At 47.7% G+C, this 71,307-nt stretch overlaps 1 protein-coding gene across 4 annotated transcripts; it reads left to right on the top strand.

Annotated features, from left to right (window-relative positions):
• Positions 1-2,811: 2,811 nt before the first annotated feature.
• Arfgap3 (ADP ribosylation factor GTPase activating protein 3) lies at positions 2,812-51,405 on the top strand. Of its 4 annotated transcripts, none has more exons than XM_041672213.1 (16): positions 2,812-2,974; positions 9,675-9,793; positions 15,382-15,454; positions 17,532-17,663; positions 19,419-19,502; positions 23,864-23,951; positions 26,360-26,419; positions 27,718-27,764; positions 32,328-32,467; positions 38,459-38,587; positions 39,309-39,458; positions 42,264-42,398; positions 43,517-43,640; positions 44,559-44,649; positions 48,420-48,541; positions 50,399-51,405. In XM_041672213.1, exons 1-16 carry the CDS (start codon positions 2,906-2,908, stop codon positions 50,414-50,416), a joined length of 1,581 nt encoding a protein of 526 aa, XP_041528147.1. In that variant the 5' UTR covers positions 2,812-2,905; the 3' UTR covers positions 50,417-51,405. The 4 variants fall into 4 exon arrangements, with proteins under 4 accessions (XP_041528147.1, XP_041528148.1, XP_041528150.1 ...); XM_041672214.1 differs by having other exon boundaries at positions 39,309-39,434; XM_041672216.1 differs by having other exon boundaries at positions 2,813-2,974; positions 39,309-39,431.
• Positions 51,406-71,307: the final 19,902 nt, after the last annotated feature.

A 71,307-nucleotide genomic window follows, 5' to 3' on the forward strand; every position in this document is an offset into this window, starting at 1 on the left:
GGCAGGTCTATTTCAGGTTGAGCAGGCAGGGAAGGGTTTCTGCTTGAAGTGGGTGCCTTTGGCGGGCCCTGCCAAGGCATGCCACTAAGCAAACACACCCGAGTCAGTGTGAGAAGGAATTAGAGACAACGACCTGAGTAGAAGGTGAGAGACGAGGCAAAGAGAATGAACTCTCAGACCTTAAAGATCCAGTTGGGGTGTGCTGTAGGGTGTGCCCACTGAGCTTTCCTGACCAAGAATGCTACATGTAGAAATCCTCAATACAGCCCCACACTCCTAAGCGTCATTGACTCAGCAGAAAGGGAGACTATCAGGAGACTCAGTATTCACTTAAGCCGGAATTTGGCACTCAGAGGAAACTTCGATGTTGTGGCTAGTCCATTGGCAGATGACCTCATTCATGGCAATAATGGTCTTTTGTTTACGTATGGTGTGACCGGAAGTGGGAAAACTCACACAATGATAGGTTCTCTGGGGTATGAGGCCTGCTTTCTCATTGTTCAAATATGATCTTTAACAGCATAGGGTCATTTTTTTTCTTAAAGATTTATTTATTTATTATGTATACAACATTCCTTCCATGTATGCTTGCCCACCAGAAGAGGGCACCAGATCTCATTATAGATGGCTGTGAGCCACCATGCGGTTGCTGGGAATTGAACTCAGGACCTCTGGAAGAGCAGTCAGTGCTCTTAACCTCTGAGCCATCTCTCCAGACCAGCATAGGGTCATTTTGAGCCAAATGTTTTGTTTTTAAATCTAAGGAAAGGAACAGCATGGAAATATAGTGTGAAGTTGACGCCCTATTAGATCAGCAGAGAAGAAAAGCCATGCCCATTTCAGGGATGTCCTCTAGCGAGCAACAAGCAGATCCAAAATTTGTAGATATGATAAATGTACAAGAATTCTGAAAGGCAGAAGCTGATGAAGACAACATCTATAGTGTATTATTCTCTTACATTGAAATCTATAATAATTACATATATGATCCATTGCGAGAGGTGCAGTTTAATCCCATAAAGCCCAACCTCCCACAATCTAAAATACTGCGAAAACAATATGTATATTGCAGGTGCTAGGTATATTTCTTAAGATGAGCCTCTCCACTGACACAAATAATTCCAATCAGACCAAATCAGACTGAATAAATGATGCCCACGTTTAATGCAGCAGCTCCCCTCCCCCACAGCATGACAAGCAGCCTAAATAGCCTGTGGGAGTGGTCAGCACTTGGTGGGCATTCCCGGAGGTGGAGTCCGGACCAAGGGGAGGGGGCTTCCAAATATGGATGCTGGGTATTACAGCAGGATGTACAGAAAAAGAAGTGAAATCTACAGAAGAGGCTTTTGTCGTTTTTGGAGAAGTCGGAAAAAGAGATGTATTATTAACACCTGCTGTGGTTTGGACCCACCTGCCAAGGTCCACCTCGTGCCGTTTCCTAACACTGACAGTATGCAGCACAGGGCCAGAGAGAAGAGAGATGGCAAGGAGCATTACATGGGAAAGACAAAGGAAGTTAGAGATGGGAGGACATGGCTAAGCAGACCCTTCTGGAACAGGAATGTGGTTCAGTGGGCAGTGTGCGCTTGCTTAGCATATGCAAAGCCTTGAGTTCGATCCTGAACAAAGAGGCCAAACACACAACTGTTCCCACCCTGTCTGGGCCTTCTTTCAGCTGTCTCCTTACAGCTGCTACCCTTTGATCCTTGTGGGTTTTTGGTTGTTTTGGATCCAGCTCTGGATTGGTGAGTGCACAGCTTTTGTGAGGTGCCAGTTTCCCTGAGGGTGTGCAGATGTCCCGGAAAGTATTCCCAACTTCACACTAAGTCCCCTTCCCGAATATCCCTGAAGCTGCTGTGCCGCTCCGGTCCGCATGTTTCAACCCCACCTCCTCCGTACAAGCTAGGAAATGACTAAAGTCGCCTGGTTGAGAAGCAGCCAGCCGAACCAGGAAGAAGCTGGGCACTGCACTCAACACCAAAACCTGTTTTTCTTCTATTGTGCCCTACCTGAGGCCATGCTTGTCAGCTGCTCCATGCTGACCCTTGTAAAAGAGGCACCTGCTCCCGAGCTCAAGCCTTCTAGCTACTAATGTTATTCGAGGTTTAGATGGCGCCCCAAGCACTATACAGTCATGTTTCTGGTCTTTCTAGACTTCTCAGTTCTGATCGTGTCAGAACCTGTGGCCTAGAGGCGGGCACTCTCTCCACTGACAGAACAATTTATAGTTACAAGATTACCGAACCGGTATGGCACAGCGCAGACCTGTAATCCCAGCACGCAGGAAGCTGATACTGGATGATCTCCAGGTCAAGTGCAGCCTGGGGACTACACAGTAGGTTCTAGGCTAGCCTAGCTTCACCGGAGAGAGGAGAAAATGAGACAGCACAGACTTTCAGTCACGGCTTAGCTTTAGCGGAGAACGAGAGTACAAACAAACGTTCCTCCATTGCTTCTCTCCAGGCCGTGAGGATGGATGGGACCCGCTGGCTCTGCCACCCAGTAGGAAGAACGTGTGACTGTGGCCGTGAGAGGAGCCGGCAGCGAGATGCTGGCGGGTACGGTGGGTAAGCGCGCTGCCCCCTGCGCAAACCCAGGCGCTTCTGTCCTACACAGCAGACTAGCACTGAAAGCTGAAGGACTGCAGAAAGGAGACGCTACGTCCGCGCATGCGCCTGCAGCCCCGGGCCTCTAGGTGAGAACCCGGAGGGTCCTGACGCACCGCTGGAGCGTCAGAGCGAGGAAGAACGGCGCGTGCGCCCGCTTTGTGGGCGGAGTCTATGTGCGGAGGGGGCGTGGCCTTCGTCACGCGCAGCCCTGCCCCTCGGTCTCCGGGAGGCGGCAACCGCTTCTCCTTGTCTCTTCCCGGTTGTCGGGGATTGCCTCACCTCGGTTCTCGGTGACCATGGGGGACCCCAGCAAGCAGGACATTCTGGCCATCTTCAAGCGCCTACGTTCGGTGCCCACTAATAAGGTAACGGCCCCAGGCGGGCTCGGGACCCCACGGCTCGCTGGACCCCGGTGTGGCCACGGCCATGGGAGGAGCCGCCCGGCCTGTGACACGTCGCACTGTGGGCCTGGCAGCCGCCGCTCCCCAACCTTCGCCAGCGAGGGGCGGAAGAGGGGGGCACACACCAGGGGCTTGGCAACGGAGTACGGGGTCCAGTGAGAGCCTGGCTAGAGGCCCTAGGGGCCTAGGGAGGACTTGAGACATGGGCATCTAGAGGATGTACAGAAGCACAGAGCAGAACACCTGAGAGCACAGAGAGGGCTGGGGCATGGACGTCTGGGGTGTCCCGCACCGGAGGACAGAGCACCTGGGCGTAGACGGAGGATGGCGGCATGGGCATCTGGAGATGTCTAGGGCAGAGAGAGAACTGGGGTATGGGCCTCTCGGGATGGCCAGGATCAGAGGCCAGTACCTGGGGACTCGGGGAGAGAGAACCGGTTCATGGCATCTAGGGGTGCCTAGGTCTGGAGACCAGAGCACCTTGACCCAGAAGCACAGACAAGGTGGGGTGGGGAGAGCAGGGAGTGGAAGTTCGCCTGTCCATTGGATAGCTGATCTCTGAGAAAGCTGGAGAGGCATACACTCTGGCTCCCGTGAGCTGAGGGGGAACACTACAGCCACCTAGACCAGGGGGAAGCATGTCTAGGGGTCAGAACATTAAATGTGCTGGGCTCTGGGAAAGAAGGAATTATCCCCACCATGGACCTTGTCTTTAGTATTTCTCAGGACTGATGACCTGTTAGATCCTGATCCCATTGTCCTTTGGTGGCATCCCGTTTCCAGATCCAGTAAAGCTAAGGTTCTCTGCCCTGGATGCCAGCTTTCTGTGTTTCTAAGGAAGTCCACCACAGTTCACCTTCATCCCTTCAGAGGTTGAGGTCCACCCCTCCAATTTTTTTTTCTCTGTAAGCGTCCCCACCCCACCCCCACTGTACCTCATAACGCTCAGCACGTGGCAGGCAGTGTTGTTATGATACACAGGGTTAAAGTGACCACTTCCCTGGGATGACGGAGTAGGGTGGCACCTGGAGAGTACAAAGGGCTGTCGTGTCACCGTGGACTCTCCCCACCCTCTTGGAGTTCAGTCTGGTCTCTACCTCCACCTCCAAGGAAACATCTGGTAACCGAGCACAGCCATGAGTCCTGAACTGGTGTCCTAGAAAGTTCCAACGTTTTATAAAACCCAGGCATTTTAGGTCTTGATAGTGGGAGTCCAGATTTTTATAGGCTTCTAGTGAGGGAAATGGTTAATTGGGGTGATAATGTCTGGTGAGTGCAGGAACGAGGAGACAGCTTCCAGGCACTCTCCAGTGTCTGTTGCTTTACTATTTCCTTGATTTTTCTTCAAATGAAGATTGATCTGTGTGTAGCAGGGACTTGCTTGTTACCACACACGATTGGATGTGCAGCTGGAGGGTGGGAAATGCATACGCTAGTGCTTTCTCTCCCCGTCACACCAGTATGTATTCTCTTTGAAGTCCTCAGAAAGACGCTGCTAAATAAGAAAGATAAAAAGCAAGAAACAGCAACAAAAAGGGAAGGTGTTCCCTTTAAATAAAAAGTCAGTGTCATGATACCAAGAGACACTTTTAAGGAACCCATGTGGGCTTGCTTGCATATTAAAATGTCGTTGGTCATGGTGGCATATGCTGTGATCTGGAGGTGAAGCCAGAAAGATCAGGAGTTCAGGGGCAGCCTTAGCTACATAGCAAGTTCTAGCGTGCCTGGGCTACATGAGACTCTCTCTCAAAAAAATTAAAATTATTGTCCATGGGCATGATGGTACATACCTACAATTCCAGCCCTTGGGAGTCTGAGGCACTTGTTTTTCCAGTAGTTAAAGAACAGCTTAAGCTATGTAGTGGATTTCTGGTTAGTCTGGTTACAAAGTGAGACCTGCCCTAAAATGTACACACACACACACACACACTATATATATATATATATATATATATATATATATTTATATATTTATATATATATTTATATAATATATTATATATATGGGAGAGGTGCTGCTGTGTTCTAGCTTTACCACGCTGAAGCACATACCTTGTCCACTTTGCACTTTATTTTCATTGTCTGAGAATGTGATTATGAACTGGATCTAACCGAAAGGGTGGTTGTAAAGATTAGATTAGATTAGATGATCCAAGAAAACCCTGTTGTGACTTTAGTCTACATGAATGAAGCCATTGTTTCCATTTTATTCTAAGAGCATACCTGTGGATATATTATGTTCTGTAATATGATTTGTTTGTTTGTTTTTTGAGACAGGGTTTCTCTGTGTAGCCCTGGCTGTCCTGGAACTAGCTCGGTAGGCCAGGCTAGCCTCAAACTAGCCTTTACCTTCCGAGTGCTGGGCTTAAAGGTGTGCACCACCACCGCCTAGCTTGTGATAAGATTTCTAAAGCAAGATGCCAGAGTAGCTTCTGGTCATGTCTCATGGTACTTGGCTCTCCTTTATGGTCTTGGCTTGAAACTGTTGATGATGAAATGGCTTGAAGCCATGAAGAACAGTAAAAACTCGTTTTAATTGCTAGAAGGACTGGTTAACAACAAGCCCCTCCCTTTTTCTGTAGTACTGGGATTTGAACCTAGGGCCTTGTGTATTCTAGACAAACACTTTGCCATTGAGCTGTAGCTCCCCCACTCACATTTCTCTTTCTCTCTCTCTCTCTCTCTCTCTCTTCCTTTTATTGTTTTGTTTCTGAGACAGGTTCTTTCTGTGTAGCTAGCTTTAAACTCACTATGTAACTCCGGGCTGGCCTTGAATTTTGCAATCCCCCTGCCACAGCCTTCTGAATGATGAAATTACAAGAATATGTCATTATGCCTGGCTTAACAACATTTTTTTAAACACTTAGGTTGAGGCAGACGGATTGGCGAATTCAAGGCTAGACCACATAGCAAGGTCCTTTCACAAATGAAAATTTAAAAATTAAATAAGTACCAATGTGTAAAGACTCATCTGAGCTTATAAGGGCCTTCCCTGAAAGTAAACTGTGCTGTAATAGAGCTGTAGGCCTGGTATAGTGCTGTACACTTTTAATTCCAGAACCTGGAGGAAGAGGCAGGAGGATCAAAGTTCAAAGTCATCTACAGCTACAGAACAAATGAGTTACGGGAGACCCTCTCTAGAAAAGAGAGGGGTAATAAAAAAGGAACCCTAAAATGCATAAGTCAGAAAAGGCAAAAAGAAAGCAGCTAGATTGGCTGTATTGGAATTTGCCATCCGCATTGCCTTGGTTGTGACGGCAGGCTGCTTGGGTGAATGGCCTCGGCCCACAGGCTGCTTCCTGGTGTTTGTTCAGCACCCACCATGTGCATCACCGTGTAAAGCACTGAGGACATTTACGCTGAAGGTGTAGACATGGCACGTGCCTTCGAGACGCCTGCAGTGGGGTGAAAATAGAAGATGTGGGGCTGGGGAGATGGCTCAGCAGTGAAGACCGAGTGCTGCCCTTGCACAGAGCCTGAGTCAGGTTCCCAGCACCCGTGCCAGGTGCTCACAGCCACTCCAGTCCCAGTCCCAAGGGATTCAGTGACTCTGACCTCCAAGGGTAGCTGTACTCACGCCTACACACGCACACGCGCAATTTAGAATAACTCTTTTAAAAAGTAAACTGGGATAGAAAGGTTGCTCAGTGGTTAAGAGCTCTTTTTTTTTTTAGATTTATTTATTTATTTATTTATTATGTATACAACATTCTTTCCATGTATGTTTACATGCCAGAAGAGGGCACCAGATCTCATTATAGATGACTGTGAGCCACCATGTGGTTGCTGGGAATTGAACTCAGGACCTCAGGAAGAGCAGTCAGTGCTCTTAACCTCTGAGCCACCTCTCCAGCCCCGGTTAAGAGCTCTTAATAATGCTCTCACAGAGGACCTGGGTTTGGTTCTGGCATCCACATGGTGGCTCACAACCATTCATAACTACAGCTCCAGGGGCACTAATGTCCTCTTTGGCCTCTGCCGACACCAGACACACATGTGGTACACAGACAGACATAAAACATTCATAAAATGAAGTAGTGTTTAAAGTAGATGAAGGGCTTCATTTGTTATGTTGTCTGATATGGGAGACACTGGTGAAATGCTAGGGGTAGGTGCCAAGAACACAAATCACTTAGGGTCCAGTGTAACTGAATTCCCCCTGCCTCCACTTCCCAGGCATGTCCCACTATTCCTGCCCTGGTTCCTGTATCTCAGCTCTGATGTCTGATTGTTTCCTTATTCTCCCTAAAATGATGGTGAAGGCCAGCTATTAATTTGTAAAATGCTGAAAATAGAGAGGTTATACCCTTGTTTGAAAAGCCTCGAGAATTTCAACACAGAACTGCAGAACATTCAGCCTGCCCCAGGCCTGCTAAGGCAGCAGGAGATTTCCCAGGGGTCCCAGGCAGTGGGGTGGCTGAGGCCGTGCATTACTTCATCTAAAGCCACAGGATCAGATAACGGGTTGTCTCACCCACTAGACCATGGGGGTAGGGACAGCACAGGATAGGAAGTACACAGCTGCTTCCCCAGCGCTGTTTAATGTCTGTGCCTATCTCTCCCCTCAAGTCCAAGCGCCTCACAGGACAGCACTTGGCTGTCAGGGACTAGGTCTCGGTGTGCACTGGTGGACTTACGATGCCGTCCACTCCTGTGTACCTTGGCTTCTGTTACAGTGTCTGACACGTAGCCCAGTGAGTCACTGTCCACTCTCCAAGCCTGCTGTCACTCCACACCCGCTGTCGCTGGTCAGCCTGAGTCCAGCATGGCGACAGCTATTCAGCAGCTTGTAGTTTCTCTTGCTTCCTAAGGCTGCAAGCAGCTGAGGGTAGTGTTCACTTTATAAAATTTGTCTAAAGTATGTCGGGGGGGGGCTGAAAAATATTAAAGCTAATTTCCTGTTTGTAAAAAAATGTAATTGCTATTCCGATTTGAATTAACTATAAATATTAAATTCCATGGAAGACACTGTGTGATTATTTATTTATTTTGGGTGGTGGTGGGGTCACATGAGTACCATGGTATGCTTTTCATGACCTGCTTGTGTAGGTCAGAGGACAGCTTGAGGGATTCATTTCTTTCCTCCCACCATGAAGATCCAGAAATTGAACTTAGGTCATCATCAAGCTTGGCAGCAAGCACCTTTACCCACTGAGCCCTCCGAGTGCCCAGCACTGTGTATCTTTAAATAGCTCTGTGCACGTGTTATCAGATAAAGAGTGTTTTCTCTCATCATCATGGAGGGGTCAGGTGGCAGTTTGTGAGCTGGCAATAAGTTGGTGTGCTGTTTACTTGGTTAGCAAACATTTGCTGAGTGCCTATGAGAAAAGACTAATTGATAAGAGTCCGTGGGAGGTAAATATCCAGAACTGTTCAGCCAGCACTAAACACCTGTGCTAATAGAGAAAACAGGTAACAGGGAAGGCCCAGCCCTGTAGGGACTCTCTGTGCCCACAGAGTGGAGGACACATTCTGTTGTCTGACCCATGTGTCTAGCAGTTCTCAAAGTGCCTTGGATTGGCGGTTGGGATAGCCGTGTTTCAGAGAGGAACACTGGAGTAACTCCCAGACTTAGCATCTTCCATCCACAGACATGTTCCCCACATGGGTTCTGAGGTCAGGAGCAGAGTGACGTGGCCAGCTAGTGGGTCGTATCTGTGATGCCGCTCATGTCTGTCATCTGAGCAATCACTCCATCTGCTGATGTGGGCAGGCCTCCACTCTCCACAGCTATTCAGCAAGGGCCTCACCCAGCTCATTGCCACTTGAGCCTGTCCCCAGGGCTCTCTTGAGTGTCCTTGAGAAACTGTATCTGGTTTCTCCCAGAGGTAGTGACCCAGTGGTGACAGCAGTGACGAGGCCAATCGCAGAAGTGGTAGACTGTCCTCCCACCTCATTCTCCAAGGCACCTAGGTAAAGTGAGGTGGAGATTGCACAAGGATATGATTATTAAGAGGTGGGGAATGATTGAGCATCTGGCTAGTGCCCCCTCCTTCTCAGGCAGAGAGAGAGACTCACACCCAGAAGCCTGCTATGTGGGTGACAACCGCTGCCCCCGTGATGGGATGGGACAGAGTGTCCCGGCAGAGTCCTGTTCCTCGGCAACATGCATTTATGTGCTAAGGGTCCCTACTGACAGTTCTGAGAGAAGCAGTGTTTGAGATAAATCTATATTTTTACTGTATTTAATTAATGTAGCTTTGTATTATTACCGTCATCATCATTATAAAAGAAATGTGAGCATTTGGAAAACCTAGGTGACATCCTTTCTCTTCCTGTATGTGTATGTCCATGTGAATGTGTGGGCACACATGTGTTCATGTGTGTGTGGAGGCCAGACGACAACCTCGGTGGTCAGTAGTCATTCCTCAGATGCCACCCACTTTGTTTCTTTGAAGCAGGGTCTCTCACTGGCCTGCAACTTGTCAAGTAGGTGATCTGTCAGTCTGTGCCTCCCTAGCAACAGGTAAGCACAGCCAGCTGGTCCCCCCGCCCCACCGTGGGCTCTAGGGGTGGACAGCATGCAGATCCTCATGCCTGCAAGGCCAGGTCTCTGGGCTCAGCCTCTGGGTGTAAAGTGTGAATCTCCCTCTCCAACCTCCTGAATGACTCGCTGACTGATGTCAGTTAGTTACCGACCACATTTAATGTCTTTTTCTTTCAGGTATGTTTTGACTGCGGTGCCAAAAACCCCAGCTGGGCAAGCATAACCTTCGGGGTGTTTCTTTGCATCGACTGCTCAGGGTCACACCGGTCACTTGGTGTTCACTTGAGTTTTATCCGGTAAGTGAACTTTCTTTCCCTCACGGGCTGGAGAAACTGCACTGTTACGTGGGTGCATACAGTACTTGTCTCCCTGCTGGAAACAATACCTGGCCGGAAGAATTTAAAGGAGAAAATGTTAGTCATCTTTTGTCTGAGACTCTGGTTCCAGAATGTTTGGAATGTGCTAGAATGTCTTTGTCTCTTTTTATTTTATTATTGTTATTATTACTATTATTAGAATTACTACTATTACTACTACTACTAGTTTTTTTGAGACAAGGTTTCTCTTTGTAGTCCTGACTGTCCTGGAACTCAGAGATCCTCTGCCTCTTCTAAATGCTAGGATTAAAGGTGTGCATCACCACTTCCCAGATTCTTTTTATTTTTTTTTTATTTACTTAGTTCATTTTTTGTTTTTGAAACAGGGTCTCTCTATGTAGACCAGGCTTACCTTACAACCGACAGAGGTCCATCTGCCTCTACTTTACAAGCACTGGGATCAAAGGTGTCACCACGCCTGGCTCCTATTTCTTCTTTAAATGTTGAAGGATTTAATGGCCAGTCAAATGTTTTTTTATCTATTCTACTTTTTCTTATTGTGATATAAGACACAAATAATACAGATATATAATTTGCCTTTCTTCATGTACAGCTCAGGGTTCTTAAATGTCTTGACTTGTGACTGTCATGCCTATCTCCTTTGCTGTTTTTGCTTTTTTATTAGTGACATTGAACCTGGGGCCCCACACTTGCAAGGGAAATACTTTACCACTGAACTACAGCCCCAGCCCTCCACCCATTACTTTAACATTTAAAATTTTTATGTATTTATTTGTATGTGTATGGGTATTTTGCATATGTGTGTGTGTGTAGTGTGTGTGTAGGTGTGTGTTCATTCTGTATGTGTCTGGCCTTTGGAAGCCAGAAGGTACCAGATTCCCTTGGAACTGGAGTTGTAGAAAGTGAGGTGCCGTGTGAGTTCTGGGAATCAAACCCAGATCCTCTGGTCCTCTGCAGGAGCAATCAATGCTCTTAAACCACTGAGCCTTCTCTCCAGCACACTCTCCCCCAGCTCCTGGAACTCACTTTATAAGTCAGGCTGACCTCAAACTCACAGAGATCCGTCTGCCTCTGCCTCCTAAGTGCTGGGATTAAAGGCGTGTGCCACTGATGCCTAGCTGTGCTGACTGGTTTTATGTCAGCCTGACACAAACCAGCATCATTTTGGAAGAAGGAACTTTGATTCAGAAAATGCCTCCACCAAATTGGCCTGCAAGCAAGCCTGTGGTGCATTTTTTCAATGTTTCCGCCTGCTGTCTTTAAACTCTATGATTTGCCTACTTTAATACTTCCTGTACTAGTTTCTAATGTGTTCCTGTGCTGAAACACCATCTCCAAGAGCAACTTAAGAAAGTTAATTTTGGGGCTGGAGAGATGTCTCAGCAGTTAAGAGTACTAGCTGCTCTTCCAAAGATCCTGAGTTCAATTCACAGCAACCACATGGTGGCTCACAACCATCTGTAATAATATCTGGTGTCCTCTTCTGGCCTGCAGGCATACATTCAGGAAGAACACTGTATAGATAATAAATAAATAAATAAACCTTAAAAAATTTAAAAAAAAAGTTAATTTTGGCTGAGGGTTCCAGAGAGAGAGAGTCCATAATGGTGAAAAAAAAAATCATACTGGAAGGAAATTGGGCCAGCCTGACCATCAGGGATCAGAGAGAGGTCAGGAAGTGGGGTGAGGTTGTAAGAACTCAAAGCCCACCCCAAGTGATGTCCTCCAGGAAGGCTCCACCTCCTAAGGCTGCCATAACCTCAGAACCTCCTCAGACAGCACCACCAGCTGGGACCACAAGCTTTAACACAAGAGCATGTTGGGGATGCTGACTCAAACCTCACACATTATGTGAATAGAGCTGGGGTGTTTGTTGGACACTGGCTCCGTTTGCTTGGCTCACTCTTATCAAGGCTCGTCCATTGTTTCATAATCGGTGTTCCCGTCCTTTGACGAGGCTGAACAATATCCCAGCCATCTGTAGACACTGATTTGCTTCTCTGTCCAGCCGTGATGGACACGGGTTGCTCCCATGTTGTAGCTATTGAGTAAAGCTGCCTTGAGCACAGGTGCACGCACATCACCTTGGGAACTGTTGAGTCCTTTTGGGCTGGTACCCGGAAGTGCTGTTGATGACTCAGGTGGTGATTACATCTCTCCTGTTTTGAGGAAGCCCTCCCTGTTACAGAATGCCAGGGCCTTCTTACATCCCCCACAGCCATGCACTAGGCTTCCAGTCTCTGCTCATCTTCACCAACATCTGTCACTTGACTTTTTCCTCTTCCTCCTCCTCCTCTCTTCTTCCTCCTCATCCTCTTCTTTTCCATCTCATCTCCTGTCTCTATTCTTTTTTTTTTTTTTTTTGGTTTTTCGAGACAGGGTTTCTCTGTGGCTTTGGAGCCTGTCCTGGAACTAGTTCTGTAGACCAGGCTGGTCTCGAACTCACAGAGATCCGCCTGCCTCTGCCTCCTGAATGCTGGGATTAAAGGCGTGTACCACCACCTCCCGGCTTCTGTCTCTATTCTTCTTCCTGGTCCTCACCCTCCTGATCCTGCCCTTTTGTCTTTTCTGTGGTGCCAGGGACTAAACTTGGGCCTTATGCATGCTGCACAGGTGTTGTGCTGCTGAGTTAGACCCCAGGCCAGCCCTCACTCCCTCCCTCCCTCCCTCCCTCCCTCCCTCCCTCCCTCCTTCATTTCTATTAACAGCCATCGGGTGTGATGTGAATTCCCCAGTGATAGTGCCCAGTGTCTTCTTGTGCACTGTGCCCATCTGTGTATCTTCTTAGAAGACTTTGTGTTCAAGTTCTTGCCTGGTTTGGATTGAGTTGTTTGTTGTGCTGAGTTTTCAGACTTCTTTTTGTTTGCTATATATTGACCCCTATAACAGAAATGATTTGAGAATTTCCTCCCATTTGATGGATGATGACTCTACTCTGTTTTCTGATACACCTGTTGGAAACTTTCTTGACGTCCAGATAGTGTGTGCCTTTCAAATCCTCCTCAAAGAACGAGAACCGAGCCCACAGCCGTGAGCTCCTGTTTTTTTTTGCCGATAATCTTAGTTTTATAGTTTAGTTTTATAGTTCCCCATAGTTTTATAGTTTCAAGTCTTACATTTATGTTTTTGACACTTTTGAGTTTTCTTTTTGTTTTTTAGACAGGGTCTCACTATCTAGCCCTGGCTATTCCTACCTACAATTATCTCTGTAGACCAGACTGACCTCAAACTCCCAAGTGCTGCAATTAAAGGCATGAGTTAATTTTTGTTTGTGAAAATAGCTAAGTGTATAAGTTCGTGCGTGTGTTTTTGTCAGTGTGTGAGCCCCCTTTGGACAGAACCAAGGAACTTGGATGCATCCAGTGCCACACCAGTGAATGCTAGGCAGCTGTTCTTCCACTGAGCTGGATCCTCAGCCTCTTTGCACTTCTTGGGACAGGCTTTTATACTTTTCCCAGGCTGACCTCGAACTCACTCTGTACACTGCTTAGGCTGGCCTTGAACTAGAGATCTTCCTTCCTCAGCCTCCTGAAGCACTAGGATTACAGACACCAATATCACCATCCCTCTCCCAGCTTCCAGATTTACGTTTGAAAATGTTTTTCCCAGATTTGTCTATAGCTGTTCAGATACAATGCCACACCCTGTCTAGAGCAAAGGAAGCACACTCCTGCTTGGGGCTGTTCTGTCCTTTTCTCCTTCCCAGGTCCCTTCCTTATCATCTGGCCTGTCCTCTTGCTCACCTCTAAGGCACATGCCCACATACACAGTTACAGGAAATCAGGTAGGGGGAGGACTGGCCTGGAGCCTGGAACCTGGGCAGCTAGATCTGCTGGGCCATGTTCCTTTTCAAAGTCAGATAAATGTAACTGCATGAGTCACACACTAATGGATGACTCAAAAAAACAACAACTAAAAAGTACCGAGCCAACGGACGGTAGGCTGTGGACAGGAGAAAATCCAGGGCACACGTTACCCAGGACAATCACTGCCAAGTGTAAGGCCAACCTGGTCTACATAGTGAAGTCCAGGCCTGCCAGGACTACATAAAAAGACCCTGTCTCAAAAATCAAACAAGCAAACAAACAAGACATTACAAGCCTGGTGGAGTGGCACATGCCAGGAACCCAGCCCTAGGGAGGCTGAGGGCATCACTTGAGCTCTCAAGTCCAAGACCATCCTAAGCAACCTCATGTCCCAGCTCAAAAGAAAATATTCAAATGCTCAGTGGAAAAGGTTTAAGCAGCACCCACATATGTAAGTGAGGCATGGAAGCCCCTGTTCTGGGTCCTCCTTTCCTCCTCCTCCTCGCCCTGCCAGCCACACACGTGCACACGGATGAGCACCAGCACACGCCAGCAGTCGGAGCTTTCAGTGTGTCATGGTTGGTATATTTAACCAAGTGGAGTTTGTGATTTTAGATTAAATTTCAAGGTAGTGATTTTTACGAGGACCAATAATTTCTAACCTGTCTTTGGTGGGCATCCAGCGAAACAAGGTAGGAGTGTATGTATAAACACCAGATTTGATGATGCCTGGGGCCCAGAATTCAGCAGCGGCTGGAATTGCCCTGGCCCTGCCCAGCACCCAGGGTGGTGATGTTCACATCCTCATCTCAGACTCAGCTTTGTGCCTCTCAAGGAACTCAAGCAAAGAGCCTTAGCACGACACCAGCATGGAAGGGGACACGTGGCCTTGAAGGAAGAACCCTCACACATTGGAAACAAATGACCTACCACAGTCCACACCATTCACAACATACTTTCTTCCCTCTGCACTGCTGACTATGGGAAGTCAGCATTCATTCCGCCAAAATCTACTTAAACACTCTACTTACAGAAGTGCTGTGTTGGGTAGCCACTAGTGAAGTGCGAGGGAGGCCACTGTCTCCTTACCTCATAGGCCACCTTCCTGTTACTCCATTGGTTAGCAAGAGCACTTTTTTCTCAGCACTCAGCTTTCACAGGACTCTCTGCTGGGCAGCAGTTCTTCCTATTGGAGTGGGCACTGCCCAAAGCTCCTATGGGGCATGCTCAGGCCTCCACAATCAGAACCTTTTGTTGTGGGAATCCAGGGTTCTGAGGGAATTTGTTAACTTAGTTAAATACCCCCGCTTAAAGGGGTTGGAGAGATGGCTCAGTGGCTAAGAGCCCTTGCTGTTCTTCCAGAGGACCTAGGTTTGGCTCCCTAGCACCCATGTGGAGGCTCATAACTGTGTGTAACTTTAGGGGATCAGACTCTGTCTTCGGGCCTCTGAAGGACCGGGCATACACAAGCTGTACAGACACACATGCAGGTAAAGCACCCACAATAGCAGCCACCAGTCCCACCCTTTGTGGTCTTTGAAATAGGTTCACATGGAACTTTGACAAGGCTCCAACTTACAGTTCTCTTGCCTTTGCCTGCCGGGTGAGGATACAGGTACTTAGCTTGGCTGCACAGAGGTCCCAAATCCCAGTGCTCTAGGAAATGTTATGAAAGGTTCGTTAGCGGTTTGATGCCAAAGAAGGGAAGTTTTCACACTGTGGCATCTTGTTTCTTTCCAGATCCACAGAGCTGGATTCGAACTGGTCTTGGTTTCAGCTTCGATGCATGCAAGTTGGAGGGAACTCGAATGCTGTAAGTCCCCCAGACGTGCCCTTTCCTTCTCTTTACTGAAGTTCAATTCCTATGTGTTTGGGTTGCTCAGGGTGGGGGTGGAGATGGTGGGGGCAGATGGCAAAAAGCAGGCTCAACAGCCAGAAGCATCAACGGCGTGTTTTTATTCAGAAACCCATTGAGTGAGGACCTGTTGGGCTGGATGCTGGGTGTCTGGTGACAAACCAACCCCTCTGCTGATAGAGTCAGAGCACAACTGAAGAAGTAAATTCACAAGAAAATGAACGAGTCTAAGTGCTTTAAGGAATCTGAAAGCAAGTGAGGATTTAGAAGACCGGTGTGCTTAAAACAGAAGGAGGGGCTGGAGCGATGGCTCAGAGTCTAAGAACATTAGCTGTCCTTCCAGAGGTCCTGACTTCCATGCCCAGCAGCCACATAGTGGATCACAACCATCTGTAATGAAATCTGATGCCATCTTCTGTCATGCAGGCATACATGCAAATACAGCGCTCCTATACATGCATAAATAAATCTTTAAAATAAAAAGGAGGTTTTAACCCTTGAAGGAGAACCTCTGTGCTTACACTGGAATGTATGTATTTACATTAACTAGAGAGAATCAGGTCTATCCAGTGGTAGACCAGAAACCGGTTCAAAGAAGCTAGTGTGTGTAGCGGGGGAGGGGGTCATTTTCTTCAGTGGTGTAGCCATGGGGTAGTTGTACAGGCTCCAATAAATAACTATACTTGACTGAACTCAGTGGGTCACACAAAAAAGCAAGCCCTCCAGTGGGCATGAAAGAAGAAGGGGCCTTGTTGGGAATAAGCAGTGATGAGAGAGCCTAATAGAGGGCAAAAATGACCAAAACACATTATATGCATACATGAAGTTGTCAGAAGAGGAGAAGAGATGCGAGCCCAAAAGGTCTTTTGAGACACTGACACTCCCTTTTCCAAACAGTGCTGACTGGTGACTGAAACACTTTCAGAGGTGCTGTTCAGCCAGGTATAAGAAGTCATATGTTGTCACATGTGGTGACCATGTCTGTAAACCTGGCACCCAGCAGGCAGGGGCAGAAGGAGCTCCATGAGTTCAAGGCCAGCCAAGACTATATAGTAAGACCCTGTAATGAAGAGTTGTCATTTATTCTCTAAGACCTTTGTCCCGCCTGGTTTCTCTTTTGAGGTTATGCAGCCCTGGCTGTCCTGGAATTTGCTGTGTAGATCAGGCTGGCCTGAACTCACAGAGATACATAGCGAGCCCCTGCCTCTCACAAGGAAACCCTCCTCAGAGCAGCCTTCAAGTCAGCACAGGTTCCCAGCACTCAGGAGGCAGAGGCAGGCGGATCTCTGTGAGTTCGAGACCAGCCTGGTCTACAGAGCTAGTTCCAGGACAGGCTCCAAAACCACAGAGAAACCCTGTCTCAAAAAAAAAAAAAAAAGAAACAAACAAGTCAGCACAGGTGGTTAGTGCAGATCTGAAGGCCAGCTAACCCATTCTCTCTCTAGTCTTGGGTCTAGTTTTATCAAATATTAACTTTAGGACCCAAGATGGTTCAGCCTGCTGTCAGGCCAGGTGACATGACTTCTATACCTGGAACTCATTTTCTGGAAAAGGATAACAGATTCCCCCAAGATGTCATATGTGCACACATGCACCCCCAACAATCCATCCATCAATCAATAAGTGTTAAAAATAAAAATATTGTCACTATATTTGAAGGGATTTTCTTTTTAAATGTTTTATTCCATTTATGTCTTTGTATGTGTATGCACATGCTTGTGCACATGCCATGGTGCCCGTGTAGAGGTCAAAGGACAGCTTGTAGGCGCGCCGTGAGCCTCCTTTCCCACCACATAGGTCTTGGGGATTGAACTCAGTTTGTCACCTTTGCAGCCTAAGCCTTTCCCTGCTGAGCCGTCTGGTTGGCCCCAAGGATTCCCTTCTGTAAAGTAAGGGAAATTTACTTTAGAGCTTTCATGGTGTCCAATTGTTTTCATTTTCCCTTGAACTTTTTAAGTCCCTCATTCAGTAGCATTTTGAGCCTGAGGTCAGAAGTCTTGTATATTTCTGTTAATTTGCCTGCTTTTCTCTGTAGTCTTCCTTCTTCCACCAGCACGGGTGTACCACCAGTGACACCAATGCCAAGTACAACAGCCGTGCAGCTCAGCTCTACCGGGAGAAAGTCAAGTCTCTGGCCACCCAGGCCACCCGGAAGCACGGCACTGATGTGAGTCCCTGTAGATAAAGTTCATTCAGTAAAAAGCGTTCGTTTAATCCCAAGCAGTAAAACTCTCTGAAGTCTACTGTGAGGAGCCAGGGCATGGAAGACCCTCATTATTAGAAGGACTCTGCCCTGTCAATTCACGTGTGACCTGGACCAGCAGATCATTCTTCAGTGACAGGGCCCAAAGGGGAGGGCCAGGAGATGCGAGGATAAATGAAGTAGGAAAGCTGGGCTCGGAGGTCTTGTCCAAGTTGGTGGTATGTGCAAATGAGTTTATTAAGAAGTACAGCGTCTTATATACAGTTTGCAAGGATCAACAGAAAGCTACCGCCCAATGGGACAAAGTCAGCAGGAAGCTAATCTAGCAATGTCGTACAAGGGAACACAGGGTACCAAGTGTGTCTCAGACAGAGCACAGAGCAGCCTTGAGCCTGATAACCACAGCCCTTTAAGGGGCAAGAGTTGAGTTCTCAGGTTTAAGTCACAGTTTCCCCAAGACCCTGGCCCCAGGCTGTTACTACTGGCTTTGCCATGTAATCCAGGTCTTAGACAAGGAAGCACATTCCTTCTCCAGGTCAGCCCAGCTCTCAGTACACATGGACACTGAGGATCACTGCTGGAGACCTTAGGTTCCTTCCGACTGTGGGTCACATAGGTCATGTTTCCATTAACTAATCAATACATAACTGCTTAATGTGTGCTTCCAGTTAAAGATTTGTCATTTTAGTGCTAGGAGCGCTGGTTCACACTTGGGATTCCAGCACTTAGGAGGCAGAAGCAGGAGGAATCCAAGTTCAAGCCCAGTCTGGGCTATGAAACCCCATCTCAGAAACAAAAATAAGCGAACAGGGTGTCTCAAACCTAGGATTCTAGTACTTGGAAGGAAGAGGTAGGAGGATCACCTCAATTATGAGATCTATTTGATCTACACAGTGAGTTCTAGGCCAGTCAGGGTCTTGAAAATGAAGATCAGTCAACCATAAATAAAAGGATAGCCTCATTTCATGGGCGTAAGCTCTGTGACAGAATGTTGCTGCCTGTGAGCGACCCTGGGCTTCCACTTCATGCTGCAAAGAATTAACTAATTAATTAATTGCCAGCTTTGTTTGATATATATATATATATATTGGTGACATGTGAGCATTGACCACACAGGGGCCTTAGCTCAGGGCTGATGGGTCTACTTGAAGGCATATCACAGCCTTTGGAAGCCTGGGAGCCCTAGACACTGCTCTGCCCTTGGGGCTGTGTTTACCGTGGAAACCATTAGAATAAAAAGCTTGGCAGTGAGGAAGGCAGGCATGCCCTGAGAGGGCACAGGAAGGCCACTCATTTGTTAGTCTGAGGACTGAAGCACAGGGCAGTGTGCCTGCCTCAGCCTCAGCCTCAGCCAGGAACATGTTTTTCTCACAGCTCATCTTTGCTAGTGTCTGGAGATGGATTGAAAGCATCAGGGGTGTTATGTCGAGGTTATAAGCAACTTCAGTGAGGATGGAAATTCTGGGTTTGGACTGGGCCTGGTCACTGTGGTTTAGAACCTACATTAATATCTAAAAGGGTTTCAGGAACTGGGGTCCTTGACCTCCTGAGGGTGGGGACTTTGGAGTAACAGCTTTTTCTACAGTGTGCTCAGGGCCCTGTATGGACACTGGTGGTGTGTGTGAGGTACTAGGCAGCGTAAGCTGCAAGCTCCAGAGGGGAGTGGAGGGGAGAGCTGAGGTAAACTCCCTGCTAAGCTCCGTTTTATTTTCCTTCCAGCTGTGGCTTGACAGCTGTGCAGCTCCACCTGTGTCCCCTCCCCCAAAGGAGGAGGATTTTTTTGCTGCCCATGCCTCTCAGGAGGTAAGTTTGCTGCTTTGTTCTCAAGGTTTGTTTTAGATCATGTATATGTATATGGGGGTTTGTACATGTGAGTGCAGTGCCCATGGAGTCCAGAAGAAGGCATCAGACTCTTGGAGCTGGAGGTACAGATAGTTGTGAACTTTCCTACATGGGTTCTGGGAACTGAACTTGGGTCCTCTGCAAAAGCACTGCAAGCTCTTAACCCCTGAGCAATCTCTCTGGCCATGCTTCACATAATTTTAAAATGTGCTTATTCTGAAACCCTAACAAGCATGCATTTGCAATGCAGTAAGATATAGGCTGCCTGATGAGTTTCCTGTGCTGTTCTCCATTCATGACTTCTGACTTGGGGTCTAACCTGGGGCCACAGTTCATAGGCGAGGTGTACCTGTCCGGGAAAGCAAGGGCCCTGTCTTGTTTCAGAGACAGTCTAGAAGTGGCATCCACACCCCTGCTCCTGTCTTGCTGACTGGAATGTGGTCACCTCTGTACCTAGCTCTGGGGTGCTTTCTTAGCCAACTCAGAGCTTGGTGACTGAATAATAAAGACAGTTGTCATGGGGTAAATCTCAGTGCCCTGTCGTCATGGGGGTAAATCTCCGTTCCCTGATGTCATGGGGGTAAATCTCCGTTCCCTGATGTCATGGGGGCAAATCTCAGTGCCCTGTCGTCATGGGGGTAAATCTCCGTTCCCTGATGTCATGGGGTAAATCTCCATTCCCTGAGGTCATGGGGGCAAATCTCAGTGCCCTGATTTCAAGACTTACTGTGAGAATTAAATGACAGGAGTAGAATACAGAGAAGCCAGTGCAGTAGTGTTCAGGGGGTGGCATGTGCAGTTAGATCGCAGCAGTGACAGCCAGCCACAGCGCTTCACTGGCTTCCTCTCAAGTCACTTTGCTAAGGGTAGAGCTTGCAAGACCCAAAACACTAACAGGTCCTGGGAAGCAACACTTGCAGACTTCTGGCTTAGAGCCCCATGGTCTGGATTCTCCCTGATTCTTACTGTCCCATTGAGGAGGGGCTGCTACTTGCTCAGTTTTAAAATGAAATTACACGTTCATACCTGTCATGGTGGCACATACCCAAGAAGAGAGATTTACGATGATGCAGGTTTGGAGGTTACAGTCTGGTGTAGGCAAAGTCTTCCATCTAGACCACCAATCCTCTCTGTCCCACCAGCTGCTCCCCAAATACCCACACCGAGGCTTAATATTTACAGATGATGAGCTGATAGTTTAGACATGATTTTAGTTAGCTCCCATCACTTAAATGAACCCATGTCTGTTCATCTCTGTGCTGCCCCGAGGCTCACTCACCTCATCTATATACTGCCCATCCTGCACGCTTTGCACCTCCTGGCATCTCCTGGTGACTCCTCAACTTTGCCCCTCTTCCCAGTGTCCTCCTCGTCTGGCTCTCCCACCCAATCTCTGCCTGCCCAGCTCTAGGCCAGTGAGCTCTGTATTAACCAGTGAGAGTAATGCGTGTTTCCAGTGCACAAAGACTGTTCCATAGCAGTCGGGGATGGTTCGTCTTGTAGCTCCTGGGCCTGTTCAACATTAGGACACTGGTGGGAAGCATACAGAGAAGCAAGATTGCGCACCTCATGGCCAGAGGAACTAGGGTCCCTTTTTTTCCCTTCAAGGACCCTGAGACCTCCCTTTAGAACCTCCCCTGTGCAGGCTGGAGACCAAGTGAGTGACGCGTACGCTTCTGGAGGGCTTAAGCAAGCACGATCCATCATGGTCCTATGCTGCCGAGGCTGAGACTCACCACTGCTGCAAGTTAGAGGTCCACTTTGGCTGTAGAGTGAGTTCCAGAACAGCCTGGGCCATAGTGTGAGGCTCTGACTTGAAAAATCAAATTTAAAACACAAAAACCCCCTCGGGAAATAGCTCAGTAGATAAAATACTTGCCATGCATGAGGACTGGATTTTGGATACAGGAACCGTATAAGCTGAACAGGTAGCAGCCTTCCTGTAATCCCAGGGCTCAGGTGAGAAAGATGGCATCCCTGATGCAAAAGCTGAGTCAGCAAGCTCCAGGCTCAGCAAGAAACCCTGCCCCAGTAAATAAAGGGAGAGGGATCAAGGAAGATATCTAGTATCAACCTCTGACCTCTGCACACACCTGCACGCACACATCTGTGAACATGTATGCCCACGATACCACACACACACACACGATAAATCTTGATTTATTTCTTTTTTGCTCTTATAACTTGCATATATATGTTGTCATTGATGATATAATAAGGAGTTACCAGAAGCTGAGGATGGGGACACAGATGTGCAACCCAGCACTCAGGAGGCTAAGGTTGAGGATCGTGAGTTGAGGCCAGCCTGGGTGGGAATGTTGCTTTTGTTTAACACAGCACTAGATACAGAGTAGACTGAATAGCCATGCTTAGTAGCTGAGAAATGACAGCAGTGAAAAGATGGGCTGGGAAGAGAGAGCCAGGAGCAGCATGGTGTGGTCTTGGGTTGGAGAGTTGAAGAGAAACTCGTGTCATCTCTGTAGTGCATGTCTGCGCACGTGCAGATGGAGACTAGATAAATGTGCACACGTGTCGTCCAGCTTCCACACCCCACACCAAGAATGCCTAAAGACGGGCAGCAGTGCAAACACCTTTAATCTTAGCATATGGGAGGCAGAAGCAGGTGGATCTCTGTGAGTTTGAGGCCAACTTGGTCTAAAAGAGCTAGTTCCAGGGCAGGCTCCAAAGCAACAAAGAAACCCTGTCTCAAAAAACAAAAACAACAAAAAATCAAGAATGCCTAGAGACAGTGACACCCTGGCTTAGCAAACACCCTCAGCATCTGGCCTTGGTTTCTAAAGACTTCTTTATGTGTATATGAGTGTCTGCATATATGTGTGCAACATATGTGTGCCTGGTGCCTACAGAAGTCAGAAGAGGACACCATGTCCCTGCAGCTGGAGTTCTAGGTAGTTGTAAGCAGCCTGATGTGGGTGCTAGGAACTGAACCTGAGTCCTCTACAAGAACAGCCAGTGCTGCTAACCACTGAGCTGTCTCTCCAGACCTTCAGCCCTCCTGCTTTCTAATTGCCATGTTCCAGCAGTGGAGCCAGGCTACTGTTGGAAATGACCGCTGAGGTTTCTGAGCCAGGTATGCAGACCGTCTTGTAGAATTGGAGTTCAAGCTGGAAAGTGAGGTGACCCGGGGAGAGTGGACAGGGCTTCATCCAAAGGACTCATAGGCAGCCTGGAAGACCCATTCCACCCCTGCGGTCAAAACTAGGGCAGTCTGAACTACACAATCAGTGTTGTTACCACCCAAAGAGCATCTGTCACCAGGAGTCTGTGTGACTTCAATGAGTACAACATGAATGGGGTAGGGACACGTCTTCCTCTTGGACCCTGAGCTGTGAGTGGAGTCTTGAGGACATGGAGCTCAGCTGGCCATTCCTCAGGTGCAGGTCAGGCTGGGAGACACCTGCCAAGACTGGAAAGGATGCCATATCCCCTCACCAAGGGTCAGGGGACTGTCTCCAGTGTTGAGTCATGTTGACACAGTCAAGAAGAGAACCACTCTGCTGTGACAGAAGCACTGGACAACGTCCTTCAAAAGCTTCAAGGCCATGAAAAATGATGACAAGTCATCAGAGCTCATGGTTGGGTCCCCGAGTGGCTCCAAGAGGGGAAGAAATGACTGGATACAGCAGCCTACAGAGCCTGCATTGCCCAGGTGCTGCATCCATGACCATTTCCTGTATCGACACGTGAAGAGGAGCCTGGGTACATAGAAATGTTCTGTGTGATCTGGATCACTTTTGCATAAATTGGAAATTATTCCAGCTGGGTGTGGTGGTGCATACCTTTAATCCCAGCACTCAGGAAGCAGAGGCAGGCAGATCTCTGAGTTTGAGGCTAGCCAAAGCTACATACTGAAACCTGTCTCACAAAAACAAAATTTCCAAAGTTTACACCTTAGAAGGGAAGAGGCTGGGAATATAGCTGAGTTGGTAGAGCGCTTGCTAGAGAGGACACAAGGCCCTGGGTTCTATTCCCAGATATCATAAGCTGGGGCTGTCTTGCATCTGTAATACCAATACTGGGAAGTGAAAGGAGAAAAGTCAAAAGTTCAGGGTTGTCTTCTGCCACAATACCAAGTTCTAGGCCAGTCTGGAATTCATGATACTCTGTCTCAAAAAACAAACAAACAAAAATGGTGGGCAAAGTGAGACATTTGAACATTTAGGCAGGGCTGTGGACAGATGTCTTTGGGAGTCTTGCCACTAGCACATGCTCAGAAGGGGCTCCTGCACTGCTCCCCTGATGCTGGTTTGCTGTTAGTGATCCTTGCTTTCCTGCTAATGACTTCTCTCATCTCACCTCAGGTCAGTGGTACCGTGCGGGCATCAGCACAGCCAGAACCAGCTCCTTTAACACCGAGGACCGTGGAAACCACTCCAGAAAAAAATGAAGGTGGGGCCCATGAAGTCAACACAGAACACTGTTCTGTGGTCTAGTAGCCAAGCTGAAACTGTTGAAGTTAAAATAGAAAACCTTTGTGTTAGCCCATGGATTCTAAAGACATTCTAGAAGGGTCCCAGCGAGACGTCAGCTAGAGAATAGGATAACTGGGTCGTCAGTGTCTGCTCTGATGCAGTACTGAAGTGTGGACTTCTATAATTAGAAGACAAGATTTCAGAGTTCTTTTTTAAATTTAGTTTTAAAACTTTTAAGGCAAGGTTTCTCTGTGTAGTCCTGGCCATCCTGAAACTCTCTGTGTAGACCAGGCTGACCTCGAATTGGCAGAGATCCACCTGCCTCTGCCTCTGGAGTGCTGTGATTAAAAGCATGTGCCACCATGCCTGGCTAAGATTTCCATTTTTAAATTGTTTAATAACTATTTCAAAGTAAGTAAGTCACACACACCTGCTAATTGTATTGCAGAACTTTATTGATTTAATGGTTTTTTGAGGCAGAGTCTCATGTTTCACAGACTGTCTGAAAATTCATTAGGTCGCTGAGATAACTGAAGAGTGCTGGGCTCACAGGCATGCACCACCACACCCAGCTGTACATGTACTGTAAATATGCTGCCAGTCATTGTGTGATCTAATGTAAGCATTAGAAATGACCTAGGTGCCTGTTGTATCTAAAACTGAGCATCTTTCTTTCATCAGCCCAAATGTTACAGTAAATTAACAATAAAATGTACCTTTGACAGCCAAGCAGTGGACTTGGGATGTGGGACCCAGGAAAGACATGCTGCTTGTGGAGGAGGCTCAGGGGCAGCCTTTGGGTCGGGGTGCAGCAAGGCAGTTTGAGAAATGGACTCTGCGGCAAGGGTTAGAGTTGGTGCTGTCTGTCACGAGAAGCCGTGAGTCACCTCTAAAGTAACCCCAGCATGGATGCTTTTCACCTATGGTTTACTTTATCCTTTTTGATTTTTTAAGACAGGGTTTCTCTGTGTATCCCTGGCTGTCCTGGAACTCATTCTGTAAACCAGGTTAGCCTTGAACTCAGAGATCCACCTGCCTCTGCCTCCCAAGTGCTGGAATTAAAGATATGTGCCACCACTGTCTGGCTATGTGGATTTCTTTTTTGTATCCTGTGGTTGAAATGCCTTGGAGAAACACAGGGGTCCAGCCTGGCATCCTCCCCCTTCTCTTCTGGGCCTGCAGCTCCAGATGCAGCCAGCGGCCACCCCCAACACACCTGCCTTCTGCACTTTGTGTCCCTTCTGTACACTACGCCCTGTTCTGGAGATTGCTGTGTCCTTTGGGTTGCTTGTGACACGTGTCCCATGACAGAGCGTATGGGGGATGTGCCATGTGCAGTGCGGTAACTGAGTGCCTTACTGTAAACCACACATGATGAGGGAGAGTTCTGAGACCACGGTGGGGGCACATACCTACAGTCTTAGCACTGAGGGGCAACATCAGGAAAGTCAGGGTTCAGTGTCAACCTTGGCTACCTAGGGAGTTGAAGGCCAGCCTGAGCTATATAAAACCCTGTCCAAAGCAATTACAAAGTGGAATTCTAAATGGTAGCAGTTGAAAAGACCATTAATTTTCATTCTATAAAACCATTGTTTTAAACATGCATTGACATTCTAATGGGCAGAATTCTGTCTTTTTTTTTTTTAAAGACATGGTCCCATGTAGCCCAGGTGGCCTCACACTGGGCTACATATAGCTGAGGATGACTTTGAACTTTTGATTGTCCTGCCTCTACCTCCTGAGTGCTGGGATTACAGGAGGACACCAACATGCCCAGCTCTTACAGCAATTTTAAGTCAAATTGCTTATGGCAGGGAGCAGGTTGTGTGAGGGTGGTAATGGAGCCAGGGGTCTGGTTTGACAGGGGAATGACAGCCATGCTTCACAGCACCTTAGGATAACCTGCATCTGTTAACGCTGCCTAACAGTAGAGAGGTTTCAGATGTGTCTGACACAGAGAGGTGCTAATGTTTGGTATGATACATGACCATGACAAACTGTGGGCATTGTCGAAATACCACAGTGTGCCTCATAAATACATAGGATTATTATATGTCAACTGCAAAGAAAAATATATTTAAAAAAGTGAGGGTCCGCATGGTGGCCCACACATTTAATGCCAGCACTCAGGAGGTAGAGGCAGGCAGGATCTCTGTGAGTTCGAAGCCAGACTGCTTTACATAGTGAAACCCTGTCTTTAAATGATAATGAAAAAGGTGGGATGTAGCTCAGTGGTAAAGCACCATATTGGCCATGTGCAGCATCAAAAAATATAATGACGAAATAGATAATAGACCTGAAAAGCAAGGTGATTGATGTTCCCCGATGAGAAACATAGGACTGAGCAACGTTTTCTGCACTAACATCAGTGCTTTACATTTTCAGGTGGACCAGAACAAGGGCCAAGTGTGGAAGGTCTGAATGCCCCAGGGAAGGCTACAGTAGGTAATATGCTGAGGGTCCGGGGGTCATCTTTGAATTCTGCCCGTCTCAGTTCTTACAGTGTTCACCATTGTGACTGAACCCATTCCTGAGTCTTATCAGGCAAAGCTGCTATTCCATGTAAGCCACCGTGGCTATGCACCTTGCAGGGGCTGATTCACAGACGTGCCCACTGTATGAGCTCAGAGCCCCGCACCACCCTTCATCAGACACTCAGCATTTTCTCCGTGTTCTAAACTTCAAAGCCAGTGTTCCATTTTTAAGGAGTTATAATCTGATATTGATGTGTATTAATTTTCATGTATTGGAAAGTAGCCACACTGATGAAAAATAACTAAACCTCTGGTCATTTTCACCATCTGTCAGACTTCTCAGTCAGGAGCAGGTTATGAGGCATGTGCAATAGGAGTCTAAAACAGAGCAGTGGAAAAGAGAGTCCCCATGGAATCCTTTTCACACTTGAAGTCTAGCACTACTCTCTTCTTAGAGCTGAAGATTGCAGTCTGCTGCAGCAGGGGATTTACATGCTCCCCTTCCCACCATAAGGGTGCGTGCATGCATTCGTGCGTGTGTCTCGGAGTGGGATGGGCTTCATGCATGTTAACAAGGGCTCTACCACTGAGCTGTACCCTCAGCCCCAGGCTTTATTCTTCCTATGCCACCAAAACGTAATTCTAAAACCAGAATATATATCTGTGTATTAAAAATTATACAGAAAAGCTGGGTGGTTGTGGCACACTCCTTTAATCCCAGCACTTGGGAGGCAGGGACAGGCGGATTCCTGTGAGTTTGGGGCCAGCCTGGTCTACAGAGTGAGTTCCAGATATGGGGGATCAGGACAATAAATGTTTAAGGGTTGACATTAGGCTGTATCACACAGAGAAAGAACCCCAAGTCCAGGCCTTGTCTCACCCGGGTGATAGCTGTACTTTAGAAGTTCTTGATGCATATAATTCAATAGGAGAGTTAGCTCCTCTTAAAATTATTTTTATTACACTTTAGTTATCTGTGGAGTGGGGTACATGCTATGGCATGTATGTGGAGTGTTTTTAATGCTTGTGGAGAGCAGGTCCTGGGATAAGTACAGACTGTTTGTCTAGTGTGTACTCAGAGCAGGTGTGTGCTCTGAGCTGCAGTGGTATATGGTCATACCCTGACTCTGTGCTGATGAAGCCCTGGGAACCTGAGAACATGCCTGACAACATACACAAACAAGGCATCTTATTTATAAGACACACTAGAATAGAAAAGTAATGCATAAAATTTTATCTGTCTGACTTCTTTTTTTCCCCCTTTGGCAGAAGTTTCATCTATTATAAAAAAGAAACCAAATCAAGCAAAAAAAGGAGTAAGTATTACATTGTGTAAAAAATACAGGAGTTTGGCTCTTAAGACTAGAGATCCATTTCTCTTACGAGTTTTTTTTTTTAAACTGGCATATACTCACTGCACATGATACTGGCTTTCATAAATCACTATGATGGTACATGTCTTTAATCCCATCACTCAGGAGACAGAGGCGGGTGGATCTCTGTGAGTTGGAGGCCAGCCTGGTCTACAGAGTGTGTTCCTGGTCAGTCACAGCTACACAGTGAGACCTGTCTTTAAAAAGAAAAAAGGAAGGGAAAAAAAACCATATTGTATAAATAGAGACTGTGCTCTCCTTTTCCAGCCACTCAGAAACTATCTTAATTACAACACTGTTTGGCCAATGACTCAGGTGTATTTCTAGCTAGCTCTTACATCTTAAATTAACCCATTTCTATTCATCTATATACCACCGAGACCTTTTGGGGGGCCTTATTCCATCAAGCCACATTATCCTGGAAGGAATCTACAGGTTCTCATCTCCTGTGAAAACAAAAGCAGAACCTCTTTTACAAAGTAGCACATCCTTAGACTCAAAATTTGAAGTCAAGGTACTTTTAAAGTATATATGTTGATTTAGCTTAGCAACCCCCAGAATCAAATGTCTCTCTGCAGTCAAAAGACTCAAAGAAACCATAATAATATACATAATCCAGACTCTCTGTGTATTTTCCATCTTTATGTGGTTTAATTTTCTTTACTCCTTTAATCTATGACTGTCTATACTCTTTTATATTACTTTTACTATCTCTTTAAAGACTTTGTTTGATTTTTTTAAAACTATTTATTTTTATAACTGTCTATACTTTTTTTCTTCTCTCTCACAAGTGTACGTACATTTATCCAACACTATGACCCATTCAGAGGTGTTCTTCCTCTGAATCTGTCTTTATTGCATATCTGTAATCATTTTCTGAGTAGGAGCTCTTTTTTTTTTAATGCTAAGTGGACATAGCTAGGACCAACTTCGTGGCCCTGTCTGTTTGCTCCACCCAGTCCAACATGGTGGAGGCATGTTCAAAGCCTCTGCAAGCCATGCTCATGGCCCCAGCTCCAGGGACACAGTGGGTATATGTTACCACTAAACAATTTGTAACACACTGCTCACAGACCCCATTTAAGTGCTCTGTAGCAGAACCTCCTGAAAGAACCAGAGTTGTTTGTTCTGCCAGCACAAACCTGGAAGCCAGATCTTAAAGAAGCTGTGCCGTTTTGCCACTAATGCTAAGTCAGAAAACCTCATAAAGGAGCCGTGCCTCTGCTTACCACTAGCAAACAGAGCCCACATGAGAAAATGCTGCTACCAAGAAGCTGCACTTAACTACTTAACTCTGTTCTTTTGTGTCTAGAATTCCTTCCTAAGCTCTCTCAGGTTTTATGTGAATGTAGTTGGCCCACGTTGAGCACCATTTTGTAAACAGAGACTGCTTGTTTGTCTCCTGGCTGCTCAGAGCCAAATAATCATACAGAAATTATATTAATTATGGCACTGGTTGGCTAATAACTTAGGCATATTCCTGGCTAACTCTTATATCTTAAATTAACCCATTTCTATTAATCTGTGTACCGCCATGAGCTGTGGCCTACTGGTAAAGTGATCTGGCATCTTCCTGCTTCAGTAGCTACTTTCTGACTCTGCCTGCTCTCTCTCTCCATCTCTGTTTGGTTTTCCAGCCTAGATTTAATCTGCTAAGTCATTGGCCAAAACAGCTTTATTCATTAACCAATAAAAGCATCACATATACAGAAAGACATCCCACATCACTTTCTTCTGTGTCCTGCACAGTTTCTTTGGTGAAGCAGGAGCCCTTAAAGGATCATTCTTTCTTTTGGAAGGTTTAGAAGTTACTTTTCTGTGGGTCTTGCATGTCCAATTCATACAGCATACTATCAAGTAGTCCAGGAAAGAACAGTTTCTTGCCCAAATGGCTAACCTTGTCACATTGAAGGCAAATTCCATAACGAGTTCTCCGATGCCCATCAACCTTTCTGAAGTGATTGGTGCTGCCAGAAGCAGATGTGTCTCACTGTTGAGAAAAGTCTTAATTTCTTAAAACACTTTAAATGCCGTATTCTGTAGATAGATACATATCTATCTAAAATATATCTCTGTACATTTAGAAAATCTAATATGACTACAAGTTTGACTGTTATAGATAACTATTTATTAATCCATAATTTTTAATTATTACATTTTTAAATGAACTGTATAAACATAATACCTTAAACAAAAGTAGAAATATACATATAACAAAATTGACCTTAAGTTTTTATCAGTAAACCAAAGTCTATACCAATGTATTAATTTCTTTATCATATCCCCTTTTTTTCTTTAGGAAGACCTTGACTGTTATCATTAAACCCTTATTATCAACCCACTTTAGATGAAAACAAACGTTTATAAACAATATTTGGGATGTGAGTGTAGTTTTTAAGACTACTTCCTGCTGATTGGGGATGCTGGTAATCAGGTCTTTCATGGGGTATCCTGTGTGGTTGGTTCATTTCAGCTGTCAGGGGTCTTGTTTGGTCAAACCATATTAGCTGGTAAGGAATTCGCAGCTTTCTATACTCTGTGGAAACAAACATAGAACCTCTCTTCCAAAGTAACCCGTCCTTAGACTTAAATTTTGAAGTCATGATACCTTTAAAATATATATGTTGGTTTAGCTTAGCAGCCTGTACAATGAGATGTATTTCTGTACTTATCTCATTCACAGTCAAAGAATTCAAAGAAAACACAATAATATACATAATCTAGACTCTTTGTGTATTTTTATTTTTTAATTTTTTTGAGACAGGGTTTCTCTGTGTATCTTTGGCTGTACTAGAACTCACAGAGATTTGCCTGCCTCTGCCTCCCAAGTGCTGGGATTAAAGGGGGTGCCCAACCACTCTATTTCCTTTTTTTTTTCAGGACTTTCTCTATCCTTTTTCTTTTCTCTCACAAGCCTATGTATATTTTTAAGCACACTGTAAACTACTTAGAGGTGTTTTTTTTTTTTCCATCTGAATCTATCTTTACTGTATATCTCTTTTTCTGACCACATTTGCTAAACAGTATGGCTAGGATTAAAACTACGGCCTTGGCAGCCAACTCCACCCCATTCCTTACCTTTTTGAGAATCTAGCTTCATGGCAGAGGTACTGGTGGGAGCCACATTTATTGTCACAATTCTGTGGAGTTTCTAGGTCCATGTCACCACCAAGAAGCCTGATTAAACACCATCTAAGTGTTTAATGGCAGAGCCTCTTAAAAGAGCTGCAAGATTTTAGCCACTAATGCTGAGCCAGGAAGCATCCCTTAAAGGAGCTGCACCTCTGCTTGCTGCCAGCAAAAAGAACCTACCAAGAAGTTGCACTTGACTCTTTTCTTGTCTGTCAAGAATCCTTTTTTTTTTATGGGGCTGGCCAGATGGCTCAACAGTTAAGAACACTGGGTGCTCTTCCAGAGGTCCTGAGTTCAATTACTAGCACCCACATGGAAGCTCACAACCTTCTATAACTGTAGTCTTATGTGATCTGATGCCCTCTTCTGGTGTGTGGAGGTACATGCCAACAAAGCATCCCTATACATAAAATAAATATATCTTTAAGAAAAGAGGGAGAGAAAAAAGAATCTTTTTTTTTTTTAAGCTTTCTCAAGCTTTATGTGGAGAGTCTTGCCAAATGTTTGGGGCCTGTTTGTAGGCACAGATTGTGCTTTTGTTTCCCTGCCATCCAGACCCAAATAATCACACACAAACTATATTAATTACAACACTGTTTGGCCAATGGTTCAGGAATATTCCTAGCTAGCTCTTACATCTTAAATTAACCCATTTCTGTTAATCTTATGTATCCCCATGAGGAATCTTTCTCCTTCGGCAGCTACATGGTGTCTCCTTGACCCTGCCTACTCTCTATATAACTATCTCTGTTCAGATTTTCTCACCTGGCTTTACTGTGCTAAGTCATTGGCCCAAACAGCTTTATTCATTGACCAGTAAAAGCAGCACATATGCAGAAGGACGTCTCACACCAATATTGGGATTCATCTTGCCCTGAGCAGAGCAGTACCCTCACTTATTTTGAGCCATAACACAATAAATGTGGTGGTTTTGTTCAGTGAGTATTATACTTAGTATTTTCTAGAATACATGTTTAACCTTGTCGTCTGTCTGTGGCCAAGTAGAGATGCCTGTGAGGACCAGAGGGTGGCTTTGTGAAGAATTCTCCCTTACAGCGATGCCTGCAGTAAGGGAGTCATTCTTGCAGGCAAAGGTTGGGGTGGGAGCACCCATACTCCCCCTCTTCTCCTATACCCATTCTAGCTCCATCTCTCTGGGCAGTCCTGGATACTGCCTTGATTCCCATGGATCCCATGTATTTCATTCAGTGTCATCATCTGTGTGCAGGGTAAGGAGACTGCCAGCCTCACTGAGGAGACTAAGCAGGAGAAGGAAATGCTTGTCACAGTCCTGGCAGGTCGCAGGCCTCAGAGTGTATTGCTGCAGCTATAGGTTTTAACTCTGGGTAGAATAAAATCTTACATATATTGCAGCTTGGAGCCAAAAAAGGAAGCTTGGGAGCCCAGAAACTGACGAACGCATCCTTCACTGAGATCGAGAAGCAAGCACAGGCCGTGGATAAGAGGAAGGAGCAGGAAGGCCTGGCCAGGAGCGCACCGAAAGAGGAGTCCATGTGAGCTTCCTTTGCTTCTGCCGTCTATGCTTTGACTTTTAACTTGGTTTGTTTTCCAGATACCCTGTATTTTTGGTGAGTGTGCTATTCAAAGATATATAGTTTCATGAAAGTTTGTGTTGGCATGTGTGTTGGAAGGTTCAGGACTGATGGCTCTGGGAAGCAGCAGTGGACCCTGGGGGAGCCATGGGCAGGAATGGTAGATGGGGCACAGTATCAGGAAGATGCCAGTTGTTATCCAGAAAGGCAACTACAACAGAAAGACAGGCTAGAGCAGAGGTTCTCAGCCTGTGGTGCACGAACCCTTTGGGGTCAAACAACCCATTCACAGGACTCACCCAAGACCATTGGGAAATAAGATATTTACATATAACTCACAATAGTAGCCAAATTACAGTTGTGAAGTAGCAATGAAAATAGTTGTATGGTTGGGGGTCACTACAATATGAGAAACTATATTAAAGGGTTGCAGCATTAAGACAGTTGAAAACTAATGGGCTAGTGGCCCAGTACCCACTTAGCATGTGTGAGGGTCTGTAGTCTGTCCCCAGGACAGACAGACTGTCAGGAATGCTGGTAGGACACAAGAGTTGTAAGGCTGTTGGTAGCAATGGGAAAGCAACTGAGGCTCGGGCTGTAGCTCAGTTGAAGAGCACTTACCTGGAGTATACAAGAGCATTCACAGAGCATGCGCCCCCACAGCAGAGTAGAAGGAAACTGAATGTGTCTCCTGAATAAAGGATGTGTGTCCTCACAGTGTGATCTGATAGCTAGGAAAAGAATGAATACCTGGATGCACATTGCAAGTTTACCCAAAGAAAGCAAGCACACACAAAACTACAGAGTGTGATTCTCCCCATAGGAGATGTCTAACAAGCAGATCAGAGCTAGAGGCCGAGGAGGGAGAGCAGGTACTGTCAGTGCAGAGGAAAAGACAGCAGGGCCCTGGGTTTTAGTTTAGTTTTGTTTTTTAATGTATCTGTTTGTGTGTGTGTGCACGCGCACATATACACAAAGTCACTACATGTGTGGAGGTCAGAGAACAACATGGCAGGAATAGGGAGCTCAGGGATCAACTTAGGTTGTCACACCAGGTGAGTCTTCCCCCTCTAGCTGGGGAGCTGTATGGACCTTCCCTGTGAAGGTGAAGTCTCATTTATATGTAAACTGTCTTCCAAAGAGTCTTCTTTCTGTGGAGTCCTGTTTTTGTGTGGACCTTCTTCTGCGAAGTGTTGTTTCTGTATGGACTGTCTTCTGCGGAGTCTCGTTTATATATAGATTGTCTTCCAAAGAGTCTTGTTTCTGTGTGGATTGTCTTCTGTGGAGTCTGATTTTTTTTTTGCGAACCATCTTCTGTGGTGCTTGTATCTGTGTGGACTGTCTTCCATGAAGTCTCATTTATATGAACTATCTTCCAGGGAGTCTTGTTTCTGTGTGGACTGTCTTCTGTTGTACTTGTTTCTGTATGGAGTATCTCCTGTAGAGCCATGTTTTTGTCTGGACTGCCTTCTAGGGAGTCTTTTTTCTGTATAGACTGTCTTCTGAAGAGTCTTGTTTCTCTGTGAACTGTCTTCTGTGGAGTCTCGTTTTTGTGTGGATTGTTTTCTGGGGAGTCTCGTTCTTGAGTAGACTGTCTTCTGTGGTGCTTGTTTCTGTATGAACTGTCTCCTGTGGAATCTTGTTTCTGTGTAAACTGACTCCTGTGATGTTCTGTTTCTGCGTGGACTGTCATCTGTGGCATTCTGTTTCTGTGTGGACTGTCTTCTGTGGTAATTGTTTCTGTGTGGACTGTTTCCTGTGATGTCTTGTTTCTGTGTAAAGTATCTTCTGTAATGTTCTGTTTTTGTGTGGACTGTCTTCTGTGATGTCCTGTTTCTATATGGACTGTCTCCTGTGATGTCCTGTTTTTGTGTGGACTGTCTTCTGTAGTGTTCTGTTTCTCTGTGGAATATCTTCTGTGGTGATTGTTTCTGTGTGGAGTATCTTCTATAGAGTCTTGTTCTTGTGTGGACTCTCTTCTGTGGAGTCTTGTTTCTCTGTGGACTGTCCTCTGTGGTACTTGATTCTGTGTGGACTGTCTCTTGTAGGATCCTCTTTTTGTGTGGACTGTCTTCTGTGGTGGTTATTTCTCTGTGGACTATCTTCTGTGGTGATTGTTTTTGTATGGTGTGTCTTCTGTAGAGTCTTGTTCTTGTGTGGACAGTCTTCTTTGGAGTCTTGTTTCTCTGTGGACTGTCCTCTGTGGTACTTGTTTCTGTGTGGACTGTCTCTCGTGAGATCCTCTTTTTGTGTGGACTGTCTTCTATGGTGGTTATTTCTCTGTGGACTATCTTCTGTGGTGATTGTTTCTGTGTGGAGTATCTTCTATAGAGTCTTGTTCTTGTATGGACTCTCTTCTGTGGACTCTTGTTTCTCTGTGGACTGTCCTCTGTGGTACTTGTTTCTGTGTGGAATGTATCTTTTGAGATCCTCTTTTTGTGTGGACTGTCTTCTCTGGTGGTTGTTTCTTTGTAGATTGTCTCCTGTGATGTTTTGTTTCTGTGCAGACTGTGTTCTATGATGTTTTGTCTCTGTGTGAAGTATCTTCTATGGAGTCCTGTTTCTGTGTGGACTGTCTTCTGTGGAGTCTTGGTTTTGTGTGGACTGTCCTCTGCAGTGATTGTTTCTATGTGAACTGTCTTCTGTGATGTTCTGTTTCTATGTGGACTGTCTTCTGCGGTGCTTGCTTCTGTGTGGACTGTCTTCTGTGGTATTTGTTTCTGTGTGGACCGTCTCCTGTGATGTCTTGTTTCTGTGAAAAGTATCTTCTTTGGAATCTTGTTTCTGTGTGGACCATTTTCTGTGCTGCTTGTTTCTGTGTGGACTGTCTCCTGTGATGTTTTGTTTCTGCGTGGACTGTCTCCTGTGGAGTCTTGTTTCTGTGTAGACTGTCTTCTGTGGAGTCTTGGTTTTGTGTGGACTGTCCTCTGCAGTGATTGTTTCTGTGTGGACTGTCTTTTGTGATGTCCTGTTTCTATGTGGACTGTCTTCTGCGGTGCTTGCTTCTGTGTGGACTGTTTCCTATGATGTCCTGGTTTTGTGTGGACTATCTTTGATGGTGATTGTTCTGTGTGGAGTATATTCTGTGGAGTCTTTTTTCTGTGTGAGATGTCTTCTGTGGTGCTTGCTTCTGTGTGGACTCTCTCCTGTGATGTCCTGGTTTTGTGTGGACTGTCTTCTGTGGTGTTCTGTGGATTGTCTCCTGTAGTATTCTGTTTCTGAATGGGCTGTCTTCTATGATTGTTTCTGTGTGGGCTGTCTCCTGTCATGTCTTATTTCTGTGCAGACCATCTTTTGTAATGTCCTGTTTCTGTCTTGACTGTCTTCTGTGGTGCTTGTTTCTGTGTGGACCATCTTCTGTGGGATCTCTTATCTTCCTGTGTTTTTTATCTGCTTTAGCTAGAATTGTAGTGCACTGAATAACGGGCAAAACAAATGACCCTGATGTGTGAGGTTCTTTCAAGGTACAGTTTAGATGACATTTATTGAAATTCTTACAACAGAACCTGGAGCACAGTAGGAGTTCAGGTAGTGCCACTGGCACACAGCAGGTGCTTAGCAGTGTGACTTGTTTCTGTTTGTTCTGATGTTGGTTTGCTGAGTGAAACTCAGAGACTAAGCGTGGATGGTTTGAGATTATTTTCCTGTTGAGCTCTCAGAATGCCAGGGGCAGCACTGACCTGTGTAGACAGACTTTCTCTATGACAGGAGTGAAGTGGAAGACTTGACTTTCTCTTTTCATTGCTTTCTGACCAGGGCAGAGGCAGGTTAGTGCAGCTGTTGGGAAGTGGCTCTGCCTGTGCTGCCAGGGCTTGAAGTAAACTCAAAAGCCTGGTGAGACAAGAGCTGCGGGATGCGCCCACGCCCTCCTTTGTGTGATCAGGAAGCTGGAGAAGCAGGACACAGAGAGACTAGCATGGGATGCATGGGATGCTGGCCATACCCACCTTCCATGTGTCTGTCTTTAGGATACATTGAAAACACATTGAAGAGGACTTAGCTTGCAGCTTGAGGGTGTAGTAGTACTTTCTCATCATGGCCACCAGCCACAAATAAGAACATAGACACTTAGTATCAATTATTACACCAGTCATAGCAACATGTCTTCACAGTGTGCGATATGCACAGCATGTGAGTAGAGCGTTTCCCAGGCATGCAGAAAGCCTCTGTGCAGAGGTGTCTGGTGGGGAGGGAAAGAATGATTTTCTTGGGAACCCAGTTTGGTAGCTTTGTTGCCTTTCTCCAGGACCTCATGTGACTGACCACCTGTCCCTGCTATGCGAACCGATTTCACCCCTGTCTGAGCTCTGTGTTCACTAGGGAAGAGTGAGGGAGAGATCCTGGAAGCTGACATTTCTAGTGAGTGTGAATACCTACAGATTCAGGGATCAGTGGAGGTGTCAGCATGCCATACCCTGTCACACTGTGAAGCTAATGGCCTCGGCAGTGCCTCATCCTGGCTGGCTACCTGGTTGGCTTCTGTGCATCCTACAGCCCAGCCATCACCGTGGAGAGCACATGCTTGTGAGCAAGGAGAGTGAGTCCCTTGTCAGTCACTAAGAGCCCCTCCTATGATCTTCCTAGTTTCCCGTTCTTCTCCAAGGGGACCTGCTGCCCCAGTTTGTCAGGTAGTGACTCTAAAGAAACCTGACATTTTACCATGTTTGCTTAGGAAGACGATATAAGACAGCTAAAGAAAAAGACACCTGTCAGATCAGGGCCGACCCAAGAAATCCCCATGTCTTGTCTCAAGAAGGAAAGAACAAGAACAGGAGTAGAGTTTCCCTGGCGTATTTATTCCCTGCCACGGCACAGGAGTCACTTTGCACAGGGTTCTGATGCTCGCTGCTGAGGGGTCCCTGGCTCTGTCCAGGGTGTTGGGAAGCAGATGGTAGGCATGTCATTTCTCATGACACTGTCCCTTTTTGATGCAAACTCCCGTTCCCACTGCTGGGGCATAGCTTTCTGTATGACCAGCTTGAGCTTGTGGAAGCCTGGGCAATGTGCACACACCTTCCAGGCCCAGTGATGCCTTCTTTAATAGAAATCAGGGTATGGCTGGGACACATGGGATGGCCCAGCAGGTGACCTGAGTTCAATCTCCAGAACCCACGGTGGGAGAACTGACTCCATAGATTGTATCCCCCTCTCTCTCACACACACACCATATACATGTCCCCCACCCCACATACAACATGTATGCATATAATAACAATAAAATGGTTTTAAAGCTAGAGATAGTGACTGGGTCTCCATTTTAAATGTTCTCAGAATGATACATAAGGAGACACTAGAGGAAATTATTTGAAATACAGCTAACGATTTATATATTTATAAAATCAGTTCTAGCCGGGTGGTGGTGGCGCACGCCTTTAATCCCAGCACTCGGGAGGCAGAGGCAGGCGGATCTCTGTGAGTTCGAGACCAGCCTGGTCTACAAGAGCTAGTTCCAGGACAGGCTCCAAAACCACAGAGAAACCCTGTCTCGAAAAACCAAAAAAAAAAAAATTTAATTCTAGATATATTTTCATCTTTTTAATTAAATTAATTGCATATATGATGTCTCTCTGCTTGTGGGAGTTAGCATGTTTTTGCAGGGGCCTGCAGAGGTCAGAAGAGGGCGTCAGATCACCTAAAGTGATCATAGCTTCATCTTAAATGACACAGACAAGTTTACTAACCACATATGCTGATGTGTCCCAGGGAAGTGTAATCAGATGTCAGTCAAAGGGAGGACCCTGTGTGGGAAGTAACCAAGGAACTCGCCATGCTACCCCACAAGCGGAAAAAGAGCCAGAAAGTCCTGAGCTGGTACAGCATCTGCAAGTGTGCTAACTAGAGAAGGACGGAGATGCTGAAGCTCAAGGGGGCTTTCTTATGTACGGTCTGCCCGGGATTTTAATGTCAATTGTGGTTGAAAGCTGACCTCATGAGCGTGTGCTTTCCCAACAGGGTCTCATCACTACGCTTGGCCTACAAGGATCTCGAAATTTACATGAAGAAAGATGAAAACTCGAACCTGAGAGGCCAGAAGAAGGTGGAAGCCGAGAGGCTAGGCATGGGCTTTGGGAGCTGCAGGAGGTACGGTCTGCTTGGCCAGGTCAGCCCAGTGCAGTTTGCTCATGGCAAAGGGCTCTAGGGGCTCATTTCAACCTCAGACCATTTCCCTGGTGCTCTTCCTTTCCTGGTTGTGTGGCTTTGCTTTGGTATTTAGTATATTATGGCTCTGGCTGGAGCTTCATGGGTAGTATGTGCACAAAACCCTAGGTTGGATCCCCAGCACCATAGAAACCAAGATTGGGGGTTCACTCAAGGTCATTCTGAGCTACAAGAGTCCCTGTCTGTCTCAAAACAACAAGTACTGACTAGCTTTAGGGTAAAGCTAAGTATGGTGGTGTGCGCCTCCAGTCCTAACACTCAGGAGGTAGAGGCAGAAAGATCAGGAATTTCAAGGCCAGCCTCGGCTATATAGCAGGTTCGAGACTAACCTAGGCTATGAGATGGGGGGATGTGATGACAGATGGCGCACATGGTTCTTGAAGAGAAGGAAATGGGCCCGAGTTTCCACAAAGTGTGCACTGGAGTGGATGTCTTGGGCACACCCCATGCATGTGGCTGTCTTCTTCCCAGTCCTGCCCTTCGAATGACCTCTAGCTTCCAAAGCTCACATTGGGTTTCCCAGCCCTTCTGATGAGCTTATGTTTGTTCAGAGTACAGCTTACAACATTTTTTTGTTCAGTAAGACACAAGCCTTTAGGAAGCCAGTGATGTAATACTTCCTGTTTTATTTTGTCTCCTCAAGTGGCATCTCCCATTCCGTGACTTCAGACATGCAGACCATCGAGCAGGAGTCGCCTACACTGGCAAAACCAAGGAGGAAGTACCAGGAGGACCCAGATGAGTCGTACTTCACCTCCAGCCCCAGGTGGTCTCAGCCTGGCTGCAGCCAAGGGTGCATTAAGGGTTGTCCTTAGGAACCAGTACACATCAGTGCCTGGCACTGTTTGAAAGCTCTGGCTGATGCGAGTCTGTGCGTAGGAACAGAGGGCAGGGAAGCAGTGAGGGGCAGTGTTTACAACCAGGAAAATGTTTGCTGCTACAGTCAGCAACTGAAGATTAAAGTCAGAGGTGGAGGAGATGTTTCTATACTGTGAGGAGTGGAGAGAGGCAAGGGCTGGAGCATGCCCAAACCTTCAGTGGCTTCTGTTGAAACACTGCCTTCTGAAAGCTCCCACAGAGTCTGGGAGGAGATAGCATTTGCAGATGGATTTATTTAGGAAAGCCATGGCTGTTCTCTGAGGGGATCCGATGGTACTAGGACAGCCTGCTTCTGTCCTTTTGTGTCTACTGTCTGCTGAGGCAAAACCTGAGACTGGCATAAGGCTGAATGTGGTGAGGACAAGTGTCATCTGGAATATGTCACCTTGTCAGGGCCACCCAGAAGCTGTCTTCACAGGAACTTGGGGTGGCTTTGACACTTAGGTGCAGAAACCAAGTAGCCTAGGTTGAAGGCTGACTGCCGCATATGAATCGCATAGCAGTGGCCGGGTTATTAAGATGCTCCCTGCTGCAGCCTCCTCATTTGTGTGAAGTCTCCTGGTGGTGCCTGCCTCGCGGGTCCATAGGAAACTCTGAGGCACTGCGTAGCTCTGCTGTGGCTTGTCTACTGTGGTCTCGGAACTTGTCCAGAGACACGTGGCTCAGCCAGTGGCCAGGTGGGCAGCTGCGTTAACCACACCAAGGATCCTTTCACTTCTGGAGTTGGTGGGGAAGGGACACATCTGTCAGTGACAGTGCTGCCACGGTCACACAGGCTTCCTGGTGTCACGTGGCCGCAGACATGGATGCCGTAGGTAGAACAGTCGTAGGTTGTTATCTAGAGTCAACTATGAAATCACTGACTTTCCTATCCAAGCTCCCAGGTAAGGAATCGTGCAAATAGCTCTTTGTTTCTAAGCACAGCTCTGAGTTACCTGAGTCCCAGTATTTTAGAGAGAGCTTTCATAGCTTGCTGGCATTGTCAGAGACTGCCTGCTCCCTACCTGCCTCTGACTTCAGCAGCATGCTTAGTCTGCCCATACTGTGCATTTGAGAAAACCGAAATACAGCTGACACGAGAGAAATTCAGGATTGTGTCTAAACCTGGACATGTCAGGCCATTTCACACACGGTTTAAGGAGGGCCGGGCGAGGGTCTGAGGACAGACTTCCCTGCTCAGTCGTAATGCCCATGGAAGGTGGTAGGAAGAGACAGACTCACTTTCATGGAGCCCCACTTCCAAGCTTGGGTAGCAGTGTTGGTGAGAGAAAGGGTTCTGGATAAGGTCGCCTGCTGAGTGGGACCTTTCCCATCCCCACAGCCTCAGGTCATGGAAGAACTCGTGGGGGATGTATGTGTGCCTTGGAGCCTCCAGCATCCTCTCTCAGTCAGAAGGGTCAGCCCCAAAGGCCGCTGTGCCAGGGACCAGTTTCAGTTTGAAACCTGGGTGTTTGGATGTGGAGCAGAGAGATTTTGGTGCCACGTAGATGGTGACCTGCAGGTTATTTAGGGACAGAAGCATCGCTCTAGTTCACTTGATGGCCACAGAGACAGAGCAGGATTGGATTGGCTGATTTGGCACCAGAGATGAAGTGAACACACTCTGAAAGCCAGCAAGGCAGTGCCACAGAGTGCTTTTACTGCTTCCAAATTATTCATCAGCCATTAGAAATTGCATATTATAAATTATGGAAGAGTGCTGTTTCTGTTAAGCAAGGGGACATATTTTATAGTGGATTCCATTATTTCCAGATTATAAATGATGCATTGTTATAATACCATATTCAGAATAATGAAACTGGACTGTTTGCTGAGCCCCATGGAGTCCAAATGGCCTTTGGTGGGGGGCGTGCCTGGCGACAAGACAGCGTGCTAGCTGCTAGAGGCTTTTCCTGGGGACCTGTAGCAATGTGTCCAGAGGGGAGGAAGGTGCAGTGTGAGGACCAGCATGAAGGAAAAGCTTCTGAAAAAAAATGGACCCAGAAATCAAAGCCCACGCTGGGTGAAGGTCAGCGATGGGGAGAGCTGCTGAGTCCTGGCACGGGCCTGATGGCTGCGCAGGCTGGCTGGCATAGAGTGTTTCCTGTGAGTGGCTAGGTATCCCCTACAGAGTGCCAGCACATAGAGAGGTTCTCGTGGACGAGTGAAGACTTGGGAAGACCAATGTATGGACTTCTCAGGGCACCCACGCAGGTGACATCTTGTTTTGCAGTTTAAAGGCACCCAGTGCCCCTCCAGTCCAGATAAGGTTTTCACTCACATAGATGAAGAATGTTTGTGTCTCAGAGTGGTCATCTCCAGAACACTGAGCGCCATTGTTGAGAAAAACCTGAGTATCCCAGCCCCTCCCCATCTAATGCTGACACTCCCCCGACCCCGCCATGTTCTTCTGAGGGGTTAACCAGCCTCTGGACTCCACCCTATGGCATCACAACTGTCCAAGGGAGTGGCAGTGTCAGCAGCCTGAGGCTACAACAGAGGGACCCCTCTTCCCTGAAGCCTTCAGAGAGTGAGGTCAGCAGGATCGCAGCTGCTGGGAGGACCTTGGAAATGGACGCCTCAGTCAGCTCGTGTTCATTGCCACCTCTAGTGTCATGTCTGCCCTTCATCTCAGCACATGACTGGGCAGGGAAGTCAGTTCCCCATACTCAAAAGCAAGAGACCCTAAAGGAGTGAGCATCCTTAAGTACTCCCTAGTCACACTCTCCTCTTGTTGTAGCAGGTACTTTGATGACTCCATGGACATAAGAGGCAGCTCCTTTTCTAGCTGGGATGACAGTGCCGATTCCTACTGGAAGAAGGACAGCAGCAGAGACCTCGAGCCTGCCGTGCAAAGCGCCAGTTCTTCAGACAGGTGGGAGCTGCAGTCTAGGCAGCCAGGGGCTTCTCTCATAGGAACAGGGGTTGATATATGTGCCACGAGTGTCCTGTGCTGCTTTAGGAAGTGGCTGTGTGTTGGGGGCACATGCCGGAAACATCTGTGGTTGTTAGAAAGCAGGTGTAAGGGCCAACGGTTCCTTGGGGGAGTCTCAGTCCATGTGTCAGGGTGACCTGGCTCGTGAATGAGTTACCTTCCCCCATGTGAAGACTATTTGTAAACTGTAGGAATCCCTATTTCCTAGGCAACAGTTCTGCAGTTTGGTCTTGTGTGCATGTGTGCGTGCGTGTGTGTGTGTGTGTGTGATGCTGGGATGTATTTCTGGATATATATACGTGTGTATGTGGGGGAGTGCTAGTGTGAGTGTGTATACAGGTGTGTGTACATGTGGTCTAGGTATATGTGGGGGAATGTACACATGCATGAGTGTGTGGGTGCTGTCTATGGGGTGTTCAGTGTGCTTGGCAGGCGCACTGCACTGAATTACACACGTGCCCTTTGGAGTCTAATTTTATTGTTTTATTTTGAAGGCAGTTTCCCTGAGTTACCCAGGCTAGCCTCAGACTTGACATCCTCTCGCCTCTGGCTCAGATTGCTGCTCACGCCACCACACCCAGCACAGTTTTCATAGTCTTGACTAGCACACAGTCTTGTAGTGACCGCTAAGAACAAGGCCCAGGACATTCTGCTGCTGCCAAGTCCCTTGCTCTGTCCTCAGCCCTCGGCCCCTGCTATTCTCTTTTTGGATCTTCCCACGTGGACTAGTCATTCAGTAACTGGCCTTGCCTGAACTCTGAACTCAGCAGTCACCTGACTGCAGAGGTCACCTGACTGAGGTAGCCTGGCCTCCGCCTCCACAGCTCTCCTGTTCACACCAAGGAACCTTACGCGTATAGTGCAAGGTTGCCCCGTAATCGGATGTCCTGTTTCCCCGTGCGTTACACTCTGTTGATGGCCAGTGTTGTCCTGCGCAATCACAATGTGGGCAGCATCGCTAACACAGTTAAGATGGGAGACTCCACATAAGTTGAAGTGTGAACTGGGTTTGCTTCACCGCCCTTGGTGTGACCAACCCTGACTGTTTCTCGCTCTAGGCCTAGCACTCGCAGGAAGCCGGATTACGAGCCTGTTGACAACACGGATGAAGCCCAGAAGAAGTTTGGCAACGTGAAGGCCATTTCCTCAGACATGTACTTTGGAAGACAAGCCCAGGCAGATGTAAGGGTGCAGAAAGCTCCCACAGGAGCCCCGAGAACCATGAAAAAAGCTGTGGGGACCATGAGAGGGTGGGCTGCTGAGGGAGAAGAGGCCCCCAGACAATAATGCTGAAGCCAGGGCCAGAGCCCAGGTCTGCCTGAGCACCCTGGGCAGCTGTGGAGTCAGGAACCCCGTCTCATTGCTCTTCTGCCTCTCTGGGGAGAGTGGCCATCAGTCAGTAGCTTTTGAGTAAATTCAGGTTTTTATGTAGCAGTAATTGCTTTTGATCAGTTTAACATAGTTAAATGGAGCCTGGAAATGTTTGTGGGCGACAGCTTCATTAGCCAGCTGTCACCTGCCTCACAAATGAACACATTCATCCAGGAGTCTGACTAAGCTGGGGCCAAGCCCACTTCCCTCTAGTGCTCAAGTGCAGAGGGGCTGGTGGGGCTAGAACTCGGGCATGCTGGTTTGTCTCTTAGAGGCCTCATTGCCAGAGGGGCCTCCAGCTCTTCTGCTTGGTTTACTTTAAATGTGTTAATGGGCTGGGGTACACTCCTGCAAATATGCCTGCCTGGCAAACTCAAAGCCCTAGGTTCTATCCCCGGTACCACACACACACACACACACACACACACACACACACACACGTGCACGCTTGAACACACACAAATTTGAAGGACTTGAAGTTGATGGGCTAAGCGGTGTGCCCAGCACTGAGGGGTTTCCTAGGGTGGCTGAGAGCAGTACTGAGCTCTGGCTGCCCCTCATCCTGACCTCACTGACAGTGATGTGGAATGCTGCCCTGCGCTGCCCTGACCTACTCCACTGCAGAGCATACCTTTATTCCACCCCCAGGGCCTGGCTGGGAGTGACATCGGAGGTAGCCAAGGGGAGTAGACTCATTCCAGTTCTCTTACTCTGTCTTTTTCTGTCCAGTTTGAGACCCGAGCACGGCTGGAGAGGCTCTCTACCAGTTCCTCCATAAGCTCTGCAGATCTTTTTGATGAACAGAGGAAACAGCCAGCAGGTGAGGGGTCATGGGGATCCCAGCACGTGCGATTCCATAGGGCCTTTCCCTTGCCAGGATCCCATGCCCCATCACCTTTGCCCCGTGTGAGCAGTGAGAGCTGAAGCTGTCCTTCCAGGATCCCATGAGAGGAGACCACATCATGAAGTTTATGCCATAGCACCCTTGTCACCTGGCAGTTTGGTATCCAGAACATTGTGAATACAGGAGGCAGGGGGCTCCTGCGAGGTGCCCGCCACTCACTAGCTGGGGTCATTGTTAGCCTCTGTCTCCTGCCTGTGGAGGAGTTGGAGCTGAGATACTGTGTAAGGTACCAACCACTTGGGGTCCTGCACCTAGGAGTCACCTCAGGCCCCTCAGCCCTCAGGACACACCGGCACTGAGGAGTGGGTGGGGAGGAAGAGCCTGTCTCTGCTGTCCCTCTACATCCTGCACCAGGTGTCTGGTCATCCCAGGGCTGGAGTCTTAACCATGTGCCCAGATGTGAGCCCCAGAGCAGGCCCTTCACTGCCCACCCCAGAGAAATGCCTCCGCTTTTACCTGTGCACTCGCTGTCCCAGAAGGCCTGCCTGCGTGGGCACCTCACACAGCCTCCACCAGGCCACAGGGCGAGAGTGAAATGACGGCAGCCTCTGAGGTCATTTCAGGAAAAGAACCAAGAAGGGGTCTCTGGAGCCAGTGCTGCAGGCTGAGGTCTCTGCATGCTGGTTTGCATCATTTACTTCACAACCAGACTGGCTTTGGCCTACAGAAGGCCTGAGTGTTTGTGTGGGGTGACCATCTTGGCAGCCACACTGCCTTTGAGACATTAAAGTGGATGCGGCTTCAACAGACAAGTTGTAGGGTTCATCTCAACTGTCTGGAACCTTCTGTGTGGAGGTTCGGGCATGTGTAGTCATTATGGCCTCAGATACAGTGGCACTGCCAGCTTGCCTGCTTAAGTGGGGAGAGCCGTTCTAGGCTGGAGTGTGCTGCTGCAGTGGCCGGCAGGTAGGCAGCAGTGTGCAGAGAGACTGGTGGGCCAGCCTTGTAGGTCTGCTGCCTGACGGGGCTAGGCTGGACCATGGCACCTGTGCCCATCCTTCCTGACTGTAGGCAGGGACTGTTGTTGGTCAGCCATTGCCCAGCAAGTCTTTAGCCAGCAGTCTGCTGCCTTTTCACGTCTGACCTTCACATCCTGGCCTTTGTCAGGGCTTCCTGTTGTAATGTGACACACCCCTAGCACAAAAGCTGCACCCAACCTCCCCAAGGTCTCCAGGCAGAGCCCCTACCCTGTCCGTGCTGGCTAGTCATCTCGGAGCCAGCCCCAAGACCCGGGTTATTGAGATATCCACATGCTTTTTAAATTTAATTTCTTGGAACATTTACTCTGAACATGATTGTTTGTTTAAACACATACACAAGAGGAAAAGACAAGAAAGCTCTTTGAAGCAAACACACCCTCCGCCCTTAACATTGATACAGAGCATGGCTAGCTCAAGCTTGCCTCCTGCCCCACCACCAAACAGAGGTCCCCTGAACTCTTGACGCTGGGGCCATAGCAGCAGCTTGGGGAGGGCCTTTGTGAATTGCTCCCTAGGGTGTCAGGCCACCCCCTAACTAAGGCTGGTGGTCTGCTTTGAGTAGAGCTTGCTCCTCTTCCCCGCCCCTGCCCCTGCTACTGAGCCCATCTGAAACCCCACTACCACTCCCCTCATGACACCTGCAGCCACCGCCCTGAGCTAGCTGGACAGCCTTACCAAGGATTCGTTCTTTGGTGTGCACTTCAGCAAAGAGCCTAGGTGAGTGTTGGAAGGGATCCTGTTGGCTCATCCTGATCACTCCGTGTGTCAGATGAAGCACCTCCTATGCAGTAGATCCTTGATGGGGTGGTACTCAGGGCTGATCCCTGCTAGAGAAGATGGAAGGGTTGAGTGAGAAGCATGTGTGGGTATCCAAGCTATCCTGTCACATCAAGGCCTGTGGCCACGTCTATGAGCAGGGCCAGTGAGTATGTGGACTGGGCCATCTGAGAAGGGATGGGGCACTTAGGACCACATATGCCAGAGTAAAGGGAGGTATATGATAGCCATGTTAGAAAAAACCTCAAAGCCGGGCGATGGTGGCGCACGCCTTTAATCCCAGCACTCGGGAGGCAGAGGCAGGCGGATCTCTGTGAGTTCGAGACCAGCCTGGTCTACAGAGCTAGTTCCAGGATAGGCTCCAAAGCCACAGAGAAACCCTGTCTCGAAAAACCAAAAAAAAAAAAAAGAAAGAAAGAAAGAAAAAACCTCAGGGCATAGCTTATTCCTTGGTGTTCTTAGCATGCATGCTGGTGTGCATGTATACACAGGCACCTGTATATATGTGCATGCCTCTATGTGTATACGTGTGTGCGTGTGTGTGTACATGCCTTTGCTCATGCATGCATGCTTGTGGAGGATGGGACTAATAGTCCCTCATCACTCTCTGCTCTATTCTATGAGTCAGGGTTTCTTAACCGAAGTCAAAGCTCACAGATTGGACTAGTCTAACCAGCAGCTTGCTCAGGGGAATCCTGTCTCCACCCTTCAAGCGCTGGGATTGCTGGTGGGCTGCTCACATTTGTGTGGGTTCTGGGGATCTGAATTCTGTCCTCACACTTGAGGAATACTGTATCCACGGAGCCATCTCTCCAGCCCCCTCAGTGTCCCTTTCAAGAACAGACTGATGGTTCCAGTGGAATGTCGCCTGTGACTCCTAAACTCCACACCCATTGAGTCAGCCTACACAGGCATGCAGGCCTACAAACCCAGACCCAGTGGGCTCTCGGGTTTTTGCCTGCTTAGTTGTTACCCACATCCATCAGGCAACATTGCCCTGAGACCCAGAGTCTAGTTCCACTTAGTGACCTCTGGTGTCAGCAAAGTGTCTACAGTGCCTGCCTCAGGGAAGTAGCTGGCCAAGTGTTTTGATCCTTGTTAGATATATTATTCTTAAAATCTTGGACTTTTCTCTTGATTTGTCTCCATTTCTGAGAATTTGGTCCATAAATAGCTCATTAAAGAAGATCCATGACTCTGCTGGAGGGTGAGAGGGCAGAGCCCTGAGTTCTGGGTGTCCCCAGGTTCTTCTGTCTGGAGCTGCTCCCATGACCCAGACCTTTCTGCGTGTGTTGTGTCTGTCATTCATCCCTGCTGCCCACTGGCCTCTTCTCTGCCAGAGCAGCCAGCACACTGCTGAGCCCTTGCTCGCGGGCTGGTACCCTGCACTCACAGCCTGGCTCCTGCCTCCTCAGTTCTCCCTCCGGCCAGCTGTCCTGGGCCTGTGGGAACTCCGCAGGCCTCCCCATGCTTGTACCTCACCCACAGCAGGAGTGAGGTACCTGGCGACCTGACTACAGCAAGACCCATCTGCTCTTCTGTGCCCTTGGTGCTTGACAAAGCCCTTGTCACAGGTGTGCTGAATGAATGATCGAACATCTGGAGAATGAATGAATGCAATATCCTCCACGCCTGGAGCGTGCCTGATGCCCAGCACAGGAGACACGTCTTCCCAGCACCTCCAGTTCCCCATGGCCACTGCTGGCTATCATGTGTCTGATTCCATTGGAGCCTTGGGAGCCACTGGGCAGAGTGCTGTGTCCACCTTGCTGTGATAGAACCAGTACCTGCCCTCTGAGCCCTGCCCCACTGTGTGATCATCTTTGCGGACACAGTAGTAGCTTGGGAGGTGACAGCAGAGGCAGAGTGGGTTCACAGAGCTACACATGTCCTTAGAAGAGGGGCGAGCTGACATCTCTCTGTGTGCAGGAAACTACAACCTCTCGAACGTGCTGCCCAATGCCCCAGACATGGCGCAGTTCAAGCAAGGCGTGCGATCCGTTGCTGGAAAACTCTCTGTCTTTGCCAATGGAGTCATGACGTCCATTCAGGTAAGTGGCACTCCACGAGGCTCCCAGGGAACTAGGCTGTAGCTGTGAGCGCGAAGCTGTGCTGCAGACTAGCCCTGAGACAGAAAGATCTCGAGTTCCAGACCTGCCTGGGCTGAGACCCTGCCTCAGGCAGCATTTTCTAAGTTCTTACTGGGATTCATATAATTCCCCAGTTGTGAGTTTAGAATGGAGAATTCTTTTTTTAAAAATTATTTTATTTTATAGGTCTGCATGTTTTACCTGCATGTACTATGTATACATGCCTGGCCATACAGAAGGGATTAGATCCCCAGAACTGTAGTTACAGATGGTTATGAGCTGCCATGTGGGTGCCAGAATTAAACTCAATCTCCTGCAAGATCAACACTATAAACTGCTGGGCCATCTCCTAGCCCCACAAAAGAGAGGATTCCTAAGCTGAAAACCATCCACCATCTCCCTGCTCTGGGATTCTGCTGTTTTGTTTTAGTTCTAAACTATGAACTGGCTGGCCTAGAACTCACTCTGTAGCCCAGGCTGCCCTCTAACTCACAGAGATCCACCTGCCTCTGCCTCCCAAGTGCCGGGATTAGAGGCATGCGCCACCACTACCTGTGGCTGCATATCTTTCTAAATGAAGGAGTCCTATTGCTGTGTGACTGTGTGTTCTCCATTCTTCAGTGGCATGTTCTGCGTGGCTCTCTGGAACTACAAATTCTCCAGAAGCTGCTAGCTGTGGGGTGAAAATATGCTTATCTAATTTGCTTGTTCCACACATTGGACATTGCACTGTTCGCTCTCTTTTTGAGTTTTATTTGTATTACTCTATACTCTGGTTCCGGGTTACCTAAGGACCTTTTCATACCTCTGCCCTTCGCTTGTGCCCTCCCAAGTTGGTCCTCTCAGTCCCCTGGACAGTTTTGCTTCTACTTTACACATACATACTTTTATATATCTGTGAAAATATTATCTTTCTGTGTTGGACTTAATTCACCTAATATACAGTAAGGAAAAGGCGGAGCCTGTTCGTTAGGACAGTGAGGACTTCTCTAAGCTTGTGAATGGCTTGCTTAAGTGCAGTCATTTGGAAGCATCCTGTTGGGTGAAATGTGGGCCGGAGGAGTAGACTGGGTCGACGCTGCCCCTTCTGCGTCCATGGAGGCTCTTTTTTTTTTTTTTGGTTTTTCGAGACAGGGTTTCTCTGTGGCTTTGGAGCCTGTCCTGGAACTAGCTCTGTAGACCAAGCTGGTCTCGAACTCACAGAGATCCGTCTGCCTCTGCCTCCCCAAGTGCTGGGATTAAAGGTGTGCGCCACCATCGCCCGGCTTCCATGGAGGCTCTTAGTCTGCAGACAGACACTGCTGCGGCCTCGGTGGAAACGTGAGGAAAGCCCTCCGTGGAACAAGCCTAAGGCTGCAGAGGCTTGGGGCTCTCCTTCCTCAGGTCCCCCTGGCCCCAGTCGTCCTGGCTGTCACTGTCCCTGCTTTGTGGGTGATCATCTTGTTTTTAGAGTACTCCCACTCCTGTCCTGCACTTATAAGTGAAGAAACAGAGCAAAGACTAAACCTCTGTAAGATGCACAGGGACCAAAATCGAGGTTTCAGACTTGAGACAGTCCCTCGGTGCTGGCCCCTGCCTTGCAATCCTTAGTACAGCCTGGAGCTCTAGACCTTCCTTGGGCAGCTCACTTAAGGTGTAATCCAGGCAGGTCTCCAAACCCCACTCACCTCCTGCCATAGAGATGCTGAAGCCATGCTGCCAACACTCATCTACTCTCTGTGCCAGGAGCTGGGTGCCCGCAACAACGGCCATGGGGTACATGCACTGGAGGAGACAGATGCAGTGTATTGGAGTAAATGTTGGTCTGGTTCTCTCTAGGATCGCTACGGCTCTTAATCCTGTTGCCAGGCTGTGCCTAACCTGGTAAAACTCCACTTCAGACGGACCTGGGACCACATCTGGCTGCACCGAAGCCCCAGCTGCTGTGCAGGCAAGTGCTGCTGGTTGGCGAGGTGCCTGCACACTCGGAGTGCGCGTCTTTCCTTTGGGGCACCCCATTTCTATGTCGTGGAGCTCTGCTTTCATTTCTGGTGTAGCGTAGCTCTTCGTGTCAGTCGAGCACATCCTTGCTTTATCTTTGTGCAATCTTCAGTTCTAAGAGCCGGGAGCCTGAGCTGCGGGCTCCTCCCACTGCTCCCTGAACTGGGAGCCTTCCCTGGAGCACCTGCGAGTCTCCACGGACTGTGGGCTCAGGGCTGCCAGAGCTAGCTGGTGCTGGATAGGCCAGAGAAATAAAGCCACAGCACATGCTTCCCTCTGCAAAGGCGCAGACAACAAAAACCAGACCAGAAGTGCCCGGCCTCTCACTGACAGATCGCTTCCTGTGTCCCTCACACAGCGAGGAGATTTCAAACAATACCTAAAGCCATCTGTCACTTTGTAAATTATTTTGTACATTCTCTACACTTAAAAACGATCCCCAATCAGTTCTTTATAACAAGCCCAAGCTTCCACAGTGCCAAGGGAGCTCATTGTGATGTGGTGACAGGTGTTGCAGGGCCAGCTAAGGGCTCCCAGTACACCTAGAAGTCACCTGAGGCGGCCATGTGACTTCAGGATCAGCTCAGATTTGGGGAATGGTAATTATAATTGGGTGATTTTGTTAATATTTTTTATCTTGACCTTGATGTTCCAAAAGCTACAGGATAAATGTAAATCGATAGTCGTTTGGCTGTGTTTTAGACAGCACCAGAATATATTGTTCAGCACAGTAAAATATATTTGAAATTTGATGAACCAAAATGTGATTTCAGATGATTATTTTGTGAATCTTTCTTAAAAGATCCAATTTGTAGACTTCTAAATATAACGGACAGCACAGCAGACCCTGTTGTCTGTGTTGTCTTTCAGCAGAGCCTTTGCAATGACTCACGGGAAACTGGGTGTGGGTGACTCTGGCCCCCGTCACTCCTGTGTTATGGGTGGGGCTGGCAGGTGGGTGCCCACACACGGGCACATGCTCTTACTGTGAGTTGTCATGACAGGGTCAGGGTACCCTCAGGGTATGTTTTCCCAGAGGCCCTGATTACTGACATGCAGGGAAGGAAGGGGTGCTGCTGGTGTGTTACCCCCTTTTCTCTTTATTGGTTCAGTCTTGGGAAGGCTTTGAACATCCTGAGCACTGAGAACTCAGCCCATCTTTGTCAGGGATGCCACATGACCACCCGTCCGTGAGGAACACGGCAACTGCAACTGCTCATCTTTTGAACATTCATGCGGAACATCAAACACTGACAGCCCACGGGGGGGGGGGGCAACTTGCTCTTCTCATCTGCTCCCCGATCTGGGGCCTCCTCACTGGGCAGCAGGCTTGCTTGGGTGTCTTCTGAATCCATGTAGTCAGTGTTTCCAGTAATTCAATGAGGACTCAGGCTGAGTGCCATGCTGTGCAGACGAGTCCACTGTCCATCCAGAGGCCCTGTCTGAGGTCTGCTGGGGAAGGGGGCGTGGCTGTGCAGTATTAGGTTTCATTGCTGCTACCAAAAGCTAGTTGTTCATGCTGGCTGAGTGAACCCCATTTTGGATCTTTTCCTTTTTGCGGGGAGGGGGCAGCAGCTGGAGAGAAGCTCAAGAGTTAAGAGTACTCAGAAGACTTGGGTTCAATTCCTAGTACCCAGCTGGTGGCTGCAGTTCCAAGGGATCCCACATCCTCTTTTGGTTTTGGCACACACGGTACACAGGCAAAACACCCAAAGATTTTAAAAAAAAAAAAATCTCAAAAAGTAAAATGGGAACATGACCCATCAGCAGAGGACTTGCCTGTTGTGTGTGAGGCCAGAAAAGACAGAAGGGCCCAGTGTTCGCACTGTATCCAGTGATAGAGACACGGGCTGTGTGCTCTTCTGCGCCTCAGTCCCCATTTGTCCCAGTTGTATGTGGTTCCCGTGTCCTACCCAGCCCTCTGCCTCGCTCTCTGGGAACTCGGTGGCTGTGACACCCACTGCAGACCCAGCACAGACTGTTGAAAGGACATCCAGATGACTCTTCTCTGGTTCCCTGTGCTTCGCATCTGTGCTGGTCCTCCTGAGGCAGCTGGGGTGACATGGGGGGCATTGTCCAGAAAGGATGGGTCTGGCCTAGTTGAACCGGGCCTGGGGCTGAGCCTGGGGCTCTGAGGCCTTTCCAGTCCCTGTACCCAATATGACTTCCCACCCCCAGGTTAGTCATATCCAACTAAGCCACACCCCTGGCCACTAAAAACAGACCGCAGCTGAGGAGCCCCTGCACGCAATAGACTCTGGCTCTTCTTTCTGCCTCCAGAAGCCCTCGTCTGCACCTCTGGAAGCTGACAGGCATTTCCTGCACCTCAGCAGCTTTAGCCACATCTGGAAAGTCCCTACTTGTATGGGCACTCAGAACTCATGACTGTCACTATTCTCCTATGGGCCCTCAGCTTCTTTAAGTGGTTATGGTCCAGGGGAGAAGAAAGAGTCTGTAGTGCCTGGGAATGGGGCTGGGAGGTAGGGAGCTGTGTCTGGATCCTGGTAAGGGTGAAGGAGTTTGCTGGAAAGTATAAATAGGTCGTGAAGAAGTTAAGGGCTTGCTAGGTATGAGAGGTTACCTGGTGGAAAAGCCAGGGCAAGAAATGTAGGGTTCTGGCATACAGAAGTGTCTGCCCACGTCGGGAGCTCAGAGGAGGGCCAAGTTGCAGGGGCACCCATGAGCTATCCGGGTAGAGCTGGCTTTCTGGGACAGACTGGGACTGCCCAGAGCTGGAACCCACCAAAACAAGCCAGAGGTCAAACGAAGAGGAAGCAGCTACAGAAAGAGAGAAGGACCAGCCACAGAAGGGGTAGACAGTGCAGCAAGGAGGCACCCCAGAGCCGATGAGAAGATCTTCAAGTGCGGAAGGACAGGCAGTGACTATGGGCTTAAACCCACCCAGTAAGGTCCAGCAAAGGTGGAGGCCATCACTCCCATGTGTTGAGTACTTACTTGGTGCTAAATCAGTTAAGCTTTGTGTTCGGGGGGTGAGGAAGTGGCTCAGTTGGTAAAGTCCTTGCCTAGCATGTACAAGGCCCTGGGTTTGACCCCAGCACAGTATAAATTGGGCATTGGTGGTGCACGCCTGAAATCCCATGATCCCAGCACTCCGGGGTGCAGCCAGGAGGATCAGAAGCTCGGAGTCTTCCTCCACTACATAGTTCATTTGAGGGTATGGGCTACATGAGATCTTGTCTCAAAAAACAATTTTGTGTTCAGTTGCTGTAACCACACAAAGCAACCTCGAGATACAGATGTGCTTGGGTTCAGTTTCACATCAAACATCTCAACACAACGATGGCAGCAGGGACCAGACCCCTGCTTGCCATCCCAGCCAGTATCACGGTGGGACTTGCATTCATATGCTCTCAAAATGGCTTCCCCAATTTCAGCCATGGAGTCTGCAACTCTGGGCAGGAAGAAGGGCTCAAAGAGTCTGTGTGAGATGTCCTGTCTTCACCCTTGCCTCTGATGACCACGATTTGCCACTTGGAGCTGCTAAGGAGGAAGGAAATGCTGCCCATTGCCTCTCTGCAGACATAAAGTTCAACCAGGAAGGAACAGGCAACTGGGAGACATGACAACCCAAGTTCAGTCCCCAGCCCAGAGGAGACGATGCAGGGGAGGAGGGGAGTGTGGCATCAGAACCCCAGCTCCAAGGGCATAGAGTTGGATCCCAGGGGCTCACTAGCTGCCAGTCTATAGACAAATCGGTGAGCTCCAAGTTCAATGAGAGACAGCCTCAAAAACTAAGGTGGGGGCTGGAGAGGTGACTCAGCGGGTAAGAGCATCTCCTTGTCTTGGAGAGAACCTGAGTTTGAGTCCCAGCACACACACACGGAAGCTCACAACTATTTCCAACTCCAGCTGCAGGGGCTCTGACACCTTCTGACCTTCAAGAGCATCAGGCATACGTATGCACCGTGCACAGAGACACATGCAAGCAAAAGACCCATACACATAAGTAAATAGAAAAAAGGCCCAGGAACATTGCGTGATGAGTGAAGGTTTCTTCCAGCTAATCTGAGGAGTCCAATGCCTGGGACCCACATGGTATAAGGGCCAGACTGACACTGCAGGTCGCCCACTGACAAACAGCCACACATGCGCCAACGCATGTGCATGCCTGTCCATACACACACAAGGGTTTAAAAAAATAAGGTGGACAGCCATAGAGGAAAACGCCTGATGCCAACCTCTGGCCTCTACATCCAAATGCACAGGTGCACACCCCCTTATGCACCTTCATACACCACGCGCACACGCACACACACACACACAACACACACGCATACCAGGCAAATGGGTATTAGGAATGAAGTCCCGTAGACCCAGTGCCTAAAGCAGGTCTGAGGGGATAGTACAAATAGCTGTGTCTTGTGGTTGAGGAAACTAAAGTACCCAACTACTAGAATGCACCTCATGGTCACCCAGATGACCAGACTCTGTTTTGACTTTACCCAGAAGCCTCAGAGATCTGCCTGGTTCCCTCCCCCATCTCCCAGACTTGATGTATTGGCTCCTGGCCATGCACCATTGTGTCCGTGGCCTCAAAGACCAGCCTGGGGGGCTTTGATCTGCAGGAACTTTGATGGCTCTTCCTTTCAGCCCAGCCCAGAACTGGGCAGTCTCTGCACCCTCCCCCACCTCACAGACTGGAACAGACCTTGGAGAAGAAAGGGCTTGGCCAGGTCCCAAATGAGCCAGGTCTTCAGTCTTTGCAGGGAAAAATGTCTGTTTTCCTGGGCTTCTCCTAGCCCAAACTGGGTAAGCTGGTCCCACACAGTAGGAAATGCAAAAACCCAGACCCCCTGGCCCTGGAAGAGAAGGATCAAAAACTGGGAAGTGGTAAAGGGATTGGAAGGTAACTGGATGCAGAGGTGGAGGCCAATGAAAGGCAACGGGCTGCCGAGGCCTGGAGAGCTGGAAGGAGCAGGTGGCTACTTGACATATAATATGACCTCCCTAAGAGGACATGAAGTTGGGAAAGGCCATGGGGAAGGATCTAGACGGAACTAGAGGGGTGAATAAAATCGAAATACATTCTATACATGTATTAGCCTTGCAATAAACAGGAAATCTATTTTTTTTTAAAAAAAAAAATGACCTTCCTAGCTGCCAGCAGAACATGCTGGAAAGTCCCCTATAGAGTCATCATTGGCATCGTCCCCTTGGGCTTTACAGGGCATGGAAGGGTCAGTTCCTATTGAGTCCATCCGAGGACAAGCAGCTGAACACAGTGGACCCTGATCGGGCAGCTAGCTCTGGGAACCCTGTAGAGTCAGTCATCTGGGAAGAGGGATCTTCAGTGGAGAAAATGTGTGGGCAAGTCTGTGAGGCATTCTCTTGACTGATTGATGTGGGAGGACCCAGCCCCGGCGGGGCCAGCCATGGGCAGGTAGTCCTGGGTTGTCTAAGAAAGCTGACTGAGGACCGGAGCCATAGCTCAATGGTTTTTTTTTTTTTTTTTTTTTTCGAGACAGGGTTCATAGCTCAATGGTTAAGAGCACTGGCTGCTCTTCCAGAGGACCCAGGTTTGATTCCCAGCACCCACGTGGTAGCTCACAACCATCGGTAACTTCCATTTCAGAGGATCCAATACCCTCTTCTGGCCTCCGCAGGCATTGCACGCGAGTGATACACAGACATTCATGCAGGCAGAATATCATTCACATAATAATGGTGTTAATCCCAGCATTCAGGAGGCAGAGGCAGGCGGATCTCTGTGAGTTCAAGGCCAGCCTGGTCTAGAAGAGCTAGTTCCAGAGACAGGAACCAAAAAAGCTACGGAGAAACCTGTCTCGAAAATAAAAAAAAATAATAATAATAATGGTGATGATAACAAAGACTTTAGAAAGAGAACAAGCTAAGCGCATCACAAGGATCAAGCCAGTAAGCAGCATTTTTCCATGGCCTCTGCTTCAGTTCCTGCCCTGACTTCCCTTCATGGTGGACTTCAAGCTGTGAATTGAAATAAATCCTTCCTTCCCCAGGTTGCTTTTGGTCATATTTGTGCAGCAACAGAAAGCAAACAAGGACAGCCAGCATCGTTGGTTCTAGGAAGCGAGTCTGTAGCCAGACCAGCCATCCAGGGCAAGGCTGCCAAGGCCAGTTAAACCAGGTTCATTTCAGTTCTTGGATAGCATCCCACTAGACCTGGGTTGAATCAAGCAAAGGCTTCCTGTGCCTTTCCAGATGGTGACAGACCCCACTTGACCCCAAAGGGGGAAGTGCCCTGGGTGTGGGTGATGCTGCCTCCTGTGCTCCCCAGGAGGGCATTCTGTGAGACTGTAGGAAAAAACAAAAAGTGGAACTCTAACCATAAACTGAATACAAACCTAACTGTGAAGAGAACAGAATTCAGGCTGATGGCTCCTTGGGTAAAGGCACTTGCCCCCAAGCCTGGTGACCTGAATGTGATCCCCAGGACCCGTGTGGTAGAAGAGAACCAACTCCTCGAAGTCCTCTGGCTTCGCACTCACGCTTCGATCCGTGTGTATTCCCCAACGCACAAATAAAATGTAAAATGGTAATAAATTCTAAAAACCAAATCAAAACAAATTGTACAATTTAAAAGCCTGGTTGTGGTATCCCGTACACACACACACACACACACACACACACACACACTGCTGATGTCTCTGATGTTTCAAAATTCAAGTTTGGGGACTTTACAACCTTACCCCTACCCCCACCCCCGCTCAGTGGTGTGTCACAGCACTTGGTCAGGAAGTCCTAAAACTTTTCTGTGGAACTGTGGGCAGAGGTTATGCCTGGAAATGGGGCTTAGACTTGAAGAGAAAGGAGGTCAAAGGAGACACGCTCAGGCCTGTGATTCAGCCTGCGTGATGCGTGATTCGGGACCATGAACAGCAAAGCCTCAGATACAGACTGCAGTATGCAGCAGAGGGAGAGATGCAGCGGGTTGAACACAGGCACAGGGCTGCCTCTTCCGACTCACCTCTGGGTGCACGGAAGACAGAGCTGTGGTGAGGTTTAGGATACAGGCACTCAATAGGGACTAAGCTCTGTGCTCCTCCAGAGAGTCAACAATGTGAGAGTCACTGTGCTTTGTGACATCTCTCAAATAGGAGCAACATCTGCCTGACCCACTGCACAGCTGGAGGGAGACTGTGGTGGTCTGAATGAGGATGGCCCCCATAGGCTCCTGTGTTTCGGCTCCAGTTGGGAAACCTATTTGGGAAGGAATAAGAAGTATGGCTTTGTTGAAGGATGTTTGTCACTGGGGTGGGCTTTGCGGTTTCAAAATGCTATGTCATTCCCAGTATATGTCTCTTTCTCTCTCTCCTATCTATCATCTCCCTATCCATCATCTAGTTATCTATCCATCACCTGTCTATCACCTATCATCTGTCATTTATCTATCTACCATCTATCATCTATCTATCTATCTATCTATCTATCATCTATCTATCATCTATCTATTTATCTATCTATCATCTATCTATCTATCATCTATCTATCATCTATCATCTATCTATCTATCATCTATCTATCATCTATCTATCTATCATCTATCTATCATCTATCTATCTATCTATCTATCTATCATCTATCATCTATCTATCTACCATCTATCTATCTATCTACCATCTATCTATCTATCTACCATCTATCTATCTATCTATCTATCATCTATCTATATCTATCTATCTATCATCTATCTATCTATCATCTATCTATCTATCATCTATATCTATCTATCTATCATCTATCTCTATCTATCTATCTATCATCTATCTATCTATCATCTATCTATCTATCTATCTATCTATCTTGTACTTGCAGATAACATGATGAGTTCTCAGCGGCCGCTTCAGTGTCATGCCTGCTACCGTGCTCACAACATGATAGTCACAGACTCTGATCCTCTGGAACTGTAAGCCCCAATAAACTCTTCTGTGAGTTGTCTTGTTCATGGCGTCTCTTCACAGCAATAGGACAGTAACCAAGACAGGATGGAGCCTGGAACCAGGCTAGCAGGAAATGGGGGCAGTTCAGACAGAGGTGCCTGGGAAAACAAAGGAGTGCTATATGTTTTCTCTCCACTCTTAACTGCTTGCAGATTAAACATGTCTAGGAAAAGGAAATGAGCCAGGTGGGGTATGGCGCACGCCTTTAATCCCAGCACTTCAGAGGCAGAGGCAGGCAGATCTCTGAGTTTGAGGCCAGCCTGGTCTATAGAGTGAGTTCCAGGACAGCCAGGGCTACTCAGAGAAACCCTGTCTATAAAAAAACAAAACAAAGAAAAAAGAAAGAAGGGGTGAGGAAGGAGGGAGGAAGGGAAGGAGGGAGAGAAGAAGGGAAAAATGAAGGAAGGAAGAATGAGAGAGACAGAGATAGAAGAGAGAAAAGAAAGAGAAAGAAAGAAAGAAAAGAAAGAGAAAGAAAGAAAGAAAGAAAGAAAGAAAGAAAAAGAAAGAAAGGAAGGAAGGACAGAAGGAAGGAAGGAGGCCCTGCATTTCAGGATATGACTGATAGGGTTCTGTCTAACTCGGACCCAGAAACTGTCCCCCACCCCTCAGATATCCCAGCCAACTCAGGCAATATGGCTAGTATTTGAGACAGATGTGCCCGATCCCAGGAGTTCAGTTCAGCCAACGAGCATCACCTGCAGATAACTGTTGAGTCTCCACGGGCCCTGGCTTTGGGAAACAAATACAGGGGCAGATGGGCCCCAGAGGCTGAGAAAAACACCCATGTGCCTATGCCACTCCTGATGAAAGGCAGAGTCACCCCAGGCAGCTTCAGCCCCTGGAGAGACCAGAGCCTTCACAGAGAAGCCAGCTTTTGCTTCTCAGGAACCAGAGACAGAATTAAGCAGCCGTACGCAGGACTAAACACAATGGGCAGGGCTGACCTGACTGTGTTAACCTCGTGGAAATGAAGGTCCCAGTCCTTGAAGCTTCTCTGATCTAGTGCTGGGGTGGCACCTCTGGCTACAACCTTCCCCGACCAGGCCACCTGGTCACCTTAATTCTGGTAACCATGGCTGGACCGCAGATAAAAAGGTCCCCAAAGACCCATACAACTTCACACCAGGATTTGGTGTCCAGTGTGTTGAGCCCCAGGTACCTGTTGCGGTGGTTCCGTTGAGGAGGAGGGAGCTCAGGTACTGCCTGGCACGCGGGACAAAGACGAACAAACTGGGGTTCAGGGAGAGTGCCAGCAAGGTGGCCTCTTGGAGAACCACCATATTGGCTAGCGGGTTATGCGCACCAAGTGTGGAAGTGGAATTGATAAGAGGCGGCATGGGACAGCCACACTGTGAACCTAAAGTCCGGGGCAGACATCCCCAGGAACTTCTTCCCCAGGGACAGCGGGTGGTGTGGGGAGGCTGCCCCCAGTGCCCAATTCATGCTGTCTCTTGAACTTTTCTCTCTTGCCATCCTCTTCCACTGGAGCCTTGCAGATGCCCAAGCTGAGGATCAGAATGGCACAGCTGTAAATGGCGTGAGCTTCAGGACTCGGGTCTTTGGTGCAAAGCCTGGGGTCACCACCTGACCTAGTTGGCTTTCTGTTACTATGGTTACAACTCGGAAAAAGAAGAGCTTATTTGGTTGACTTGTCCCCATCTCAGTCCCTCACTGAGGGAAGTCGAGGCAGGAACCTGGAGGCAGGAACTCAAACAGAGACCATGGAGGAATGCTGCTTACTGGCTGGCTCCCCATGGCTGGCTCCCCATGGCTTGCTCCCCATGGCTTGCTCAGCCTGCTTTCTCATACAACACGGGACCACTGCCCACAGTGGGCTGGGCCCTCTAATGTCAATCATTAATCCAAATAAAAAAAATACCCCTGCAGACTTCCCTACAGGCCAAACTAATGAAAGCATTTTATCAATTAAAGTTTGCTCTTTCCAGGGGTCTCTCTCTAGCTTGTCAAGCTACACCATACTACACAGTCTGGTTTGGTTCCCAGAACCCACATGGTGGCTCACAACTGTCTGTAATTCAAGTTCTAGAGGACCTGACGGCTTTGCCTGGCCTTTGAGAGAACCAGGCACATACCCGAGGTATTCACAAACACAGAAAATACAAATAAATACATCTAAAGAAATTAAAAACAGAACACATTAGTTACCTAAATTTCCATATAAACATTGAATGTAGCCGAGAGTGACGTATATGCCTTTAATTGCAGCACTTGGGAGGCAGAGGGAGATGATCTGTGAGTCTGAGGCCAGTCTGATCTACATCGTGAAATTCAGGATAGCCAGGGCTATGTAATGAGATCCTTTAACAAAACAAAGCAACCTCAGTAAAGGATAAACAACAAGTCACACACAGTTTTCTCTGTGGTCAGGCTACGTCGCCCATTCTGACTTTGCATTTGAGATCCTCCTGCCTCAGCTTCCTGAGCAGCTGGGGTTACAGGTACTGGCTCCATGCCTATCTCTCCGCTTTTGTTTGGAATCACATTGTTGTGTATCCCAGGCTGTCTTCAAGCTCTACATGTAGCTGAGAATGACTTTGGACTCCTGATCCTCCTGCCTCCACCTTCCGACCTCTGCTCCCAGCATGTGCCGCCACACATGGTTTAAGCCGTGCCGGATGGAGATCAGACCCGAGGCCTCCTGCACACTAAACAAGCATTCGACCAACTGAGCCGCATCTCCCACCCTGACTCCAGCCTCTTTCTGAGCAGCGTGACTTTCGACCGTCTCGGCTGATGCATTTTACTATCGCCGTGTTCACATGTCCCATTTGCATGAGCCTTGTTATTTTGGTATTGTGTTATGTCCCCAAGCCTGGGTGGAGAATACCTGACTCAGAGCGACCCATGCGGCTAGAGAGGAGGCATGTGGACTCCACAGGTCCCAACGATGCTGTGAGCACAAACATAGGCAGGATGATGCAAATTCAAGGCAAATGCGGAGCCCAGGGCAGCTAGTGCACAGTCAACACGTGAGCAGCCAGGAGGGCATGACAGGAGGTCCACGCTGACCTTGCAGGGTCAACCCAGGCCTAGCTCCTAGTGCAGGGTGACCCTGGCTCTGTGTTGCCTATAGGTGTGGTGTGGTGAAGAGCTCTGTTCTCTGGGCTCTAACGTGTCATACACATTTCCCATAATGCCAGGTTCCTCCGTCCTGGGGTCTGGAGATAGGTAATTGATGGTTGTTATTATTTGATATTTATATCAACACCATATGATCATGAGGACCATGTCTGCTCCCAGAGCAGTGGACACAGTTATCAAGGCAGTGGCTCCCTAGTACCGATGAGCTTTCTTTCTTTCTTTTTTTTTTTTTTTTTTGGATTTTTGAGACAGGGTTTCTCCGTAGCTTTTGGTTCCTGTTCTGGAACTAGCTCTTGTAGACCACGCTGGCCTCGAACTCACAGAGATCTGCCTGCCTCTGCCTCCTGAGTGCTGGGATTAAAGGCGTGCGCCACCACCGCCCAGCTCCCCGATGAGCTTTCTTTGACACACTGTCTTGCCACGTGATGCCCTCCCATGTCCAATCTATTGAGGGCCCCTGACACGAGATCACAGAGAGCCAGCACCATGCCTCTTGACCTCCAGCCTCCAGAACTGTGAGTCAAGTAAATCACCACCATCTTCGATACTAGCTAACAGCAACAGAAACGGACTGAGACACCAAGGAAATCTATACAGGTTCTCCTGTCCCCACCCCAGCAAAAACCAAGCAAATATTAAGAATAACAATAATTCTTTCAGGTATAAATGGACTCTAACACCAAAGGCAGAGAGATGCCCAGACTGTAGATGCCACTGCCTGCCTTGTCTCCCCAGGACAGAAGTGTGGCAGCCACACTGAGACAAGGAAGGTCCTGCCACATGACAGAAACAGGAAAACCTGCTTCCTGCAGCCCAGCTGTGTTCTCCCCAAAATCCCGATGCCAGGTACCTCAGACATACAATTGCAGTTGAGTCAGGATAAGGAAGCAACTAAAGGAAATCAGGTCCTGTGGCTGAGCCCAGCACCACGACTTGGGAGGCTGAGGCAGAAGGATCAAGAATTTCAGGCCAGCCTGGTGTTGCTAAAACTCCTCTGGAGGAGGAGATGCAAGCAATGGCTCTCCCTCCTCCTAAGGCCCCAGAAAGAAATCAAAGTGAGATTCCACCAAAGTCCAATCTAAGGCCTGTGAGTTTAGTAGAATTACTGACAGAGCCATGGCTGAGGTTTCCACACAGGAGCAGACAGGACCTGAGAGTAGCCACCCTGGAAGGTTTGCAGCCAGCATAGATGATGGCCTTCCCATCATCCCCTGCACCTCTGGTCTTTCTCCACTCTAGTGGTTTGAATAGGCCCAGGCATTTGAACACATGGTTCCCCACTGGCTATGCTTTGGGGAGGTTATGAGGAAGCACACCCTTGCTGGAGGAGGTACATTAGTATGGGTGGGCTTTTGAGAGTATATAGTTTTGCCCTTTGTCTTAGTTAGGGTTTCTATTGCTGTGAAGAGACACCATGACCACGGCAACTCTTATAAAGGAAAACATTAAATTGAGGTGTCTTACAGTTCAGCGGTTCAGCCCATTATCATCATGGCAGGACATGGGGGAGTGCAGGCAGATAAGGTGCTGGAGAAGGAGCTGAAAATTCTATATCTTGATACAAAAGCAACAGGAAGTGAACTGAGACACTGGGCATGGCTTGAGCATATATGAGACTACAAAATCTGCCTCCATAGTGACATACTTCCTCCAACAAGGCCACACCTACTCCAACAAAGACATACCTCTTAGTAGTGCCACTTTCTATGAGCTTATGGGGGCCAATTACATTCAAACCACAGTATCCTTCCCCCTGCTTTCCTCTCTGCTTCGTGCATTTGAAAATGTGAGCCCTCAGCTTCCTGCTGCTGCCTCCGTGCTTCAGTGCCTGCTGTCATGCCTTCCCACCTTGATGGACTAATCTCCATAGAACCGTAAGCACAGATAAACTCTTCCTTCTAAACGCTGCCTTGGCCAGGGCGTTTATCTCAGCAACAGAAAAATAACTAAGACACCGCCCTAGATCCTCAAGCTCCTCCCCAAGGCTACATACAATTAGGGCAGAATTGCTTACAGCTGGTTGTGAATACTCAGGCAAGGGTTCTATGACCCTTCCCATGCCCAACATCCAACAAGCCCACCCGTAATGAGTCTTTCTCTCTCCTGCCAGCCAGCTCCCAAATAAGGACACAGAGACTTATTATTAATTATGAGAGGCTTATTTTCAACTAGTTCTTATAACTTAAATTAACCCATATTTTTATTCATCTACATTCTACCACATGGGTTTTACCTCTGTCCCATTCTGTGTGTCCAACTTGTTCCATGTCTGGCTGGGGTCTCTCGTGTACCTAGATTCATCTGGAGTTTCCTCTCTCTGCCTAGAAGTTCCACCTATCTCTCCTGCTTAGCTCTTGGCCATGTAGTTCTTTATTAAACCAATCAGAAGGCACCTTAGACAGAAACATGTCTTTACTGTGTAAACAGATTTTTCTGCTACACCCAGCTGTGATTGAAATTACCTAGCGCAGGTGAGAAGAAAACACGCAACAAACCCACCTAGGAGTTTATTAGAGGGGGCATGTATAGGCCTGGGGAAGTCAGTGTGCAGAGAGAGAGAGAGGAAGGTGGGATGTCCAGCTTTTAAAGGCCACATAGAGCATGTGCACATGAGATTGACATGTCTACGTCATATACGGATGACAGGGCTGACACATGCGCACAAGGGCTTAGCTGAGTCATGTGGATGATGTAATTCACACCACACATTAGGCACTTCTGCCTAAGGGCTTATCTGCACATGCATGGCCCCTAGAACCCAGAAGTATCAGCCTTAGGAAGTTAAAATCATTACATTCCACCCTTGTTTATTATAAAAAGGGGGAGTTTGGGGTCTTTAATGGGTGGAAATCAGGTGTCGTTAAAGGTCTCTCGTGACTGCTTCCTGCTGATTTTGTGGGCATTGGAGAGTTGAGATGCTTGATCATGTCCTGGTGGCTGAATAGTTTTGTGTTTTTTCTGGGCTCTGTGGAACAGGGTGGCTGGCAGCTTAGACCTCAAAAGATGCTGGAAAGGCAGAAAATTATGTCTGGAAAAAATTTAGATCCTGGTGATTAAGGGAGGAGAGTTCCAAGATGCAAGATATAGGGTGTTTTGGGGGGTGGTGTGGAGGAGGGAAATTCCCAGGGGTTCCTGAGACAAGGAATGATAAGGGAAGAATTAAATGATACTTATTCTGGGCGAGTATGGTCCATTTAGATAGGTCCAATTGGCTTCTTGGAACTTATAAAAAAATGTTTGAAAAGAAATAAATTTTAGACATATTAAAAGCTTACGATTATGATGATATAATGTTGGAATGGAAGATGGTGGGGAGGAGGGAGAAAAAGAAGGGGGAATTATTAGAAAGGGAATTATTAGACCCCTCAATGTTTTACCTGAAGCAAATCCCTGACTTCAAACTCTACTACAGAGCTACAGTACTGAAAACAGTCTGGTATTGGCATAAGAACAGACAGGAGGACCAATGGAACCGAATAGAAGACCTGGGTGTCAATCCACACATCTTTGAACACCTGATTTTTGATAAAGAAGCAAAAAATATCAAATGGAAAAAAGGAAACATATTTAACAAGTGGTGCTGGCATAACTGGATATCAATATGTAGAAGAATGTAAATTGACCAATATCTATCACCATGCACAAAACTCAACTCCAAATGGATCAAAGACCTCAACATAAAGCCAGCCACACTGAACCTTATAGAAGAGAAAGTGGGAAGTACACTTGAACACATTGGCACAGGGAACCACTTCCTAAATAGAACCCACCAGCACAGACACTGAGATAAACAATTAATAAATGGGACCTCCTGAAACTGAAAAGCTTCTGTAAAGCAAAGGACATGGTCAACAAGACAAAATGACAGCCTACAGAATGGGAAAAGATCTTCACTAACCCCACATCAGAGGTCTGATCTCCAAAATATACAAGGAACTCAAGAAATTGGACACCAAAAGAACACATAATCCAATTTTTTAAAAAATGGAGTATAGATCTAAACAGAGAACTCTCAACAGAGGAATCTAATATGGCTGAAAGACACTTAAGGAAATGTTCAACATTCTTAGTCATCAGAGAAATGCAAATCAAAACAACTCTGAGATTCCATCTTACACCTATAAGAATGGCCAAGATTGGGCTGGAGAGATGGCTCAGAGGTTAAGAGCATTGCCTGCTCTTCCAAAGGTCCTGAGTTCAATTTCCAGCAACCACATGGTGGCTCACAACCATCTGTAATGGAGTCTGGTGCTCTCTCTGGCCTTCAGGCATACACACAGACAGAATATTGTATACATAATAAACAAATAAATATTTAAAAAAAAGAATGGCTAAGATCAAAAACACTGATGACAACTTATGCTGGAGAGGTTGTGGGGAAAAGGGAACACTTCTGCATTGCTGGTGGGAATACAAGCTGGTACAACCCCTTTGGATGTTAGTGTGGTGATTTCTCAGAAAATTAGGAAACAACCTTCCTCAAGACCCAGCAATACTACTTTTGGATATATATCCAAAGGATTCTCAATCGCGCCACAAGGACACATGCTCAACTATGTTCATAGCAGCTTTGTTTGTCATATCCAGTACCTGGAAACACCCTAAATGCCCCTTGACCAAAGAATAAGGAAAATGTGGTACATTTACACAGTGGAGTACTACACGGCAGAAAAAAATAACGACAGCTTGAATTTTGCAGGAAAATGAGTGGAGCTAAAAAACATTATTTTGAGTGAGGTATCTTAGACACAGAAAGACAATTATCACATGTACTCACTCATAGGTGGTTTTTAAACATAAAGCAAAGAAAGCCAGCCTACAAACCACAATCCCAGAGAACTTAGACAACAATGCAGAAACTAAGAGACTTACATAGATCTAATCTACATGGGAAGTAGAAAGTAGAAAAAGACAAGATCTCTTGAGTAAATTGGGAGCATGGGGACCTTGAAGGAGGGAAGGGAGAGGCAGGGAGGGGAGCAGAGAAAAATGTAGAGCTCAATAAATATCAATAAAAAATTTAAAAAGAATTATAACACTAATCAACAAATTTATGTTCTTTTAGTCCACAATACAACAAATCTCTGTGCAAAAAAAAATTTAAAAAGAGAAAAAAAAGATTATGACCTAGGGGCACACAAAATGGACAACATGAAGACACAAGGAGAAGCCAGTGTCTATAAGCCAAAAAGACACCACCCTGCTAATCCTTTCAACTCAGACTTTTGGCCACCATTTAAAGTAAATCTCCATTTACTTTAGAGTTCAGGGTTGCGTGTTAAAAAAGGGCCAGATAAAAATAACCCAGATATCAGGTTTACTTTTTTTTTTTTTTTTTTTTTTTTTGGTTTTTCGAGACAGGGTTTCTCTGTGGTTTTGGAGCCTGTCCTGGAACTAGCTCTTGTAGACCAGGCTGGTCTCGAACTCACAGAAATCCGCCTGCCTCTGCCTCCCGAGTGCTGGGATTAAAGGCGTGCGCCACCACCGCCCGGCCCAGATTTACATTTAGAACACACAGTGTGCTGTCAGCAAAATCCCTTCATCAAAATCTAAGTCAAGGTGGACCTCATAGCCAGGCCTTCCCAGCAACCAAGGAAGCTGAGGCAGGAGAACCAAATGTCCAAGGCCAGGCCTTCCTGGGCTACAGGCTGAGTGAAGGTCCAGCCTGGGCAATTTAATAAGAACCTATCTCAATATATGAAGTTTTTTGGGGGGGAGGAATGGAGAGATGGCACAGTGGTTAAGAGCACTGGATCCCCTTCTAAAGGACCCAGATTCAATCCCCAGAACCCACGTGGCAGCTCATAACTGTCCAGGGGATCTGACACCCTCACACCAATACATATAATTAAATTAATATTTTTAAGATTAGAACATTGGCCTGGCATGTGAAAATAAGGCTCTTGGTTTAATCCCAGTACTGCCAAGTTAGAAATATAAGATGCCAGGCTGTGGTGGCACACTCCTTTAATCCCAGCATGCAAGAAGGCAGGCACAAGTGGATCTCTGAGTTTGAGGCCAACCTGTTCTACAGAGGTAGTTCCAGAACAGTCATGGCTACAGAGAAACTCTGTCTGCAGTGGGGGGTGGGGATCGCTGCTGCTCTCCAGGTGGTCAAAGGCTGTGAGAACTTGGTGAGGTGAATCTTTACCTAGGGCACACTCCTGTCAGGAGCTTCTGCATGCTGCAATTCTCTGAGGTAGTTGCGTTTGTCTGTAGTAAAGGCCCAGCAGACTGCCTGCCCTTGACTGTCCTGAGTCAGTTCTCACAGTTATCTAAACGGTTGTGCCTGACTTATCTGTCTCGTGTCTAATAGATATGCATCAGAGACCGTGTCCCTCAGTGTAACTGCCCTTCAGCTCCCACCAGCCCTTGCTCTAAGGACATCTACAGCAACATCCTAAACCTACAGAGACTTCCCACTTGGCAACGAGCCGCCTACTCGATGCTCCCACCGCCATTACCAGGAAATGTCCTGACGGTCCACTGTGCTCGTGGACCCTCTTCCGTGGTGGGACAGGGCACCCAGAGCAGGCTGGCTGTGTTCCTGAGCCAGGGTCACTCACATTGAACTCAGAGTTTTTCTTTTTTTGTTTATTACTTTAGGTGTGTGGACACACGTGCTAGAGCAGGTGTCTTCGTTGATTGCACATGGCTTGAGTTGTTGGACAATGTTAGATTACTAAAAAACAACTATGGAGTGCCCAAATCCGCGAAGTCCCCAAAAAGCCAACAAGGAGACCAAGTCCCCTGTGTAAATGCAAAGAGCCTTTATTTTATGCAACTTCACAAACTCGGTCTCTCTGCATGTCCATCGTATTGGAATAAATGGAGAGCCCCGAGTTCAGTTAGAGTTGGGTTTTTATAGTAGTAAAGGTGGGGGTGAAGGGTTTCTGAGGTTCAGGACCCCTGATCGGCTGACATTTGTCTAGGGGTGTCCTGGTGTGTGCTGGCAGGTGGTCCTGTCTACAGCAGTTGGAACGTTATGTATTTTCTTTGGATGGTTTGTTTTTGGGTGGGTCTCAGGTAATCTCAGTTTGTGGTTCTTCCTGCAACCAGGTATTGCTTCAGGGTAAACTCCCGAGACTCAGGCCTCTATTAAATTTATCGATGGCTGAGTCCTACTCTGGCAGGTGATAATGGTAGGAAGTAAAGAACTTCCTTTGGGTGATCTGTTTCTATTTAGCTTATTATGGCTGGCTTCTATATGGAGATACTGAAGGCAGAAGGAGGCTTGATCTGACTTTAGGCCAGATCTTGTTTATTCACAGCCAAAGAAGCCTTTTGTCACCCACTGACTAAAATACCTACTAAAATACTACTAAAATACCTAACGGGGGCGGAAACAGCTGCCATAGTCTGCAAGGGAAGCTGGGAAATGTAGTCTTTCAGCAAGAAACCACCAGACTAGGTCTCTCATTGAAGCGGAAGCTTTTGTATTCCCCTAGACTATCCTCCTGTCCACACCTCTCCAGTGCTGGGGATACAAGGGCGTGTGGTCACACCCAGCTTTCTACGTGAGTGCTGGGGACACGAACTCGGGTCTTGATGTTGTTTTCTATTTTGTGTTGTGTATATGAGTGTGCTGCCTGCCTGTATGCCTGTTCACCATGTGCAGGCTTAGTGTCCACAGAGACCAGAAGAGGGAGTTGGATCCTCTGAGCTGATACCACCATGTGGGTGCTGGGAACTGAACCTGGGTCCTCTGCAAGAGCAGCGTGTGCTTTTAACCACTGAGCCATCTCTCCAGACCCTCAACTCAGGTCTTTTTTTTTTAATTTATTTTGTTTTGTTTTGTTGAGACAAGGTCTCACTATGCAGCCCTAGCTGTCCTGGCGTCCTGGAACTAGCTCTTGTAGACCAGTCTGGCCTTGAACTCACAGAGATCCGCCTGCCTCTGCTTCTCAAGTGCTGGGATTAAAGGCGTGTGCCACCACCGCCACCAGGCCGAACTTAATGTTTTGTGTGATAAGTTCTTTGTAACTGAACTGGCATCCTCGTGATTTGTTTGTTGTTGTTGCTTTGTTTGTTGACTCACTGTCTCGCGTAGCCCAGGATAGCTCACAGTCAGGGTGGGCAAACACGGCTGTGAACTCCTCATTTGTCGCCTCCGCCTCCGAAGGGCTGAAATTCCTGACGTGTTTCAGTCACGCGGACACTTCATCATCACGTGACCCTGTCACAGAGCCCTGTTCTCTTTCAGTGTTGTCAGAGTTCCATAAAGATGACATTCATTGCTGGGCACTGCCCAGCTGTCCCAGCTGTATTCACTGCCTTCTTTGGTCACTGGCTCAGGGCTGTCTGAATCCAACTCCCAAACTGCCACATCCGAGGATCCACACACCTGGCCTTCACTCTTGCAGTTTAGAAGTCGGAGGACGTCTATTTATCCCCGAGAACACACACTCGGGGGACAGGGGTGGGAGTGGGGTGCATAAGTACATGTTCCTGCTGTGTTTGTCAATGGTCTGGTTATGTTTTACGGAAGCAGAGAGAAAAACACACTTTAAAAATGTATTATTTGTTCATGTATCTGTGTGTGTGTGCAAACATCTGTGGTCATGTACGAATAACCTGGGGTTAGAGGAGGGCACTGGATTCCCTGGGGTTGCAGTTACATTTGGGTGGGAAACACCCAACTTTAAGTGTGCAGAGATCCAAACTCAGACCCTCGGCCAGAACAGCAAATGCTCCTGCCTGCTGAGCCGTCTCTCCAGCTCAGGGAAAACACGATTTTTTTTTTTCACCTTAGCTTGGAGGTAACAACCCTATGCACAGCTTCCACATTGCAGGAGGCCATGCATGGGAAGTGGTCCTTTCTCTCTCACAGAGCCCACTGGGCAGTAATGCAGCCCTTACCTGGATTTGGTTGAGAAAGTAAAAGGGCCAGCAGCCTTGGCTACATTGTGGTGAAGGACATTTTTTTCCAGGGTGCTGAAACTCATGGCTTTCACATTGTGTGGTACTTTAGTTTCCTGTGTGTGTGTGTGTGTGTGTGTGTGTGTACGTGTGTGTTAGACTTATTTTATGTTTTATTTACATGAATATATGTGCACCATATGTGCCCACAGAAGTCAGTTGGCAATGGATACTTTGGAACTGGAGTTCATGGGTGGTTGTGAGCCATTTTTGGATGCTGGGAATCAAATTGAGGCCTTCTGCAAGAGCAGCAAGTGTTCTTAACAACCCTCTAGCGCCAGTGACCCATTTTCTTAAGCACTGCCCAGATGCTTGGTGTGGTGGCACACGCCTTTAATCCCAGCACTTGGGAGGCAGAGGCAGGTGAATCTCCCTGAGTTCCAGGCCATCCAGGGCTAGAGAGAGAGAGACCTTGTCTCAATCAATCAGTCAATTATCCAATAAAATGAAAATAAAGAGTTGCCCAGACAGCTGGTAAAACAGTTTTTCCAGGTGAGTGTGTTTGGAAGAGAAAAACTGATAGAGAAGATAATCTAATTGTGTCCGCGCACACACACACACACACACCCGACTCACCACCATGGGGAGCGGCCATCTCCAATCTGCCTAGGGTCCAGATGGAACCACAAGGCAAAGGGCAGGAATGGGAATGGCACGCCTAGCTATGGTGGGGTGAGCCTTCAACAGGAAAGTTTAGAGTACACAAACAGTATTCAAACCATAGGCAGGGTTTTATTTAGATGACTTCATTTTATATCCAAATACACAGCCCATGTGAAGGCCACC

The sequence above is a fragment of the Microtus oregoni genome, unplaced genomic scaffold (genome assembly GCF_018167655.1).
Source record: "Microtus oregoni isolate MIOR12 unplaced genomic scaffold, Mior012 000022F_ref0000154, whole genome shotgun sequence".
Taxonomy (NCBI): domain Eukaryota; kingdom Metazoa; phylum Chordata; class Mammalia; order Rodentia; family Cricetidae; genus Microtus; species Microtus oregoni.

What these genes read in the sequence shown, in the direction of transcription:
- Arfgap3 (XM_041672213.1), top strand. Translation starts at nt 2,906, where the DNA reads ATGGGGGACCCCAGCAAGCAGGACATTCTGGCCATCTTCAAGCGCCTA. An exon ending in GCACCGAAAGAGGAGTCCAT is followed by an intron (nt 32,468 to 38,458) that starts GTGAGCTTCCTT and finishes CTTTCCCAACAG; the next exon opens with GGTCTCATCACTACGCTTGG. An exon ending in CAGCCTGGCTGCAGCCAAGG is followed by an intron (nt 39,459 to 42,263) that starts GTGCATTAAGGG and finishes CTCTTGTTGTAG; the next exon opens with CAGGTACTTTGATGACTCCA.